The 70,195-nt window shown below is 32.8% G+C and overlaps 2 protein-coding genes across 2 annotated transcripts; both read right to left on the bottom strand.

The window, feature by feature from the left end:
* Positions 1–32,189: 32,189 nt before the first annotated feature.
* Positions 32,190–49,646, bottom strand: LOC131855180 (uncharacterized). The gene is made up of 4 exons (XM_059206425.1): positions 49,166–49,646; positions 48,585–48,757; positions 32,744–33,224; positions 32,190–32,257 (listed from the first exon to the last, which is right to left on the bottom strand). Exons 1-4 carry the CDS (start codon positions 49,644–49,646, stop codon positions 32,190–32,192), a joined length of 1,203 nt encoding a protein of 400 aa, XP_059062408.1.
* Positions 49,647–52,721: 3,075 nt separating this feature from the next.
* Positions 52,722–53,876, bottom strand: LOC131855179 (uncharacterized). Its single transcript, XM_059206423.1, has 2 exons — positions 53,408–53,876; positions 52,722–53,329 (listed from the first exon to the last, which is right to left on the bottom strand). Exons 1-2 carry the CDS (start codon positions 53,874–53,876, stop codon positions 52,722–52,724), a joined length of 1,077 nt encoding a protein of 358 aa, XP_059062406.1.
* Between the last annotated feature and the right edge of the window lie 16,319 nt (positions 53,877–70,195).

The raw sequence follows: 70,195 nt of genomic DNA, 5'->3' as shown, positions 1-70,195 counted from the left end.
TCAAGGTGTGTAAAGCGTGCCCCTCTTGCTGAGAAAGACCACACAATAGGCTGTCTAAAGAAACCGATAACAGTTACACAACGAATGACACAGAAACTTGCGAAATACTACTGTCAACTCACTTCCCAGGATTTCTTGACAATAACCACACATGGAATTCACAGGAAGACAGGACAACCAGCAGCTCGGACTGGGAGGTAGCTAGCAAAATAATAGATAGAGAAAAACTAATATGGGCAATCAACACATTCCCTGCCTTTCAAAGCAGCGGGACTAGATGGTGTCTTTCCGGCCCTCCTAAGATGGAGCGGAGACATAATAGCTGAACAACTCGTTCAGCTATTTCGAGCATGTCTAGCACACCGATACATACCTTTGAAATGGCGCGAAGTGAAAATAATCTTCATCCCAAAACCAGGCAGAGGTGATTACACACAGGCCAAATCCTTTCGACCAATTAGTCTCACATCGTTTTTTATAAAAACTTTGGAGAGACTATGCGACAAAGAGATCAGAGACCTTGTGTCCACAAACAAACCACTCCATCCTAACCAACATGCCTACAGCGAAGGCAAATCAACGGAATCAGCACTCCACAGCGTAGTAACCCGAATTGGTAACTCGTTACACTCAAAGCAGCCAACACTAGGTGCCTTTATAGACATCGAAGGGGCCTTTGATAAAACAAACTTTACCAGCATAAGCCGGGCTCTCGCCATACATGGAGTACCTCTAACTATCATAGAATGGATAAGCAACATGCTAAAGAACCGTGCAATTCAGTTTACCGTAAACACTACCACACGAGGTATCGTGAGCAGAGGATGTCCACAAGGAGGGGTCCTATCACCTCTTCTTTGGAACCTAGTTGTTAACGAACTCATTGAGGAGCTCAATGACAACGACCTCTACACGGTAGGGTATGCTGACGATATTGCTATACTTATAACAGGAAACTTTGAGGGAACTTTATGCGACCGCATGAGAGAAGCTCTCAGACTTGTAGAGAGATGGTGTAAAAACCACGAACTCTCTGTAAATCCTTCCAAAACAGAACTAATCATGTTTACTAACAAAAGAGCTCCTGGTACCTTCAGGACACCGAAACTCTTTAACACAGACCTTAGTCTAAAAGAAGAAGTCAAGTACCTGGGAGTTATACTGGACAGTAAACTCCTATGGAACAAACATCTTGACCACAAAATCAACAAAAGCACCATAGCATTTTATCAATGTCGAAAGATGCTAGGAAACAAGTGGGGTATTACACCAAAAATAACACTTTGGCTATACACAGCAGTGATAAGACCAATGCTAGTGTACGGGGCCTTGGTTTGGTGGACAAGGTCGAAACTCACGACCACAGTCAACAAACTAAGGTCCTTTCAAAGACTTGCATGCTCTTCAATCACGGGATGTATGAAAACTACCCCAACAACAGCAATTGAAATAGCCCTCAATATAACACCCCTCGATCTGTTCATACAACAGGAGGCAGCCATAGCTGCCATAAGACTATACCATCTTGGTCTATGGGGCAAAAACCATAATAGTTCTCACACTCACATCCTGAACCAAGCAATCGAACACGAACCTTTGATTGCAGCTCCGTGTGATAGAACTCAAACATATCACTCATTTAACAGGAAATACCAGATACAAATGAAACAGGAGGAACAAGATCAATCTGCTGTAAATGAACTACGCATATACACAGATGGCTCCAAAACACAAAACGGTTCAGGAGCAGGAGCACACTCTCTTGACCTCAACATGAACTTATACATACCACTCGGCCCACATAGTTCGATTTTCCAATGTGAATGCGTTGCCCTGACTGAGGCAGCACGAACAGTGCAAAAGTTAGGTGTCAATAATTTCAACATAAAATTTATATCGGACAGTGCAGCCGTGCTAAAAGCACTACAGAACAGGAAATCAAACAACAGATTAATAATCGAATGTCATAATATCATGGACAAAGTGGCAGAGCACAACGGTGTAACCATCCAATGGATAAAGGGCATAGCGGATCATACGGAAATGATGCCGCGGACGAATTGGCAAGAAGAGGATCAGGCATGACGGTAGCAGGCCCCCATCCGTTTCTGCCAATACCATTCTCACAATTTCGATCCTGGATTCGCCAAAGATCCACTGAGATACAAAACAAAAGATGGAAACAAACCACCGATTGCAAACAATCAAAAGTGGCAATTCCTAGAACAAATCAAAGAATGACAAAACGCCTAATAAATCTGGACAGGCATAACATAAAAACAATGATAGGGACAATGACGGGCCACTGTCCCTTAAACAGACATATGTACAAAATAGGTGCTACAGACAGTCCCCTATGCCGGGGCTGCTTTGTAGCCGAGGAAACGGCCGCTCACGTAATCCTGGAGTGCGAAGCAGTGACCACACAACGAAATCAAATCCTCGGAACGGTGAGGTCGCTCCGAGAAGCCTGCGAAGACACCAGGAGACTTCTGCGCTTCTGGGAGGAGCTTGGCTGGCTACGTTAGTAGCCTGGCTCTACACGCACAACGGCCCGAATGAGAGGCCAATTGCGGAAAATGGAGTCCAACCTACATCTACATCTACATCTACGACACGTCAATAGCTGTCTTTATACGACACGTCAACAGCTACATATATACGACACGTCAATATCTATCTTTACACGATACGTCAATAGTTGTTTTTATAGGACACGTCAATAGCTGTCTTTATGTGACACGTCAATAGCTCTCTTTATATGACACTTCAATAGTTGTTTTTATAGGACACGTCAATAGCTGTCTTTATACACACGTCAATAGCTCTCTTTATATGACACTTCAATAGTTGTTTTTATAGGATACGTCAATAATTGTCTTTATACGACACATCAATAGATGTCTTTATACGACACCTCAATAGCTGTCTTTATACGACACGTCAATATCTGTCTTTACATGATACGTCAATAGTTGTCTTTATGTCTTTATGTTGTCTGACACTATTATCTATATTGTTCTGATTATTTCACTATGTGATTAATCAAATTTTACTGATTACAATATTTGGATGTGCAGTCTTTCTATAAACTAAACATTATCCTCTAGTTGGTTCATCATGTGGATTATTCAGACTATTTAGATTTGGGACTTATAGTCCTCGCTTATAATATCTCACTAATATAATGATTACTTCGCTATGTAAGTAATCCTATTTAAATATAACCAATCATAACAGAGCCTAGCTCTGATTAACGATTACCTAATCCTTAATTCTTCGAGTATTCTTGGTATTAAGAAAATTTATAAATTTTCTTAATACCAAGAATACTTGTAACATTCGTGTTGTGGGTAGTATACTTATTACTATGTCGACGGTAGTATAATAGTTATACAATTAAAGCAGTTGCCATCTTGACCTCTCGTTTACTTTACACAACATGGTGACAGCGGTGTGTTAATTTAATAATAAATAGTATATTACAGTTAATATTCGCTGTGTATAGTGAATTTTGAAAGTTATTTATAAAGCAAGTATAGTAAACATAAAAAAATGGAGCATGCGAGGCCTCCGTCAGAATTGTGTCTGGATGGCAGCCCCGTCAGCAGGGCTGACGCGTGGCAACGATGGAAAACGCAGTTTAAGTTGTTTTTAAAAGCATCGGGGGTGCATAAGGAGGAGCCGGGTGTGCAAGCTAGTCTGCTCATCAATTTAATCGGTGCTGATGGTTTCGACATTTATGAAACGTTCACTTTTGAGAGCGACGAAGAACGAGATGACATCAACATAGTGCTAAAAAAGTTTGATATATATTTCGGAGTAAAAATTAATATAACGTTGGCGAGATATAACTTTTTTAGTCGTAACCAAGAACAGGGCGAGACTATTAGTCAATATGTAGTGGCGTTAAGACTACTGAGTAAAAACTGTGCTTTCGCATCGTTGGAGGAGGAATTGATTCGCGATCGCATAGTATGTGGAATTCGAAGCGGGGTCGTGCGGGATCGCCTATTGAGAGCGGAAGACCTGACCCTGGACAAAGCGATCAAGATCTGTGAAGCGGACGAGGTATCCGCCGACAGCAGTCGGTGCCTGGAGGCGCGCGGCGCCTGCGTGGCCGCGGTGGCGGTGCGCGGGGCCGGCGCGGGCGGCGCGGCCGGCGGCGCGGGCGGCGGGGCCGGCGGCCCGCGCGGCGGTGGCTACGGTTGCGGGCGCTCGCGGGGCCGAGTGGCGCCCGCGCATATGCAAGTGCAGTGTCGCGGATGTGGTCGGAAATGCACGCCCGGGGCGTGCCCGGCGCAAAGTGTACAGTGTTTTATGTGTCATAACTACGGTCATTTCGCGAGAATGTGTGAGTCAGTAAGTGTAAAAAAAATGTATGACATCGACATGTGTGATGAAGCCGCGAACGGTGAGGAGCAGGATGACTGTGAGTTGTTTTTTATTTCTATGCTAACCGATGTGTCCGTGGCTAAGAACGCGACGACTACGGCATCTCGTGACGAATGGTACGAACTTTTAAAATGTGACGGTGGTACCGAGAAATTCAAACTAGATTCGGGAGCCGATATAAATGTGTTATCATATGAACGATTTAAATCCTTAGGGTTTGTTGATTCGATCTTGGAAAATAGAAATAACATAAAATTACAATCTTATAGTGGAAATATTATACCTATAAGAGGAGTATGTAAATTAAGATGGTATCATAAAAGTTATAAATATGACTTGTTTTTTGCTATTGCTAACATACTTTGTGAAAGTGTGCTGGGCCTTCAGACGTGCATAAATCTGGGATTAATTAAGCGTTGTGATAGTGTTCGCATAAACGATTATAATGATTTATTTGAAGGTTTGGGCTGTTTACCGGGTGAATACCATATCGTAGTGAATAGTTGTGTCCAGCCGGTGGTGAGCGCGCCGAGTAAGGTACCTCTAGCGTTGCGGGATAAATTAAGGACTGAATTAGACAGAATGACAGGACTGGGGGTTATAAGAAAGGTCAGTCACCCCACACCTTGGGTAAATTCAGTAGTGATAGTGGCGAAAAAAATGGCGATTTGAGAATTTGTTTAGATCCGCGGCCTTTAAATTGTGCTATTCAGAGGGCTCACTTTCAGTTACCAACGGTTACGGAAATAGCTACGAAATTACAAGGTGCAATTTACTTCTCAGTTCTTGATGCCAATTCTGGTTTTTGGGCGATAAAACTAGATGAACCGAGCGCTGATTTATGTACTTTTAGTTCGCCTTTCGGACGTTATCAATATACTAGATTACCGTATGGTTTAAACTGCGCGCCAGAGGTGTTCCATGCAACGGTAAAACAGCTGTTAGAAGGCTTAGACGGTGTGGATTCTTTTGTCGATGACATTATCTGTTGGGGGCGGACAGAACAAGAGCATGATGATAGGTTACAAGCATTATTAGAGAGAGCACGTAAAATAAATTTAAAATTTAATAAAAATAAGTGTAAAATATGTGTACAGGAAGTCACATACTTACGACATATTTTTAATAAAGACGGAATGAAACCGGACTGCTCCAAGGTCACAGCGATCAAAGAGATGCCCGTCCCTACTGACAAAAAATCGTTAGAAAGATTTTTAGGGGCAGTAAACTATTTGTCCAAATTTATACCAAATTATTCGGATAGAACATTTCCATTGAGCGGTCTGCTGAAGAAAGATATTGAATGGATGTGGGGGAGTAGCCATCAGCGCGCGGTTGATGAATTGAAACATTTAATTAGCGTCGCGCCCGTGCTGGCGCTGTACGACGTGCGCGCACCCGTCGTGGTGTCGGTGGACGCGAGCGCGGTGGCGCTGGGCGCCGTGTTGTTACAGGCGGGCCGCCCCGTCGAGTATGCCTCGCGCACACTTACAGACACCCAGTCTCGGTATGCGCAGATCGAAAAAGAATTGCTAGCAATCGTGTTCGCTTGTGAGAAGTACCACCAGTATATTTATGGTAAGAAAAATGTAATTATCGAAACTGACCACAAACCATTAGAAAATATATTTAAAAAACCATTGCAATCGGTCCCAGCACGCTTGCAACGTATGTTGCTACGACTTCAGGGTTACGATTTGAATGTTACTTATAAGCCGGGTAAATATATGTACCTTGCTGACACACTGTCGCGCGCGCCTCTGTCGATTCCTTATGATGATGCAGTTAGTAGAGGTAATTCATACCAAATTAACCTATTAATGAGTCAAGTCAAAAGGTCACAAAATAAATTGCAACTCGTGAGGGACGAGACTGAAAAGTGTGAAGTTTTAAGTCAGCTAATGAAATACATAAATGCGGGATGGCCGTCTAATAAATATGACGTAATAGAAAATTTAAAATTCTACTGGTCTATTAAAGAAGATCTATTTATAGTTGATGGTGTAATTTTTAAAAGTAACTTAGTGATAATTCCGGATTCATTAAAAACAGAAATGTTAAAAATAATTCATGACGGCCATCTTGGAATTGATCGATGTAAGAGGCGAGCACGAGAGGTATTGTTTTGGCCGGGAATAACAAAAGATATTGAACTTTATGTGAAGAGATGTGCAGTGTGCCAGGAATATTCAAACGCGCCGGCCCGGGAACCAATGTTGCCTGTTGAGATTCCTGTATTACCTTGGAATAAAGTAGGTGCAGATCTTTTCGAATTGTCAAAAAAATATTACATAATAGTTGTAGATTATTATTCCAATTTTATTGAAGTCTCAAAATTAAATAATATTTCATCTTTGTCCGTTATACAGGCTATAAAAGAGATTTTTGCTAGACATGGCATACCAGAAGTGTTAGTTAGTGACAATGGTACACAGTTCACTAGTAGAGAATTTAAAAAATTTGCCTCAGAATGGGGATTTGACCAAATCACGACTTCGCCAAATTATGCACAAGCAAATGGCAAAAGCGAACGCGCTGTACAAACAGTAAAGCATATTTTAAAGAAATCGATTACTAGTGGATCAGATTTTTATCTAAATTTGTTAAGTTACCGTAATACGCCGCGTGACAGTTTGAGTTCTCCTGCACAAATGCTGATGGGACGTAGACTTAAATGTAGGTTGCCTGTGCATCCTGATGTATTAAAACCAAAAGTGATAAGTCCTGTACAACATGATGTTTTGATAGAAAAACAAATAAAAAGTAAACAATATTATGATACTCACAGTAAAATATTGCCTAAATTAAAGTCAGGAGATAATGTAATAATAATTGATAAAAACCGTAGAATGCGTGGTCAAATATTATCTGAATCATATACTCCGCGTTCCTATTTAATAAAAAATAGAATGGGAATATATCGCCGTAATCGTAGGCATTTGCTTAAATGTAATACTTATAATGACACAAACTATTTAAATAATACCTGTAAAAAGAATAAGCGACACAAAATAGGACTCTCAGATCAAAGTCTAGATACTGCTGACCATTTGATGGATATATATAAATCTCCTTGTAGTATAAAGAATAATAGCAGTGAGTCTACTCCTACTGAAAGTCCTGTTGTCGAATCCCACTCACCGATGATAACTACTAGAAATAAAAATATTTTCTCAAAAATTTTTGATTTTCAGTGAGATTAAATTAGTTTGTGTTTATTTTATAATAAGTTGGTTTGTTTTTTTTTTACTGTATTAAAATCTAGTTTTATAAATATTTGTTGCATTAATTAGTTTAAGTTATGTTACACTTTTTAAGTTATGTAATGTTAAAAAAAAAAACTGTTTTTTTTTTTATTTTTAATTTATTTTGTATTATGGGGGAAGATGTTGTGGGTAGTATACTTATTACTATGTCGACGGTAGTACAATAGTTATACAATTAAAGCAGTTGCCATCTTGACCTCTCGTTTACTTTACACAACAATTCGCATTCTATCTTGAACCTAAGAGTCATGAAACAAAATATAAAATATGCAAAATCATAATATTAGTATAATTAAATTGAAAAGAAATATTCATATATTTAAGTATTAACTATTAATGAATATGTACGACATATAATAGAATACAAACGTATTATAATAGGAGCAACTTAGTCATCTCCTTTTTATATTAATTCGATACTGCTTTATTTGTTTTTTTTAATGCTAAATCAAATGTATTGTCTATGAATTACATATCTTAAATTTAATTTGACCGTTCCCGCCATTTTGCAATACAGACTGCTTCTATAAAATGCACAGAGTACGTTATAAGCGTCATAGATTGATTATATCAAAGACTATATATACTACAATCTCTCCACCAATGATGTTGACTTATCTTAAACTATTATCCATAACCTCGTCTGCACAAAATTACATCCCTTATTTAACTCATTCTCTTCAGTCCTCGTGGTAAGAGTATATTTTCATATGAAATGTCATTAAGTCTGTTCAACGCGTACGTGTATCCATGAGTCTACGCAGTGTGTCATATTTTGGCTATCCTTAGCGGCCGTCATATCCAAGTTTTCACTGTTTTAATGCATATAGCAGCAGAGCAGCCACAAGCATTAGTAATCAACGTCTTTGTGACAGACTCTGCGGTGAGATATTTTATCTCTGTGCATTTTCTACCGCATATATCACGGGCAGTGTTCTGAGGAATTGTTCGGATTAATACCAGCTGCTGAGTTTCATCACCGTACCATTCACCAGAAAATAAAATACTATCCTGATCATCAGGCCGGCTACGCACTTGCAATTCCCCAAGTGTTGCGGGTACTCGTGGGCGGCGGTAATCACTTACCATCAGGTGAGCCGCAAGCTCGTTTGTGCCTGTGCTATATATAAAAAAAAAATATAATTTCTCTCTCCTCGTCTCCTTTACACTATATATCCACACAATATCCACATTTCACTACATACTTTCTTTAAGACCTCCTCCTCGGTCCTCTTCATACCTTATTAATACCAAGTCGACCTAAAATCAAATTACGTCAGACTTGATTACGCTTACACTACTTGTTACTTATAATATACTTGCATTATTACACATTGTTCATATTGTAATTTGAGTATGTAGAGTTATCGCGACACCCCTAGTTGCCGAGTTTTTAAACTGGTAAAATAAATGGTAGCGGTTTAAATATTTTAGATAGATAGATAAATTCTTTATTCACAATTACAGACACATAACATACACGAGACACAGAAAAAACATGAATTAATAAAAGAAATGGAGGTGACTTTATGTGCCGCAAAAGTGAAAAGGCAGACAATATTTCATTTGTTATTACATTATCTTAAACTGTACAAACAAAAACTCATCTTTCATCTGAAATAATTATCTCAGGACAATTCACACAGCGCCATCTAGTTCCAAGTTAAGCTAGCTAAAGCTTGTGTTATGGGTACTAGACAACTGATACAAATACATAGATTTTTTTCGTAAATACATACATATTATACATAGAAAACACCCAGACCAATACAAACAATCATACTCATGAATACAAATGTTTGTGCTGTGCGAGGAATCGAACCCGCGACCATCGGATAGTAAAGCGGTATGCTAAACCACTAGACCACCCTGGCTGTTCAAAACTGGAACATAAAAGGAATTATCATCCATTTTGATGTTTGAAAATCTACGTAAATAGTAAAAAACCGTCTTCGTGGGTAACTAAGTGTCACCTATTTCAGCCGCAAAGCAAGGTGCTTTGTATGTTGTTTTGATCGTCGATCGTCGATGAGATTGGTGATATTACATTATAACTGATATCTTAGTCCTCTGGAATGGTTACGAATGAATTTCACGGGTATCAGATGATAATGTAAGTCCGTAGTGCTGTTTAAAGGCGAAGGTTACCGCTTAAGCTTTACCATTAGGTGCGCCGTCTGCTTGTTTGCCATTTCAATTATGTAAAAAAATAACAGGGGTCCTGCTTGCATAAAGCGATTAGATCTACTGATCAGAAGTTGATTGTAGGTATACAATTATGTATATACTCTTATAAAGTATTGATGGCTCGGACTAACTGCGCCCTGGAAATTGGTGCATCGATGCAATTGCGCCGCGAATGCGCAGTAACAACCGACGCAGCGTTGCGACGCAGTGCAGTTCAGTTGATCGGTCGCACTCTTGACGGTATGGACCGGCAACGGGAACCTAATGCTCATTTTCTTCATTTTTTGGCTGGAGTGCTGTTTTACATAATTTGTGTCATTATTTTTAAACCAAATTTATATCCGTAAGTACCGAACTCTCACTAGCTATAATTTTTATTAGGATTACCAATCAATTATGTCATACATTAAGAGAGAGAGGAGGAGGGCACGACAAAAAAACCTTTGTTACCCTACCAGTACTCTACTATCCTTACCAGATTTCATGGAGGACTCCAGGGAGGGGAGAAATCTTAGATATAGTAAATTTTAATATTAAAACACGAAATGTCTTTAATTGGTGTGACGTAGTTATTTTTAAACTCTCGTGTTTAATATACATTATTTATATTATTAAACGGGTCGTGTTAACGAACGTGTTAATTCGTGTTAACGAACTTATTTTATGGAAAATAAATGGCCTTTATTTTCCATAAAATTAGTTCGTGTTAAGACCCGGTGAATTGTATAAATAATGGTGTGACGTAGCCCCTTGTGTGTGATTCTTTTTGTTTATTTTAGAGACTTGTTCATTTTTATATTTTTCTATGGCCATCTATAATTGATGGACCTGGATTATATTGCACTAATCATTAGTCGCAATGAGACAAAGACTTATCTTTTTCTCAGTTTTTAAAACTTATGATGTTATTGTAAACAGGGGGTTTACAATAACGTCATAAGTTTTAAAAACTATTTTAACTATTAAACTGTTTTGTTCTTTTCTCTCAAGCTAATTTCCTAATTTGAAAGAAGGTAATAAAATACAAATAGTTAAAATACATTTATAGATTTTAAGTCTCAGGTCGATATGTTGAGCTAGTATTCTAGTGCTTTAGCTTAAGCTCCTCCCCGAAATGGCTGGGTTTCAGGCGTGCGCGTAGATGCATTCCACCCTAATCTGAGGGAGGAGAGCTCGCCCACCCAACAGCATTTACAGGTCGGGTCAACCCGCCTGCATTGAGATTTAATGCAAAAAAAATGCTCCTATCCTCCAGCTTGTAGTTATTAGTGAGTAACAATCTCACACATCTCACCTTGATTCTTGATTGAATCAGATTTTTGCATTGCAGATATTTGTTATATCTGTCGACCGGCTGTATAGAACTTTTCCAAAGTGTCCCGTTTCGGTGTCAACGAACTCAGATATTTTGCGTCTTTACTAGGCAGTCTTTCGGCTGTATATATATCTACGTCTTATTTTAATATGCACAAAAGTCTTTAAACTTAATTGCGTCGTTCTAATAAATATACTAGGTATCGCGAACGCATTAATGCCTACATAGACATAAGAATAGGAAATATATATATATATATATAATAATATATATGTTGTAGGTGTAGTTATTTTAAGTAACTTATGCAAGTTTACGTTTTATATATTCTCTACAATCTAGTTGTTAATAAACAATCTCAGCCGAGAACTATTAAGAATCTTAACTGCTGATTTTACCTAATCGGGTTACTATAGAAGTCTTAAAAGTTCTGTAATTTTATATTTAAAAATGATATACCTTTGTTGTTTATTAAAATTGATTGAAATATGCAGGGATTTACCACAATATCAATATAATCGTTATATTATGTGAATACTCGTATTAGTAGGTACGATATTCCGTAGAACATCCCTACTTATAAGGCCAGGTACAACTGTATCAATAAAAATCAATACATGCAACAGCATTCGTTTTATTTCCAGGTATCACACGCGGGAGTATTGGATTCCACGGCGGGAGGAGAGGGAGGGGAACGCCGAGAGGGAGGAAAGCGCGCCAGCCGACCGGGTAAAAAGGCGCCAAGCTGGATAAGATTGGTTAGAAAAATTTTATATACATTTTTTTTATCTAACTGGCAAATAAGCTAATGGCTTACTTGGTGGAAATTGGAGAAGTAAGTGTTTTATTAATATGAGATGATGGAGTGGTGTTCGCGTCTGCGCTGACAGTATATACGCTGGTAAGGCACCAGTTGAAGATATGAATGCATGGAGTGACCGATTCACGATTTAAAATCTATGTTTTCCAGGAGACATCTAATGTTAGTATATTTGAAGTGGTAGATTGCTAACAATAGCAATATTAACATATCTAACCCAGGACTTAACACTTTAGTACTTACACATCGCAACGCGTTCAAGCGAATATTTACAGCTGATTTTAGTGAAATAAACAAAGGTTGTGCATTTTTACATAACATTTTCGTGTGTAAACTAATGATGGTAAATGTTCGCTTTGATTTTTTCCCACTGAGTCAGTCATATACACTCTTACAGTAAATCGCAAGAAGTGTACAAAAATGTGCTGTACACATCGAAAGAGGTACAGATGTCATCTCTCTCTCGTATATCTGTTATTTGTAGGTATAGTACAATTCATGTGATTGTTAACAACAATTGTTTGTGAAGGTTTTTGCTATTAAATAATTGCTAGCGACGCATTTGCTCTTAGTTAATTATAGTATTCTGTATATACATCTTGACCCTTTTATGTGAATAGGTGCCCAAATTGCGACAAATTGAATTTAGTCATAAATACTTTTAAAAAAAATACTTTTCAAAAATTATCCTCTATAGAATGGAATTCTATTGTCATCTACTAACATAAGTGTGGGCGTGTGAGTGAATTTTATTTAAAAAAATTGCCGAACCCTAAAATAAATGTGTTTTAATAATAAATAATTTATTATGTTATTAGATATTGTAAATTAATCGAATTAATGAATGAAAGAAGAAACAATATAATTAATTAAAAAAAAACATACACTATAACTATATATATATATATTTTTCTATGGAATGTTTATACAATTTGTACCTGTATAATAAAATAATGATTACAGTACTCATATTGTTTTGATAACTTAACACATTGCTTTTAATTAATAAAATTAAATTAATGAAACACGTTCAATTAAACTTAATGAAAGTAAATTTTTGATATCGAACACATTAGTTTACATAAGTGACGACTAATGGTAGGTATAGGGCCACCCTATTCCATTATGGGAGGAAAAAGTATAATCAGTGCACACTGAACCGTTAGCGCTGACGCGTTTTTTTTTAATGGATGAATATGAAACAAGACGCCAGAGATTTTTTAGTTAGCTGACAACGCTATGTGGTGTCACTGTATATTTTGAAATGTTACTGGTGCTGTTCATAGCTATGCTTCTATAGGCCTCGGGGTAATCTAAGAAGGAGGTAATTTTTGATCAGGCGGGCAATCTGCTTCAAAAGGTGAGTTCCAATTTATTAAGTTTCGCCGACTACCAAAAAGTTGTGTCAATTTAATTTTTTGACAGGCTCGGTGATGGATATAGCGATAACAAACCAAATCAATTCGAGTGGCGGTTGTAGGCTCACCATAATTTTATATGAAGCGAAATGCGGGCAATAATTGACAATGCCTTTGACTGTCCCATCTGAGATTACAGTTGAGAAGATACATTTTAGTATTGTATTTAATTATAATAAATTTCTTTACATTGAGTACAGAAATTTATTATAATTTCCAATTCTATTGATTCCATTGTATTTTTAATTGTACGTATTGAGATGTAGTATTTATTTTTCAGTATTACAAATTGAATCTCGAGCTAGACCAGGGTCGTATGCCTGAAGGTCTGGAAACTATGGTGCAAGAAATGGGGCTGGTGAAGCAGGAAGATGCCAAATCTTTCTAATTATTACTTAATTAGTATAATTTTGTATTACTTTTTTAAGCCCTTTCATTACTATGTTTTGCTTAATGCTTTTATTTAGTTTCTAACTTTTAGTTTAGTTATAATTTTAAAGTTGTATTAATATTTTGTAATGTTAAAATATGTTAATAATTTTTTATATCAAATATTATTATTTATATGAATTATTACATTTACTACTACGTACATCCAAATTGGTCTCACTGTTTCTATTATATACATTATTTTGTTAACATTAATTATGTAATTTTACTTAAAAAAATTCGACCTATTTAATGTTAATTGCATATTGAGTCCCAAATTGTTGATTAATTGCATCAATCCAGATTTTCACTAACTGTTAATAGGTGTTTATAAATAGGCAAGAAATTGCATTTAATGTGAAATATTTAACAAGATGTTGTTGCGTAGTGAACTATCAATGGCCTACAACTCTTCTGTCCTATTACATTCATAAATAGATTATCATGCTGAATTGTTCTTTATTTGCCGGTTACATGGATGGTAAGTAGATTTAATAATCTTTCTCTATTATTCGTATATTGTACCTGAGATTAGTCTTATACGAAGAAAAAAGAAATAAACCATATATTTTATTTAAAAGAAATAAACACATGAAACAAAACTTGTATATCATTTTGCAATGATTAACTCATATTAAAATTAAATTTATTCATAATATAATCTTTTGGAAACATTCCGTTTATTCTTTCGAATTTATCATTAAATAGTTATGAAAATTTTAAAATCTTATAGTTACAGTACATTTTAAAATTCAATTTGTGCAATAGTAAAGAAATATCCAATGTTATTCGATATTTCGTTATGAATGTTTATGTATTATTATTCTAATATTTATAGTTTTTGGGACCTTAATGTGGTATAAAATATCACCGTAAAGTCGTAACTTAAGTCATTAGGGGTCATTCATACATTACGTCACACATTTAAGGATGTGGCCACATAATGTCACATTTAGTGAAATGATGTGACATGGGCTGGGAGGCCATAAATTTCAATTTTAAAAATAAATATTTTGAACGACAATAATGCGAATTTCAAAACTTATTTCCTAATCTAAAAATTTCTGGATTTAATAATATAAAACAGGTGACATTACACAATGGTAAGGGGTGTCTCAGAAATGTGACGAGGATGGGCTGGTTGGGAGGGGGGAGGGGGCATGGGGGTCATAAATAATGAAAATCGTGTGACGTAACAGGAATGGCTCCTTATAATCTAATCATACTTTTATGACCATACTTATATAATCGTGCCTAGTTTAAGAATTGTAATTATTTACGAAGATTTCGTCTTTCGTAGATACTATCAATATATTACTGAACTGTTTATTTTTTTACATTTTTAAAACCTAGTGTATAACTTGTTTAGAGAAAACATAGGAAAATGTTAATATGAATTGTTCTAATTACAATTTATTTTTATTTAAATGTTTGGAATGGAAAACATTTATTATAATAACATATTATGAGTTAAAATAACTTCTATTTTATTGTTAATATTAATTACTTTGTTAGTTATCTTAGTTTACGAAATGATAACATTTTAAAAATAATTTTACGTTTACAACAATGGAAAATGTTAAAGCGAATTATTCTAATTATTAACCAAGTATAAGTTTCATTTTTTTTATTGAAAGTAAAGGAAAAATGTTAAAGGCGGTATATTCTAAACATAAAGGTAGTACAAGTTAACCTTAACTTAATTCCTTTTATACAAATTCTGTTTACAAAATTATATTGAGTTTTTTAATAATTACGTAAATTTAGTTTATCAAACAAATAGAAATGTGAAAGTTTATTCCAAATTCACTGTAATGTATTAATTATTTTATTATGAACTATCAAGTTCAGGTAATAATTGAAATATATAATATATTTTAACCATAAATTTAAGGCGAAATTCCTTATCTGACATAATTGCCCCTCAATCTGGCATAATTGTCGCATTTTCCCAACTTAGAGAAAAGCCGTAAATCTGACATCATTTTCATGTAATACCCTCAAATTAAAAATATACCACAAATTGACAACATTGTCCCCCAAATTTGAGGAGATAGAGACCGTCCCAGACCGCGCCTCGGGTCCTCCAACGTAGCTGTTGCATGCAATACCGCCTGGACATTTTACATGTCTAAGAACAATGTTGCGCAATTGTTAAGGACAATTCCACCTACGTAAAAAGCCCCAAACTATCATCATTGCTAATAATATGGCCTCAAATTTAGAAGGAGAGCCTCAATCTAACATCATTGTCTCACAAATTTAAGGCGAAACTCCTTATGTGACATCATTGCTCGCCAATCTTGCCGGGAAAAGTCGTAAATCGGATACCATTTCCACATAATACCCTCAAATTTGGAGGGAATGTCCCAAACTAACATCATCATCCCCCATTTGGGGGAACGAGACCGCCCGAGACCGCCCCTCAGGTCCGCCAATGTAGCTGTTGCATGCAATACTACCTGAACGTTTGACATGTCTAAGAACAACGTAGAAAGCTGCAATCTGATATATATATGAATATCGTTGCCATATAATGTCCTCAAATTTGGAGGGAGAGCCTCAATCTTACATCATTGTCCCACAAATTTGAGGCGAAATTTCTTATCTGACATCATTGCACAAATTTGGAGAAAAACCCTGCGGGACAGCAACTGTAACCACAGCGGTGCCCGAGACTCTATATAGAAGTTATCAGCTAACTATGAAAGTGGCTTTAATAATCTTTTTTTTATAAATTACAGTAATTTTTTTTTCAATTTATGTTGTGTTCAGATATGTTACAAAATTATTGGAACAATAATTATATGTTACAAAATGACTCATATTTTGTAACATAATTTTTATAATTGTAAGGATTTAGATATAATATTAGTTATAGTACTATGACACTGGCTTTTGATCTGAACGAAATGAAGATATGACTACAGTAGACATGTACTCGTACAGATAATGTATATCCAGTAGTTGTTTATTTCGTTTAGTATTATATTTTTATTGACCATCTCACTAACAATGCGTATTTGTATTACAAATACACAATATTGGATAAACCTATTGTAATATAGTAATTTAATATCAACAATTAGATTATGTTGGCCTTTTTTATTGCAAATTCTCTTACACATACAAATTTTATTTTACTTTACAATATCCAAATATTCTTATTTCGTCGAAAACATTTATAACTACTGGTGGTATGATAAGTATATTAATACTATAGTAATAAGTAGTTTTAAGTTAACGCTAAAACAAAATTATACAAAGGAAGATTAACCACGCTTTTTTTAAATTACTTTATTTTTTAAACCCTTATTAGTGATAGTACGAATTCATTTATATGGTAATGACGTAATTGTGGGTGTGTCTGTGATTCCATTACTGCAGACAAAAGACATTTTTTTTAATTATGAATGCGTTTGCGCTTGGGATTCCATATAATCTAGTATATTTATTTATTTACAAGTTAATACAAAACAAAATAGAATCATTAAGCCGCTAAACTGCTTAGCAGTTTGTTTCGCATAAACATGTCGCTTAGGAGTTTGAAATTGTATTACTGTGATTTTTCAGTTTTGTGAGTTTCTATTATTATACTGTACACATATGTATGTATATACTTCAGCTAAAAAGATGATAAATTCTGAAAATAATGATACAATAAAAATGATTTAATATATTTCTTTAAGCTACAAGCGTTAACAGATATATTTAACAAAACATCAAACAGGGAGCAAACATAATGAATAAATAATGAAGAATAATTTATTTCAATAAAAATTAACAACAGTTATATACGATTACATAAATTATTAACTCTATAAATTAGAATCTTTTTCATACACAGTTAAAAAATCAATTTTCCGTGCATGTTAAGTAATGTTAATGGAATTTACAGTATGAAGACAATCTGAAATATAAAAAAAAAAAATGTAATAATTATCGAACCACAACTCCATACTTCAATATTTTTGCTATACCGAACGCAGTGGTAACATTCCCAATATGTAGCAGCCTTGATTGTAACGTGCATTTGTTATTTTCGTCAAAATATTCGTCCAGGATTGACTATCCGCCCACCTACAAAACGAAATTATTACCAATTTAGTGCTCTAAATCTTTAATATGAACATTAAATATATACATTTAATATGTACAATAAATATTACATTTTTATATATATTACAATAATTTATATTGTGTGTTAATTGTAAGTTTATAAAAGGTCAGATAATTTCGTAATTGTAAATATATAGAGATATATTTTTATAACGAGATACCTATAAATGTATTTTATGCTATAGAAATATTTGAAATTTCACTGTTGTAAATTTATTACCATTTGGTAACATGTCTTTTTATGTAAGTTAAGTTATAGTTAGATGTACCATACCTGCTATTAGAATTAAGTCTTATTCAATATGTGATATTTATTACCGAAGGGTAACAAATTCGCCCACTGAAAATATAATTAGTAACTTTTCCATAGAGGCAATATGTCCTGCTTACGGAGTATATATTGATTCCATGTGTATGTCACAAGATGACACTCGTCAACGAAGTGATATGACTAGTATTTTGTTTTCGAACAATTAGACGATGAAAGTTTTGCTATCACTTGAAAGTGCGTTGATGTAATTGAACTTTACGTATTATTTAACATCGATTAAACACGGAGCCATGACAACTTAGTCCTTCTGAATGGCACGTATGAGTGGTATCATAGGCGTCATATGATAACGTGATAACACGATATACGGAGTGCAGTTCATGTACATTGGCGACGGTTACCACTTAACATCGCGTGGGCCGTCCGCTTAGTAGCCATTCCATTCACAAAAAGGAATTAATTTAATAACAACCCATCACATCTAATTACAAAATATTACTGCATGTTACTTACTGTACCTATTATGTATATATTATACTTAATTATAGTACCCATGTGTATAATTAAAAATGAACATAACATGTTGCCATAGTTTATAAAAAGAGGTTATATACTTCTGTTAGTAATCAGTTCGATGTTTTTGTAATTAAAAAAAAATGTGTGTTAGAATATAGAGAATAGATTGAAAAGAGTGTTTTGAACCCTGGTCTTCTTTGCCGGAGTGGGCTCAGCGCTTTTATCTTGCCTCTTCTTTTGCCTTTCATTAGACTACCGTATCTATCTAATATAAACTATAATTTATCATTACACTATATTTATTATCTTCGTCTTTCCATGACGTTTATTTAATTATTCTAGATTTTTTTCATCAAACGTACAATGTATGAAACTGTCTTGTTACTAATTGCTTATCTGGTAATGTGATATAATTTACATCATATATTTTCTTAAGCAGAATTAGGGATTATATGAGATGGACATAGATATAACAATGTGATGGACATAGATAATAGACATTGTGCATATATTTTATTATTAATAAGACTAGAATTTATAATCGTTTTCAAGTAACAGCATATTAGCTTTAGTTTAGTAAAAGAAATCCATTGATCAATATTAATTGTTTGATACTGTTTTTGGTTTAAATTGGAATAGTACTTGTTGTTCAAATTAAAAAAATCAATAGATTGCTCTAAAGCGTTCTTTCTATGTCAGTTCATTTTTCGTACGTTAATATTTTACTACTATTCTAGATATTCTGTTTTTTTTATATTTATTAAAATACCACAATATTTCTCAACTCTGCTCTCAATATAAATAATTACCCAGGATAACTAGTTTAACCAGGATACGACGCAATTTAGTTTGAACCTAAGCTTATATCATTGGTACTCAATAATTTATAGAAATATTTACAAAACATTTACTTACATTCAAAAATAAGGCGCTGTATATTTTGACGTACGCAATGTATTACATGGTAGTCCCATCTGCTAATTTCTCTGTTTATTGGTCTCATTTATATACACTTGTAATCGAGGTCAAACGAGACCAAATACAAATTTGCTGTCAGATAAGCTATTTATGAGAGTTTATCAGCAACCTGTGTAACAGGATTTTAACCTGTATATTAGTTAAACTCTACTCATTATTAATAACTTAATTTTAAAAAACATATAAATTTGTACGTGTAATACGGATATATACATGAACTAAATAGCAATTAGTGGCAGTATTATTGGATAAGGTAATAAATGTTTTTATTTTCTAATATCGTTATAAGGATCTCGTTCGTTTTTATTATTGTAACTTTTATTTGCGTTATACTCCTGCGTTTAATTATTAGTTTGTAATTTTATTTTTATTACCTGCTTGTGGCCAAATAGTCTTTATTTTTAATATAATACTTTAGATGTAGTAATTGGGCAATGTTGGGTTTTTATTTTCATGAAATTATTATTATTGTTTACTGTTTACTTATTTTCGTATATTTTACTTAATTTTTTGATATTTATCTATTTTTATACTATAAATATTATTAGATATTTAGGTTATTATACTGTAAAAATAAATACAGACGCAGGTGTAGCGCTAATAACACATATTTTCGAATCATGGGAGAAGTCACAGGATGCACTCGGAGTTTTTGTGACTTATCAAAGGAATTTGATTGCGTGGATCATAAAATACTTTTGTACGAGCTCGAACATTATGGTATAAAAGATAATGATCTAAAATTAATGAGAACTTATTTAGAGGATAGGGTCCAAACTGTAGACATTGACGGTATAAAATCTGAGGAACTAATATTGGGATGGGCGTTCCACAAGGGTCAATCTTAGGCCCCTTTCTCTTTTAATTTACATAAATGACCTTCCCTTTATGGTAGAGAAAATTGCAGATATAGTGCTGTTTGCGGATGATACTTCGTTAGTGTTTAAAATTGGACGTCAAACTAATCAATTAGACGATGTAAATTGTGCTATGTCTGCTATATTAAATTGGTTTACATGTAATAACCTATTATTAAATTCCAGCAAACCAAAGTGTATAAAATTTACACTTCCTAATGTAAGACCAATAAATACACAGTTATTGCTTAATGATGAAATAGTAAATTTTGTTAATGACAGTTTTTTTAGGTATAACAGTGGACTCGAAATTACAATGGGGGCCCCATATTTCAAAATTGGCCAATAGACTCAGTTCTGCTGCATATGGAATTAGAAGATTATTAGATTAGGCAATTAACAGACGTGGCGATGGCTAAACTTGTATACTTTAGTTATTTCCATAGCATTATGTCATATGGCATACTGCTGTGGGGGTAAAGCAGCCGATATAAATACTATATTTATTTTACAAAAGAGCCATACGTTCTATTTATGGTATGGGTTCAAGAGAGTCATTACGTCAATGTTTTAAAGATTCAAATATCCTCACCGTTACTTCACAATACATTTATGAGAATATCATGTATACACGGAAGAATTTAGAGAGTTGTAAAAAAATTTAAAGACTGTACAAATAGAAACTTACGCAATAAAAATAAACTAACTTTACCTAAATGCCGCCTGCACAAAGTCAGTAATTCATTCTATGGTAATTGCGTAAGAATTTATAATAAACTGCCAGAATCTGCACTAAATCTGACAGAGAGGCAATTCAAATCTTATATTAAACAATTTTTGTGTAAGAAAGCCTATTACAGGATAGACGAATTCATAGACGATAACATATCAAGTAAATAATTAGTTTATTAGCATACAACGTTATAATTTGTTTATCTCATTGCTTTCTTGATTTAATTATTTTAGAAATATGAAAGCGTAGCGGTTTTTGTATTGATTGCCGCATGCATTCTTATGTGAAATGTGAATACTATAACCATCAGATGGCAATTGTGAGTAGCTATGACGTGGTCTGGTGTTTTGAGTAGTCATGCTCACTAAAATGTCCAGACTTGTGGCGGCGTGGTGGGCCGGGTCATTGGGCTCCCTAAAATATGGTCGAGCACAGTGGTGGCTGGCTCATCCGTCATACTCGTGAACGGGTGCTGCTTGTGTGGACTGGTCTGCTCTAATCACTATGACTTATTTTCTCTTATTAATTGTTTAACCAGTTGTTGTGTATTGAATGTTTTTTCTATTTTATTATTTCATTGAATTAGTGCTAATCGGTAGTTTGTATTCACACACTTAAACTTAAATTGTAAGTAAGAATAAATTATTTAAAAGAGCAACACACAAGTTTCTTGCTTGTTCTTCTTGTGATGTATTAATATATTCCTCCAAATGACATATAATTACTGACATGTATCTAATCCATAAAGAATATGGTTTCTAGTACTCTAAAATGTAATATATATATATAATGTAATACTTCCTAAATGACTTTTAGCATCTGATCGATCAAACAATGAATAATGAAAAACAGATGGGTCAGGGATTACCTAATCGCGTCAGTATTTCATTAAGTTTATTCCGTTATAATTATTAGAACTGTAAAAATAACGACAAACAGTGTAACTGCATACTTATATTAGTAACTGCTAATTAAGACTAGTTACTACAGTGCCGTTACTAGTTTATTATTCGTTTGACATCACACTACTTGAACTTCAGAATTAAGCGGGTCAACTATTTGGCATCTTTAGGTCTAAAATACTTATATATTTATTGACAATCTATTTATTTCTACAAACAAACAGAATCTGTGTCAAATGCGTGTAACGTAACAGTAGTAATTATAATGTATTAACGATGTAGTAATTATAGTATTAACCGATTTTTTATCATATTTCACTCATTTTGTGGTATTTAGATCAATTTAAAATATATTTTTATTTTTATGAACCTTTCCATGGTACTGGTCAGCTTATAATTGATTATGTGAATTGGTAGGTAACAACTGGCGCGATTATATTGTATAATTTTATATATTTTTAGTACTAATTATTTTATTATCTGTATATAATATGCAATGGTATTATTTTAAAATCACTAGTATCCTGACGACTTAGGCGTAATGCCGGTTGGTCAGGGAGAGAAACATCTCAATGCCTACAATATTCACAATTACCTATCTCTTATTTGTTTTTATAAAAATATATACACTTTCGCTCCAAAACTGCCGCTGCTTCCGTTCAATCATCCGTCATCCACTTGTCAATGTCACATAGATTACTTTGGCTCTGGCCTCTGACGTTCCGTTTCAGGTTACATGATTATTGACTTTACCATTTTTAATTAATGGTGCGTCACACAATAGTTAACAGTCGGCCATCCTGCAATAGTGTCTGGCCCAGACAGGTAACTGATGAGCGCAGTCATGCTTATCAAAGGATATAGTGTCTACAGGATCATATAACAAATACTAAACTAAATAAACTAAAGATACACATTACTTTCATAAAATTGACTATCTTAATATACTGTCAAAGGTTTACAATCCAAAATCAATACTAACAGAGCTAAGTTTCGGCATGCATTCAGAAATGCACAAAATATAACATAACATATATTAATTTACATAATCCAAATCACCCAAAAACATGAACAAACTTTTAGAGTAACAAACAATTATTTTGCGGTGATTGACTTCTATGAGTCCGACTGTAACATATCACCATCACAATGTATGTTTCCGATCTTATGAACATTGCATTTTTTTTTTTATACCTCCAAAATAGAACTTGACATTTCTCATCATGAATATTTTAACGGATATATTTAACATATCACATTACAAAAGGTAAAACTTAATTACCTACATATACAGAGAAAAAATATAAAGAGAAAGAAATATTCTCGTAACATAAAATTAGAATATGCAGAAAATAACAGGTCAATATTATTCAAATAATCCTAATACCCTCACTCTATACTATTTTACTTCGACGATACTCTTGATTTACCAGAGAATTTTTTTAATATAACATAATTCATTGAATTTCAGTTATAATTTACTTAATAATACCATCAGCTCACTGGTCAAGTAATCTATTGCACCCTTTGAACCTTGTACATTTAGGGATTTTAAATGATTGTAGATACTGATCTCAATTTTCTTTACAACACCAGTTTAACATAAACCAAAACCCACTGTTCCATATCAATGTGAAATATAAATAATCTTTATTCAAATAAACTTAATATAAGCACTTTTGAATAGTCAAGTTTTTTTTAATCCACCGCTCATTAGGAACGCAGACTCATCACAACAAGAATAAACAAAAAACTTGTGTGTTGCTCTTTTAAATAAATATTGATTTACTTATATTTAATTAACAACAAGGTTTAGGCATGCGGCAATCAACATAAAAACCGCTACGCACTTAATCTCTGTTCAATCAGATAACATTGTCAGCGCTATGAATTTCAAGTTAGATATTTTCTACAAAAACACTATTCATCATCATAAATTCTTCAATTTTATAATAAGCTTTTTTTTTTACAAAGAAAATATTTTATGATACATTTGATTTTTTTGGCAAATTGAGTACAGACTCCAGAGTCTGTACTAGAGAGGAGTTTGTTGTAAAACCTTGCGCAACATCCATAAAACGAATTACTAACTTTCGTCAAACGAACGTGAGTTTAGTTCACTTTATATTTAATCGATGGTATTCGTAGCCCCTTCGGCCATCCAACGTTATCGAAGGGCCTCATTCGATATTATCATAACAGTTAACATCGTGTAATATAATAAAATTAAAATCATATAAAATTTAGTTTGAGATAATTTACATGCTTAAAATATGAAAGTTGCTACTGACAACTACACATTACATTTCAACATCATGAGTTCAGTCTTTGTTATATTTTTTCGCCTTAAGTTGTATCACTTAATTTTTCACACCAGGTACTAGTCAGCATCTCTGCAAACACGGCTGCCTAGCTAATTAGTGAAATACCTGTTAAAACAAAACATTAAAAAAATGCCACCGCTTGCCCACTAAAAGCTACGGTCTCAACAGATCTGGATTTTATTAGACTCAGCCACCGCTTGCCCGCACAAGGAGCTACGGCCTCAAACTGGTCAAATTCTCATTAGACTCAGCCACCGCTTGCCCACACAAGGAGCTACGGCCTCAAACTGGTCAGATTCTCATTAGACTCAGACACCGCTTGCCGCCACAAGGAACTACGGCCTCCAACTGAAACACATCAAATATTTAACAACTGGTCATTTTCTCAATGAGGCATTCACCGCTTGCACACGCAAGGAGTTACGGCCTCCAACTAGTCATATTCTTTATGGTACTATGCTATTTTTACTTCAGCCTCAAGTGCTCTACATTGCGACTCAACTATGGGGTTATATGCACTCCCATCAAATTTTACTATTACTTTTTATTCTATTACATTTCTTTAAGAACTGGATTTCTTGGTTCCATTTTACTATTTCTCCAACGCTTTAAAGGACTTTATAACATTTAATCATAAGTTAATTCAATTTAATTATGTACCAAATTCGAATTATATATCTGGTTGATATATATCTATCAATTTCTGAACGAACTGGCAATAGATTACTACCACATACCCTACTCCTATTATTATCTACCAAATCTTGAGTAGCATCAACAAAAAGCGAGTCGTTCGTTGTACGTCGCATTGAGCACACGCGGATCCCCAATTTCTCCGTGAACTAACGTATACGGAACCATCAGCCGCGATCTCAGCGCAATCATCTCATCAGTATATCATAAAATCTAAATCACCATCATTTACCTCAAAATCCATAAATCGTATTCATAGACATATGATTATTATATTAATCTCATAATTTCATCAAAGTATTGCAAATTATTTTCATTGTTATATCGACCGCCCGTTCCATTAGCCATTTTGCTCATAATTCAGCTTGTCATCGATTGTAACTCATCATTGTATCACTAGCATTCCTTAATCTTTCAGATCTATTCGTTCATGTACAACTCTTCACCGCGTATATTTACCGACTATATTTTGTGCATGGACACTATATGCACCACATCACCCTGCAATAGGAACATGTCATTTGACTAGTGGCCGTTGTCACTTCCATCGAGGTGTATCAAATTTCCCTTGTGATCTTGTACACCTCGACTGCTTTATTCATAATATTTCTAAAGTCTCTGTATACGGTGTCTGGGTTCTATAAATTAGCACCTCTTCTAATTTTGCATTAATTACAACACATTTTCTAAAATATTCTGCGTATGCGGCTGTAACTTTCTACTTACTAGCAGACCATGTTATCAAGCCATTAGTTGTATTTAAATTCCAGACACATAAAATCAGTTCTGAAAGGATTAATAAGTTATTTCAATTTAAACTATTTAGTTCACAATAGTCAATCCGATTTCTCCAAAGGTCGTTCAGCCACACATACAAGTGCATATAGGTGCTCAGACTAATCTATGGAATCAAATTTGATTGCGTTGATCATTACTTATAAAAAATTTAACTTCCGTCGTCGTCAAAGACAACGCTTTAAATTTAATTCAATCTTATTTATCTGATGAATATCAACCAAATATTTGAAAACAACATCACCGTTATTATTATAAACTTCCAATATCTCTACACCTGTAATTTTGTACAATTCAACATTAAAACACCCTCACTTATTTAATACATCCGTTCTCGTATCTCGTATATCTTCAACTCAACAATTATATCAAAAGTTACAATGGTCTAAATACAACACATCCAATCTCATATTCGAGTCAATTGAGTCAACATGTATACCAACAATTCTTACATGCTCGTTAATTTAGCATTATAAGCCTCGATTATTCTCTTTTTTTTCAATCAATTAAAATCTTAATAGATACAATATCTCAAGATTTAACAAAGGTTAACTAGAAATTAATAATATTGGCTAAACCATCTACAACAGTATTTTATAACTGTATACTGTAATATATTGTTAACAATATTTTACTTTCTTATATGTTAACTTTCATTTATATCCTCTAGTAACTTTTCTTATATATTCCTGGGATTAAATTGACAGATATAGCCTTACTTCCACAACTTATATTCTCTCTCATTTTATTTGCATTGGATATAAAGGTCTCTTAAAACAGTTATAGGTTCAATAAGATCCTTTCAACTTAAATCTAGTATACCCATGTACACTTTTCAAAACTTTAATGCTCATACATTTAAGAACAATCAATTCTCCTTTTGTTTTTTTCTTTTAACTATCTGTGCTTCTTAAATTTTGTATTCACTATAATACCATTATAATTAAAGAATAATAGGTTCAATGGCTCCTCAGCTCGCAAATATTTTCTCAACAAATAATTCTCTATAACATGAAAAACTTACAACTTAGACCATGCAGTATTTATTTTTCATTCTACATATATGCTATTCATAAAGTAGTTTATTATCCATCAGTAAACCATATGAAAATCTCATAAATTACGCCAGTATCCATATTCATAAACCAGCTCGTACATAGTGACTATCCACGTCTCTCTCTCTCTTTCCAACCCATGTTCCCAGTTTCTCTGGGCTCAGACTCCCTGTACTGATATCCACGACCGTCAAAACAATCAATTCTAAACCTGAATACCCCTGATTACGAAAGCGAACCCTTGATTGTTTCACTTCATAACTCAACACGTGCCACAATAAAAGCTACCACGTCACATGTCAGTATTAAGCAAGTGTTGCACATTTTCTTATTTTATTATTGCTTTAACATCCTCCGATAATATTTTACAAGCATTTTTTCTTATTATATGGCTCCCTCGGGCAAAAGCCTCCTCCATCTGCTGTCAACCCTCTCTATCTATGGAAGTTTGCATCCAGTCTTTTCCTGCTGTTTCTTTTTTTCTTATGTCATCTGCTTATCTTTTTTTCTGTTGTTCTACTTTTCTTTTGTCTGTCGTCTCTGCCATTTTCTTATATATTTCTGTCATAGCTGCACCGAAATCGCCATGCACTGTCCTCTACAGTACAGTAGATTCACAGAAGATAATTGGAAGCTTGGCACAGTATAGGAGTGCTATCTTCATAAAACCGACTAACTTCAGTCTCATCCTCTTTGGTAACAAAGTTATATTAAATAAAACAAACCACATGCTTATAAAGGCATAGCATAAAACACCAACAATCAGGAATTCTCATAAATATATAACGGTTGTATAGAATGGGAACGAATTTCCATGCATGGAATGTTATGCAGCCTATTAATAGCTACATTACCAAGGTCATCAGCAAAGTTTTCTAGAATATCCATATCTCTTTACTTTCCTAACAATCTTGTCTGTCTGTGTATCATAATTTTCCTCTATAATAATTTTAAAGCTTATGTACTTTGAATATCTTAACATTGTCTCCCACAGAGACTATTTAATAATAACTAATTAATATACAGAAACTTCATTAGTCAAATCATAAAATATTTTATTAGTATACAAATACATAAAAGGTATGTTACATAAACCATTTAACAATACTATCCAATTTTTTTATCAATCTTTCTTCTCTATTTCATCATATCACAGTTTACATGTACCTATTCACTTAATTCTCTCCCATCTGTCCGTACCTATATACAACAAAAGAGTGCTATGCACCCATTTATTTCCATTTTCCTGCCATAATATCTGAATTATAAAGTTTATTATCCAAATTTCACAATTCTAGACCACACTGTTTGACACAATCCATGTGCTAACTACAAGATGAGTTCATTATTAACTCATGAATACTTTAAATCAGTTATTATCATCTTCTGATATACATTTATTTATATTAAAATTCAATAATATATTCTATTTGTTTTTTTTTTCTTTATTATCTGTACCTCACAAATATATAATACATTTAAACAATTATGATTTCCTCCTTGGTTCACATTTCAATTCCAATACAGATTTAACAATGAATCTGTCCACTTTATAGTTTCTTAGTGCTGTCATTCTACAAATGACACTAAATAATAAAACTCAATGGATAACTTAAGCTCAGATCCCTGCAGCAAATCTTCAGTTCATTAGCATATGTAGTACACAAGATTGGACAATATAGCAATACATTGCAATATATTACAATAGTCTATTTTCGTTATTGTGATAACAATTGTCTTATGTTGACATATTCATATTATAAAATCATGACATTTTGTGCAATTTACTGTATGGAGCGTTATAACTCATCAAAAGGCAAATACTCTCACTGTTGCGACTCAATATATATATCCAAACATTCTGTATGTACACAAATATTAACTTTCCAAAAACTTTTATTCATATTCATAACACTAATAGTAAATTTAAAGACAAGGTTGTTGCTCAAGTATTGTTTATAAAGTTCAACATGTTTCTTGTAGAATCAAGACACAAATAAATTCATTTCTGGCTTTACCAAAAGCTTTTCTTTAGGTTAAAAGACAACTTCATAAATTACAAAACTAAACTAAAGTCAACAGGTCTTTTGTACAATCAAGACCCAACAACATCCATTTCTGGCATTACCAAAAGCCTTTCTTTAGGTTAAAAGACAACATCATAAATTACAAAACTGAACCATGTAAGAATAGTCTTACCTGTAATCTATCACTTTCTAACATGTCACATATTAATGTGGTGCTTATAAATTCCAACAATCACTTACTAGACTTTGTCTCAAATGACAAATGTACATAGCTACAGGTACCTGCACAGGACCTTTACCTTTATTGATCAACAATGGCTTATCATAATAGTATGCTAAGGGCCATTCTAATGAATTTCAAGAGAAGCATCAAAGAAGTGAACCAATTGCTCAAACATACATTCAATATGAGCATACATATAATATATAATACCAATATAATCTCTAGGTGCTATTTCAACACATTAATAATCAATATCATATGATTATGATAACCTTGAGAATCCTAATAGATCTCAATTGGATTTCATACTAATTAATACTTTAAGGAACTATTAATAATAATAGTTCCTTAAAGTATTACAGATTTTTCGGTGGGTAGACACAGATAAAGAAAGTCCTATATTGTTGTGCTCTAGTTTTTAATTGTTTATAAATATACAAATAATCTTATGTATTAAATTTTATCTGATCTGCATTTGGTTGACTATTTTTACACACTCTCTCACTAAATTTTCACCACTTACTGCAATGGATACCACTGCTGAGCAACTTTTGAAAAATATGGAGGATCTGTCGTCAATGTTTAGCAGCCGAATGGAGGAGTTCGAAAAGGGCATGCAGCAACCAGCTCCCGTATCTTCAGGTACCACAGTAAAAGGCCTATCTGCCGACTATGCTTCATTCAAGGCATTAGTCTGGAAGTGTTTCGGCTTAATCAAGTCACAGGTGGAGATTCTACAACTTGCACAGGACCGTTTTGATACCCACACACGCAGAAAGGTGTTACTTTTCCATGGGGTTCAAGAGACTTCTGGAGAGGAAACTTCTAAAAAACTTTTGGAGATATTACGCGTCAAAATGAAGTTGAACAGTATTGAGCCGGAAGCCATAGAATCCTGTCACCGATTGGGGGCTAAAAAGGAATCTGCTCGACCTATTCTTGTGAGGTTCACCACAATGCAATGTCGATCGACCATATGGAATGCCAAAACCATATTAAAGGGCTCAAAAATATCCATATCTGAGTTCCTTACAAAATCTAGGCAATGTGTTTTTGTTGCGGCACGTAATCACTTCGGCTTGAAGAAATGTTGGTCTGCTGACGGTAATATTGTCATTCTTCTTCCTACTAAAGACCGCAAGAAGATAACTTCCATGGCAGAATTGAAAGTTGTTATCTCACAGCATCCTATAAATATCTGAATATCCGGCATATTTATTGGTGCGATATATTTTATGTGATACTCTTTGATTTGGTTGGTTTGTTGTCAAGTTTTATAATTAGTCTTATTTGGGGTACACGGGGATCTTGCTTTCTTTAGATTACAGACTTAATATATAAATAAGGTGTATTATAATAGTATAATTTAGGGTATATAATTTATTGAATTTTAAGTGTTGCTGAACGTCACGACATAAACAATAAACGTAATCTGTGCGTTGTTGTCAAATTGTCAGTTTGTGTCAATAGTTTACAGTTATTCAGTTTTTCTAACATTGGAGTTTTCTACCAATTGTTAGCCATTGCTATATATATAAAATTCAAAACACAGCAAGAAATAAATATAATAATTGTACTATCAGAGTTAAGTACTTTTTTCACTGAGACCTTCACAGCTAATCATGAGATAGCATCTAAAATGTCTTTAATATCTAATATTATGAAATATAACATGTTATGTTGCTGGTATCAGTTTATGTCAACAATATACTGTGTCTATCTATATTAATATGCTTTATTAATTCATTAATAAACACATATCAAAGTATCAACCAACATAATATATATATATGACAGTATCTCAATTTGGGAATATAACCACCATCAAGACATATACCTGGACTATGCCTGTGGTTGTCATTTATCTGAAATGGGATCATCAAACATATATGTGTACCTATGTAAAGGAATAATAACAATTCTTCAATTCAATTCATGTAGAACAAACACACAAAACTGAACAGTAAGTTTGACTAATTTACTGTGAATTAGCAACAAACTCAGCAATACCATTACACTGTTTATATGTATAACATGATATGTGTTCTCATGTTCAACCTGTATGTCAACATAGTTAATGTAACTGTTTCTAATCTGTTGATATCCTATCATACTCGTATCATAGGCATTAATAACATAACAATAGTTACTCTATATTTTAAACTAATTAGATATCCATTTTGTTTTATACTTAATGTATTCATAATAAGTACTTCTTTCTTAGGTATATTGTATACCTCAATATCGTGCTACTCGTACATACTAAATCTATTTAATATGTAGAAAGCAATTCATCCAAATTCAAAAGTTCAATAAAACAAGTGAGATACTGCGTTTAATGGTATGCGTGTTATTAACGTAAATTCACTTACCACAACTTCTAGTCAGAATTACCTTACGGTCGAATTTCTGGCGGGATTGGTACCGCTTCTGAACTTTTAAAATCACTAGTATCCTGACGACTTAGGCGTAATGCCGGTTGGTCAGGGAGAGAAACACCTCAATGCCTACAATATTCACAATTACCTATCTCTTATTTGTTTTTATAATAATATAATAAACTTTCGCTCCAAAACTGCCGCTGCTTCCGTTCAATCATCCGTCATCCACTTGTCAATGTCACATAGATTACTTTGGCTTTGGCCTCTGACGTTCCGTTTCAGTTTACATGATTATTGACTTTACCATTTTTAATTAATGGTGCCGCACTCGATAGTTAACAATTATATAAAAGTGCCAAATAGATTGTTAATATTGATATTAATAATAGTAATATTATCATGTATATTAGACACACACGACAGTCCTACAACAATGAAGATTAGTTAGTATTAATTATTTAATTATATGCCTCTATTAAATAGGGCATTTAGGTTATATCTCCATATAAGTAAGCAAAATTTTCTCTTTCGAATAATACAAGAAGAGTCACGATATCTTTAAAAACAATAAAGATAGTAAACGGGCATAATTCGAAATATGTAGATTAGTATAACAGAAATTGACAAGTTACGAGTAATATGTCAAGTCACACTCACATAAACCCTTATAGGTTACTTTTGGAAATATAATTTAGAGTACAACAATTTTTACTAAAACGACGGTAGTAGTATTCATGAGTATAATTTTAACTTTCTATATATTAACATTTATTCAACAGCCTATCAATTTCATAATTCAATACAAACAATTACAAAAAACAATCATTGTAATCCAACGCGGCACATCGAGGCAGCGTACCCAAGATACTGGCAGCGTTGCCTCTTTGAATGGCCATACTTAGCCTTTGGGCAAAATAGCTACCAGCTCTCGGGTCACAAGTAACCTCAATGAGCCGCGCTGAAATATATGTTAAAAACAATTTGGCTTCCGGGCTCCATGGGCCCAACGTCTCCACGGCAAATGGTAAAAACCAATACGAACCCTCCAGATTCGTATATTTTCGTCTTTTTAAAATTGCCGCCTGTGTTGCTGCCGTGCCAGGACGAGAGGACGATCCAGACACATGACTTGGTGCCAATGTATCCACACACGTGGCATCCCATACTAAACATTTTCCGAGTTTCCACGGGACCAGGGTCATACCGTCAGGCCGTTTCCCGTCTTCGCGGACAATGCCACTAGGCTCTAGTACTGCCGGTATTTGTGCCGTCGCCAATGCTCTATGTATAATAGTGTTGATCATGGCATGACGAGGTATTCGACCAGCACTTCTCATACAAGAGAGACCATGGTGTCCTAATTCATCAACAGTAGCACCACAGTTACAGCGATGAGGCTGATTTAGTTTAGCACCCAGCCGCAAACCTACCGCCAGTGTGAGGGTACAATTATCCAGAAGCATACCGGTATGACTCAAAATATTTTGCTGACTTTTAATGCACAGTGGTTCATCCCATTGTCTCTGCGAGAGACACGTATTCGGCGTATCAGTCGGTAGTAGTTAGTATAGATAGTCTCAATTCTGATTCTTTTATCAATATTACTATATTATATTATATTTATTTCACTGCTTTTTTTCCTACTGTATTTATCAATTTTTTTTATTCAAAAAATAATATAAATATATATATATATAAACACCTCTTTGGGCACTTTGTTGATCACGCCACAACCTAAACACTTGCCGATTCCACCTTTTGCACTGAATAACTTGACTCCTATCGCGTATATCTCAGGCGGTATGGCAACGTCGCATTCTATTTTGCGATGTGGCCATATATATTCGTCGATAGTACGATATACTCGACACATTTTTTACTAATAATTCGTGCATGACTGGCTCCGAACGGCTAAATTTTTGGTATACACAAAGACTTTTTGGCTCTGAATATATTTCAAAAATCAATTAATTATGTTGATCACTTTATATACTCGTCCTTACTGCGATACTTATTTTCATCCGAATATATATAGATACCGTAACGGTCTATCAATTATGAATTTATTAATTTACTAATGTAGATATTTTATATTCGCAATACTCCATACATAGTAACTCCACCGTTGCAGGGGGAGCACCGTACACCGCACCCCGCGCACACAAACAAATTAGATATTTTTTGAATACACAAAGACTTTTTTGGCTCCGTATATATATTTCAAAAATCAATTAATTGTGTTGATCACTTTATATACTGGTCCTTACTGCGATACTTATTTTAATCCGAATATATATAGATACCGTAACGGTCTATCAATTATGAATTTATTAATTTACTAATCTAGATATTTTATATTCGCAATGCTCCATACATGCAAGCTCCAGCAACGGTGGAGGCACGGGGGAGCACCGTACACCGCACCCCGCGCACACATACAAATTAGAATAAATTAAATTCATAAGATTATTTATATATTTCGACTGCCTCGGTGGTCACACCGCTTTACATCCGATGGTCGCGGGTTCGATTTCTCGCACGGTGCAAACATATGTACTCATCGGTCATCGATTAATTTCATCGGTCTGGGTGTTTTATATGTATATTATATATGTATTTACAAGATAAAAATATCTATTTATATCAGTTCAGTATCAGTCTGTGTTAATTGTCCAGCGCTATTTATTATATTTTTATAAACGGTTATCTTTTTCCATCGCACCGCTCGCTATCGACAGTGAATTCATAGAAATGTCACTCTAAAAACAAAAATAGTTTTGTATTTCAAATACTAAATGCAAAATAGGTATTTTCAAAATACTTTTTCAAAATAAAGTACCTTTTGAATTTTTGTCCAAACCTCAGATATTTTATTTATTTTACATAGGTATATCAATCATTACATAGTGTAGTATAAAACAAAGTCGATGTCGCATCTAACAGTACATAAATAAAGAAAGAAGACTTTTTGGCTCTGATACCGTAACGGTCTATCAATTATGAATTTATTATACCTAATCTAGATATTTTATATTCGCAATGCTACATACATTGTAATATCCGCCTCCATTCATTGTAACGGTGGAGGGACTAAATAGTTGAATAAAACTGAATAAGCAGTTGCTCCACTCTATAGGTATGCGTCGTCGTCGTATGCTGTTCATTTTTTCATTCGTTTTGGCGCCAAGAGAGGGTCACATAGTCGTGGTCAAGTTAAGAACTTATAATTTAATTTTGATGACAATAGATACAAGTAAAAAGTAGGTATTATATTAATGTACATAAGTACTGTACTTAAAAATATTTATTCTTTATTGTACATTTGAAAAACTTAACACTTAAGGACTTGTACATATACACGTACATACTGCCATTTTCTCTTAAAGACATCCAGAGAAGCACTATTTATCAAATACGCGGGGTGCACCGACCTTTGACCTTATAACAGCTGATTCGCGCGTAACGAATTACATTGCTACTTACATTACTATTTTATAGTGGATATTTCACTATAAAATATTATTATTTCTTTAGATTATGACATAATAGCATAGTTTACATGATTTTAAGGGAAACATACGATAAAAAAAATTCCCGTAAAATGTAAAAGATAAAAAATGGTTATTGTTGGTTATCCTTGAGAGATAGACATATACCATCACGGACTTTTTTGTTGACCTTATTTTGATACATCTCAAAGCACTAGACAATACGCATTTTCATTAAACAGTATTGTATTTTTTTTATTTATTTAACTTTAATGCACAAAAAAATTTGTACATGTGGCGGACTTAATATCTTGCCGCGTTATTTACCAGGCAACCATGAGTGGTGCAGCGAAAGATTATTGGCGGTGCACTAATATAAATAAGAAATGTCAAAAAAAGATATATAAATACAAAGCAAAATATACATTTCTATAAAAAAATAACAATATACATACATAAATATATAACCCATAAATGTATAAATAAATACATAATGACCCGATAATCAAATTATAAGTACAGTCTCGAATTGAAAGTAAGAAAAACAGAAAATATAGAGAGAACTATAGGGATATAACAGAAAGATGTGAAAAATGGAGAAGGACAGTAAAAAAGTTACAAATTTAAATAATGTTGCCGCAATTTCTGTTTAAATGAATTTATTACATTATTATATATATTAGGCATACGACTAGCCTTATGACTGTTACTTTTTTTTTTAATCTATACATCTATACATGTAAATAAAATTGGAGTGTCTGTTTGTAATATTGAAATAACCGTTTTTACTACTTGCATATGAATATAAATCCGGTACATACACCAAAATAACATATTTTACAAGTTTTGTCTGTCTGTCTGTCTGTCTGTTCCGGCTAATCTCTGAAATAGCTGGACCGATTTTGACGGGACTTTTTTTGGCAAGTAGCTGATGTAATAAGGAGTAACTTACGCTACTGTTATTTTAGAAAAATAAAATAAAATTTCACGCGGACGAAGTCGCTGGGGCCAGCTAGTCTATAGATATACCGAGATTTAATATTTAAGTTGCTATTATGTTGTTGACAAAATTTTACTGTAATGTTACTATTACGTTATCCTACACAATTTGTATTATTTTGGATGAATAAATAAATAAATAAATAATAATCTATACATCTATACATACAAATAAAATTGGAGTGTCTGTTTGTAATATTGAAATAACCGTTTTTTACTACATGCATATGAATATATATAAGGTACATATACCAAAATAACAATTTTTATAATTTTAGTCTGTCTGTCTGTCGGTCTGTTTGTTCCGGCTAATCTCTGAAATGGCTGGACCGATTTTGACGGTACTTCTTTTTGGCAGGTAGCTGATTTATAAGGAGTAACTTAGGATACTTTTATTTTAGAAAAATAAAGTTTAATTCCACGCGGACGAAGTCGCGGGAACAGCTTGTTTTTAATAAAAACATCTTTTTTGTGGTACTTGAGAATGTTGAAGCCTGTTGTTTGTAATATTGAAATAACCGTTTTTTACTACTTGCATATGAATATAAATACGGTACATAATACACCAAAATAACATATTTTACAATTTTTGTCCGTCTGTCTGTTTGTTCCGGCTAATCTCTGAAATGGCTGGACCGATTTTGACGGGACTTTTTTTGGCAGGTAGCTGATGTAATAAGGCTACTACCTAGTAACTTAGGCTACTTTTATTTTAGAAAAATAAAGTTAAAAACCACGTGGACGAAGTCGCGGGAACAGCTACTGTATAATATATTAGAGATACCTACGTGTTTTTTATTGATGACTAGCTGTACACGGGATTTCGTCCGTGTGGAATTTAACTTTATTTTTCTAAAATATAAGAAGTTAAATTCCACGCGGTACAGCTAGTTGTCGGTAGTCTAGCGATTTAGCTAGCACACTGCTTTGATTCCTGCTTGGTGGTCGAGGGTTCGATTCCTCGCACGCTGCAAACATTTGTATTCATGAGTATGATTGTTTGTAACGGTCTGGGTGTTGTCTATGTATAGATAATATATATTAATTTACGAAAAAAATCTTTGTATTTGTATCAGTTGTCTGGTACCCATAACACAATGTTCAGCTAGCTTAACTTGGGTCTAGATGAAGCTGTGTGAATTGTGCTGAGATTACTATTATTACTATAATAAATCTTTTCAAATCAGCCGATGTTTATTTTTGCCATAATACGTGCTGTTACCATGTGATAATATTACGTACTTACTGTTTGATAATGTGATAATATTACGTACTTATTACTGTTTTAAATGTGATGCGTTCATTATTTATATTTCCTTTGAATTAAAGAAAAGTGTATATATATATATATATACGCGCACTTTTTTGCACATTTATGTTGATCCAGCCACGACCCGTAGATACATTTGCTGGTTCCACTGTCTCTCTCTTTCTACCACTATAACGGTATCGTGGCGGAACGGCAACATGTTGCCGTTACGCGGTCCCGCGTGTTCCCGAGATAAAGTATTCGTCGATAGTACCTGTACTCGATATATATGTTTTCAACAATTTCCTGCATTAGTGACTCCGTATCAGCAAAATTTTTTAAATGCACAAAAACTTTTTGGCTCTGAATATATTTAAAAAATCATTTACTTGTGTGTTGATGAATTTATATACTAGTACATGAAGTACCTAAAATACTTGTTTTGATTCGAATAGGTAGCGATATTATGAATTTATTATACGTAATCTAAAGATTTTGACGAAATAAGAGTAATTAGTTATCTGTTAACCTTGACTTCATACTGGCACCAGTATTATCAGATGATGAACATACTCTTCGAAAACTTACAGCAGAAATATCGTGTTTGGGCTCATTAGATTGGTCTCGATGAATAGAGTTTAATAAAACTTAAAATAAATGGTAAATTAGAAATAACGTATAAAAACACTCTACGCAAAATTCAACCACTTTAAAACTTAATAATAATAATTAGGAAAAGATCAAAGCTATAAGTGCACTGAAAGTAATTGATGGCTTCCACACAATATTTTCAGTACTAAACAACTCTGTTTGTTCAGTAAAAGTGTAAATACACTGGTAACCTTTAATCATATTTTATATGCAAACATTACATATACAAACCCTAAAGTTTTATTTCAGAATAGCCAGTAGTTTTCAAGAAATAAGTCTTTGAAATTGTACGTGTAACTTATATATATACTAGTTTTTTCACCATAACAAACAACACCAATATGGCCTAGTTAGTAGTGTACCTGTGTACCAATTTACCACACAGATACTCTGAGTTCCAATCCTACACTTTTTTTTATTATTTATTTTTTTGTTTTTTTTTTTAATTTAATATTTTAATAATTAATTTAATTTATACGATTATTAATTTATAATAAAAACGTAGTTAAGTATTAAATTAATTTTACTAGTTAGGAGTGTACCTGTGTACCAACTTACCACACAGACACCCCGGGTTCGATTCCCACCATTGACTATTGTTATTTACTTCTTTTTGTTTTTTTTTTAATTTAATATTTTAATAATTAAATTAATTTATACGAGAAAAAAACGTAGTTAAGTATTAAATTAATTTTACTAGTTAGGAGTGTACCTGTGTACCAACTTACTACACAGACATCCCGGGTTCGATTCCCACCATTGACTATTGTTAATTACTTCTTTTTGTTTATTTTTAATTTAATATTTTAATAATTAAATTAATTTATACGAGAAAAACGTAGTTAAGTATTAAATTAATTTTACTAGTTAGGAGTGTACCTGTGTACCAACTTACCACACAGACACCCCGGGTTCGATTCCCACCATTGACTTTTTTTTGTTTTTTTTTTTTTAAGTAATATTTAAAAATAACTATTTTAATAATTAAATGAATTTAATCGATAAAAATAAGTTGTTAAATATTAAATAAATTTTAAGTGACATTAACTATTATAGCATGCACAAACAATATTTTGTAATAATAAAGAAAATACATTTGAAATGTTGTTGTGTTAATTATTTATAAGATCTTACTATAATTGTTAGCTGCTTTACAATTTAGAAAGTATAATAGTTAATGTAAATTAAAATTTATTTAATACTTGACAACTTTTTGTTCGATTAAATTCATTTAATTATTAAAATAGTTAATTTAAAATATAAAATAAAGTCAAAACAAAAAAAATAATAAAAAAAATTCTATGGCGGGAATCGAACCTTGAGCGTCCGTTTGGTAAGTTGATTTGAAATTCAAAGGCTTATTTCTTCGAAATTACTGGCCATTTTGAAATAATACTTAGGGTTCGCATACCCTTATCGGATACTACGCGGAGTTTCGTCAAAATAAAATATCTAGGTTAGGTATAATAAATTCATAATTAATAGACCGTTACGGTATCTGTATATATTCGGATCAAAATAAGTACTATGAAATAAGAACGAGTATATAAATTGATTAACACAAGTAATTGATTTTTGAAATATATTCAGAGCCAAAAAGTCTTCTTTCTTTATTTATGTACTTGTTAGATGCGACAGCGACTTTGTTTTATACTATACTATACTATACTATGTAATGATTGATATACCTAAAATAAATAAAATATCTGAGGTTTGGACAAAAACTCAAAAAGTAATTTGTTTTGTAAAGGTATTTTGAAAATACTTATTTTGCTTTTAGTGTTATAGTACTTTAACTGTCATATTTTAAGTAACAATGTTTAATTATAATTAATACCACTGCACCAACACTCCGATCGTGCAAAAACTTTAGCTGTTTCATTATTTTTTAGTTCAATTAGTAGTCTACCTAAATCCTAATGGGGAGGAGAGTTATGACCCCCCATGACTCCCAAGACCTCCATGACGCTACCCCCTGGATCCGCCGTTACGTCTTCTCTTCATTCGCTCAGTAACGTTGTTACAAAAGAAAAGATTCCCGTCCAAAAAATAACAAGTATTGAGGTTTGATCTGGAGTCACGTTACTCCAGACTGATTTCTATAAATATTTAGATTAGATAGACTATTATTCTTGAAATACTAGCTAGACATTATTAAGTTACTGTAGCCATAATGTAGTAGCCCAAACGTGCCAATGAGGAAGCCCTTGGCAAATGCTGCACCCTGATTGGCCCGTTTGAATTGGATCAAGAACTGCTCGTATGCCAAAAAGGTGGATTTGTATAAAATCGTGTATAAATCGCTTAATTATTATTATTACTCGTCGTGACAGTTGTGGCTCAAAACGGAGCAACATTTACATATGGTCATCTGGCATTAGATCAACAAAAGGCCTCCGGATCAACAAGTGAAAAAGGATCAACAAAAAACTACCTATACGGCACGTCTGAGCCACAAAGTGCCCAAGGGGATATTTATATATATATATATATATATAATATAATATAAATAAATATAAATATTTAGTATATTTCAATCTTAAAGTTAAAGTATTGTTTAGAAAACAATACTTTGTGAAATATTATTACCATTGCTGCAATAATTGTTTTTTTAACACTATTTTGTCTATACTATAATAAACATTAGCGCTAGTCATACTGGACTGAGCAGTTTCTCTAAAATACATACAAGTGGTAAATATTAGCGCTAATACAATTTTTCTAATGTTGATACTTAAAATTCATATATTTTAATGCTAGTAACAATGCATTACGATTGAGCATCATAATGCCCTACTAGATAGTACTAGATTTTATGTAGATTGTATGTGTATATATACGCGACAGCAAATATGCCTAGTTAAATAAGATGATTAATTTTAGTACTATTAGTATTTGTAAATACAAACGACAAATGTTCCAAATATTAACTTAAGATTCATAGATAGTTCTAGTAATATAAATTGTATGTACTATCCAATATATATTATAATTTTAGTTAGATATTTAATTGATACATTTTATTGCAGATTATATAATTATATTATATATAATATAATATAATATAGTGAATAACGTATAATTAAGGAAATGAAATCTCCATAAGATGGCTGTCTCTTACATGCAATATAGTCATATTATGGAGTTTTTTTAAGTATATAGGTGTAGATTATGTAAGAGAAACGTTTTTAAATGTTTTTTTTTTATTATAAACTAACTTCTGCCCACGTCTTCGTTCCCGTTACATGGAAAACATTGATTGCTCAGATAAATAGTAGTTTCACTCTCTCCTAAAAACTACGTCTATGTTTAATTTTATAGTCGAGTCGTCTATGCGGAATAAAATCAATAAACTGGTAATGTAAGATACATATACCTACAAATAATGATTTTACATAAAATGATTTTCTTTCTTCTTTATTTTATTTTATTCTTTCGTCGTTGAACGCAGTATCAAATTAACCCACGAATTATTATTCATAAAAATTGGATGAATAGTTTCGTATGTATACAAATATTTATTTATACATTATACATACATCATAAATATAGTAGGTATCAAATGTATCTGTATGATATAATTATGTTTCACCTCATCTGTTGTATATCAAAATTTGTGTTTCGATTAATTATTTTACGGTTACCTTTCCCAAGCCTTTCTCTTATTTTAATGTAGGTAATATTTAGTGCTAGTAAAGAGTTACTCGTAAAGGCTGTACCAAGTCAAAAGTCATTAAGAATATTCATAAAACAGTAAAATATGATCAAAAAACCAAAGTGAAAGAAAGAAAATAAATTTTGAACATTTTATACTAAACTGAGTGATCGCCTAATACAGATTTACATTTTCAGTTTGCTACTTTGCTTCTTTGAGAACGTTTGTTCAGCTATCTAAAGTATCAATAGCTTACTGTTTTTTTATGAATTCAGGCCATTAGACTTATTCTTCACACATAAATTCTTATGGTATACCCCACCTGTGCGGGATGATAGGATGAGTATGGATTCAGATCAATTAGCCGATCATGGCGAATTCACGACGAATTTAACATGATTCAGAAGAACTAGGTGAACGACATATTGTTACCAATGTCCTTATTACTTACTGCATCCCACCAATTACACCTATTATTCATCAGCCTATTCTTATGTATGGTGGGGTACCTGTGGAGGATGATAGGATGAGGATGGATTCAGATAAATTAGCCGATAATGGCGAATTTACGAGGAATTTATTACTATCCAGAAAAATTAGAAGAACGACGTATTATTACTCCATCCCACCAATGACTTTAGATTGATATATACTTTACGACTAACCCTATATACGAATGTACCGATGGTATATAGTATTTCATTAGGTATAGTACATTAAAGATTTGGGATCCGGCCTATTTAAAACGTTTATTCAAGGTCCCATTTGGAACTTTTAGTCGGACTGATTTGTTGGCACGTCAAAATGTTACTTTAAACATAAAGGACACTATCTCTACACAATATATCGGCCCAACCTATCGAGTTAACTGGTATCGTGGATCGACTGTTTTAGACATCATGCGTCTTAGTATGGTTCGGGTGACAGTTGACATTTTACAACTTTTCTGAACTGCACAAAAACTGTATTTTGATTTGTTACACTTAAATTCGTTTCTACATTCCATGGTTATATGTAATAGTATTCTAAATGTTAAGAAGTTTACAATTTACTTTAACGAATATTACTTTTTCTACTATTAGGAAAATATTCTTAAATAATTACACAAATTTAATTATAACTTAATTTCACATTAATAATAATAACTCTTTATTGCGCACAGACAAACAAAGAACAATAAAAAAGTTATATACTAAAGGCGGTCTTACCGCTAACAGTAATTTCTTACAAACAACCTTGTATTGACAGATACTATTTACATAGAGAAGGTAGAGGGCGCAAAGTAGACAATATATTTTTAATACACATATAGATAAATAAACTTACACACTAATACATATTATATACATACATATATTACATATGGGATGAGAACAAAAGGCAAATTTAGTTATAATTCAGTTACAGAGAGAGATAATGAGACACATTCACATTTATAACAATGGAAGGAATGGAAAATTGTACAATAAGAGTTTATTGTATAATTTACCTGCAACCAATTCTTCTGATGAATATAGTTTATCGTTATTTTTATTATTAGTACACTTATCAACCGCACCATGTTATAATGTCTGGAGTTGAAATAGGTTCGAATCCTAGGTCTGGCTGATCGTAGCCATAAAAACTGATAACAATGTATGTAAAAGTGTAGATCTGATTACTCATATGATAATATGTCATAGTTTGAGAATCAGTATTGAATATTAATATAAAGTAGTCGATATTTATAAGATAAAAAATTAAATTGTCATTATCTTTTAGTTTTTAATTTATCTTAATTGATATTGGCATATTTATGTTAAAGGATATTGTTTACTAATATACCTATAAAAACCTGAAAACAGAAAGCATATGATACATAATTTGTTTACAAAATATAGGATTTTGTTTCCTAAAATGTCATAAATGCTTAAAAGGTGAATGAACACCGCTTTAACATTTTCCATTGTTGTACCAACATATCTATTTAAAGTAAATTTATAATATCAGGTTGTTTTTACGAAGAGAAATGTTTTAATTTAGATATTTCTTATATAACGTAACTGTTTAAACACCTTTTTGTATCATTAAGTTTAATATTACTCTATTCTCTTGTAAACGTTGTGTTTGTTTCTCTAATAAAGACGAAATAAAATCTGTGTCTGTAACAAAGTTGTTTTTTTTTATTACTTGGAAATAGAACGTTCTTACGGTTACTGGATTCCAATTCTGGTCATCCGACGACCTTTATGGGCCTCGAGCAATAACTCCTTACCCGAACATACTGCCCCCGCTATGGTGGACTGAAATATAAGTACCTACTCAGGGAATGATAGGTGTTTGGAATGACATATAGGGCAGGATTTGTAGTGTGTATTTGTATTTTGTTGCGGTTTGTTTGTGGACATTGAAGAAACGTTACAGTGTACATTTTGCGACTGATTAATGTGTGTGTTTTTTAATATTATTGTGCATCGATTTGTTCGATACTATAAACGTTTCTAACATGTCCGCCCTATGACTAAGGAAATCAAACAAATTTTTAGGTTTTAACTGACATTGAAAATCAAAAGTTTAAACGGTGAGAAAATATGGAAAAATTGTGAGGAAAATTTACATTTTAAAAACCGAAAAATAATGATTTGGATTTAACATGTCAGTTAAATAATGATACTTGATTGATGTGTTGGGTTCGTTCAGAAATATACTTTGAAAGTACCTATTAGAAAAGTATCAATAAATCCTTACTTCCTTACTAATATTATAAATGCGAAAGTAACTCTGTCTGTCTGTCTGTCTCGCTTTCACGCCAAAACTACTGAACCGATTTAAATGAAATTTGGTACGCAGATAGTCTAGACGCCGAGGAAGGACATAGGCTACTTTTTAATGCGAAAAAAGGGTTGTAAGGGGTTGAAAATGGAAATCTTTATGCGGTTGAATACATCGCACACTTATATTCTATATTAATAATTTCGTCAAGGGGTACAGTAGACTCGAACGAAACCTTATGTGAATAACAAAACATAATAAAATATTTCGAATAGACAACATATATCCGAAAAATTCGGATTATGGAGTATTTTGTTAAATTATAATGATACTTACAAACAAACTGCAGTCACCATCTTTCTATTTCACTAGCTAACCAATCAACACATCGCGTGTGTTTGCGCCAATAAGGTATCCATCACAAAGAAAAAACCACAGATAACATAATATAAACGAAAGATCTTGCCGGAAACATGACGTTGACGTTTAGCGAAAATATTTTTTTTGACACTTTTATGATAAAATATAGTATATCGTGTGTATGTCTTTTTTCTTTAAACCTGAAATTGGCCGATTGCGAGACAAATTTGGCATTTTTTTTATTAATTTGTTTTACGGCTCTGGATACAAGTCCTTTTTTAGCCCAATTTAAGTTTTACAATATAAATTATAAAAATTAAAGTCAATGTCCAATGTCAAATAATAATAAATGTCAATGTTGTATCTCTGTTCTGACGAACTTATTAAAAAAAAAACATTATTACAATCACAATTTATTATTTGCATTTTTTTTAAATAATGTTGTGGTGTGGCACTATCCGAAATTAAATTATTTACCCATTTTTGTAGGTTATACAGAAATAATGTGTTTGTGTTTATTTAAAAAGCATTAACACAAAATTAATAAAGTATAATAAATAAAAATAAAAATAAAAAAACCTTCTATTTCCTAAAATGACAAGAATATTACATGCACTTATTAATTATTTATAAACATATCATGTTATTGATCTTTTTACATATTCTATTTGTTATTTATTATATTATATTATTATTTTTATTATATTATTTTATCTACATTCAATATATTATTATTAGCATGCAATAACAATAAACATTTAATTTCTTTTATATTATATTTTTTTATTTAGGTATCCATTTAAGGATATAGGCCTCTTCCAACCTTTTCCACTTTTCTCTGTCTTTAGCCAGTCTCGTCCAAGTGGGCCCCGCTACGTCAATGATGTCATCGCTCCAGCGCTTTTTAGGTCTTCCGCGTGGTCTTGTTGTGTTTCGTGGGTACCAATATAACATTTTTTCGCTCCATCTCCCATCCGTTGTCCTTGCCAAGTGGCCTGCCCACCTCCATTTCAATCTACAGGTCAGCTCCGCAGCATCAATGATATTTGTAATTTTTCGTATATCTTTATTTCTTTTTCTATCTATAAGTTTCAGTCCTATCATGCTTCTCTCTGCAGCTCGTTGAAACACTTGAATCTTATTTATGATATCCTTTGTTAGTGCCCAACTTTGACATCCATACAACAATGTCGGGAGAATTACTGTGTCCATTGCTTTCTTTTTTAGCCTAATAGGTAACGTTGATTTAAAAATTTCTTTCAAAGACCAGTATTTACACCAAGCTTTTTTTATTCTGCATTGTACTTTTGTGTTGAGCGGTGTTGCAAAAGACATGTTAATTCCTAAGTATGTATATTCATCGACATAATCAATACTTTGTGTCTCAATAATTATAGGAATTTTTTCGCTATTTGTCATTGCAAACGTCTTTGAAAAGTTCATTTTCAAACCACATTTCTGGCTTTCTTTATCTAGCGTCGTGAGCATGGGTTCGACATCTTTATGCTTTTCAGAAATTAATACAATATCATCGGCAAAACGCAAATGATTCAAGTACTCTCCGTTAATTTTAACTCCCAAATTATCCCAATTCAGTTCTTTAAATATATATTCTAGTAATGCAATGAAAAGTTTACGAGAAATATGATCTCCCTGACGTACTCCTCTTTTTATGTCGAATGGTTTTCCTTCACGTTCTAGTTTTACTACAGCTGTACAGTTTTTATATATTGTTTTCAGTATTTCTATATACTTTTTATGGGACACAGTCACCTAGATACATCAAAATAATAATTGCATTTAATAATGTCTAGTAAGACAAATTCAATATTGTCTACTAAGCACTGCTGTGTCTAAACTGTGTCACCCCACCTTACATTTTCCTATTGTTATTTAGTATATAAGATCATTATTTCTGTGTACACATTGTCAGTTTATTATCATCTGTAATATACATCGTCTCGACCAACAACATCGTATCATTTACCCGCAACAGTGGTGACCCCGACGTGATCTGGCCGACGTGGTCGAGACGATACCTGGGAAAACGACGAGATCAAACAAGAGATCTCTGTCTGACGGCATCCTGCGCACCACCAACGATTGCACATTTCCACCGGCTTCCCAGAAGCGGGTCTCACCGGCTCGGAAATTCAAGAGGCATAAAAGTCGTTGGCAATACTGCACAACAAGGATCCTGCCGTGCTACTGACCCCCAGTAAACACAACTGCCTGCTGGATATAATCTCTGGACGAAAAATTGAAACTGGAAAAATAAAGCAAAAATGCTGTCTACAAAAGTACAGCCAACAGTCACCGCCGACGTCATTGCACACCTGTCGTCACTGATTGCGACACTGCGATCAGAAATTGCTGATATACGCTAAAAGCACTCGCCACACACAAACAGACGCAGCAACTGCCGATCTAGGTCAAATTCGCACCTACGGTCATTGCATAGTCAGAAAAATGACTATTATTTATATTATATCATCGCAAATATAAAGAAAAGGCATACAAATGGCATACAAAAACAAAACCGTCGGAAAACTAGATTCGACGCAGAACAAGACGGAACGCTGTGCTGTTCATCCGTCTAACCGCCTAGCTATAACCGACTTTAACAGTGGCTATAGAATTTTGGTGGACACCGGAGCAAAAATCTCGGTGAATAAAAAACAAGCACAGACCAAAAAGAGCGCTAGCGAAATCAAATTATTCGCCGCAAACAATTAATATGAGTAAATGCGAGTTCTTCACAAATGAGTTAGATTTTCTTGGTTATCATATAACGAGCCAAGGGATGAAACCAACGCAAGAAAAATGGCAAGCAATCGACGAGTACCCTAAACCCACGACAGTCGAAGATTTACGTCGTTATTTGGGTATAATGAATTTTTATTGTTACTAAAGTGGATAACGTCTTAAATTTTACAGTTAACTTTTATAATTTTTTTTTGTGTGTAATATATATATATTTTTTCTCTCAAGGGGGGAATATCTATGGGACACAGTCACCTAGATACATCAAAATAATAAGTGCATTTAATAATGTCTAGTAAGACAAATTCAATATTGTCTACTAAGCACTGCTGTGTCTAAACTGTGTCACCCCACCTTACATTTTCCTATTGTTATTTAGTATATAAGATCATTATTTCTGTGTACACATTGTCAGTTTATTATCATCTGTAATATACATCGTCTCGACCAACAACATCGTATCATTTACCTGCAACACTTTTCATCTATTTCTTGTTCTTGCAATGCTTACCAAAGCGGTTCATGTAAAATTGAATCGAAAGCTTTTGCATAATCCACGAATACAACATATAAATCTTTTCCATATTCCGCGTATTTTTCTATTAGTTGAGTCAATATAAAAATATGATCTGTTGTGGAATAACCAGCTCTAAATCCAGCTTGTTCCCTTGGTTGGTTTCTTTCCAATGACTTTGTTATTCTGTTTAGCAACAAAGTTGTGAAAATTTTGTAAATTACTTGTTGTAAGTTAATCGGTCTATAATTTTTCTATATTAGCTGAATCTCCTTTTTTATAAAGTAAAGTTATGATGGATGTGTACCAATCCTTTGGAATTTCATTTGATAGTAAAATTTCATTAAATAGTTCAGTTAAGTATGGCGTGAGAGGGTCAATTAATGCTTTAATTAATTCATTTGTTATTCCATCGTTTCCAGGGCTTTTCAATGGCTTTAACCGTTTAATTACCCATCTTATTTCTGTTTCCAAAAACGGTAGAATAGTTTTTTGGTTTTGACTGCTCATTGTAATCAACTTTGTTTGTTGTTGTTTAGCATCTTGATATAGTGTACTATAAAAATCTGAAGCTATTTTCACCAATTCTTCTCTATTTGTTTTAATATTATTTTGTTGTTTAAGTCCTGTAACCCATATTTTTTGTTTGTTTAATCTTCTATATGCTCTTTTTATTGAAGCGCTTTTATTTAATTCTTCTTTAATTACTTGATATCTATTTTTCTTTATGCGTAGTTTTAATTGTTTTTTTATTAGTTTATACAATGCTGTTAATTTTTGTTTTTCTGTTCTGTTTTTGTTTCTTTTGTTCTTTAATGTATTTCTTTCCGTTATTAGTTTATTAATATATGAATTTAGTATTATTATTTTGTTCTTATTTCTCTGAGTAGATAGTATATGACTTGAACATTTTATTTTATTTATTAGATTATGATAAGATTCTTGTATGTTTTCAAATCTATAAGATTTCATATCTAATGTAAATATATTTTTTAGATATTCTTGTTCCTTACTATTATATTCACGTGTTTTACTTCTAATATGCTTTCGGGACATTTTATTTTTAGTTACTATAAGTTTAGCTCTTACAAATCTATGGTCAGTAGGAAACGTCGTATCTATAACTTGTATATCTTGTATTAGTTTCTTATTTTTAACCATTATGAAATCTATTTCATTTCGTGTCTTACAATCAGGAGATATCCAAGTCCATCGCATTTTTATATTCTTTTTGAAGTAACTGTTCATAATGGACATGCCGTTCTCGATGCAAAAATCTACAAGTGTCTGCCCCCTTCCGTTTCTTTTACCAAAGTTCCAAATGCCCATGACATTTTGCTCATCCTTCTTTCTAGCTCCTATTTTTGCGTTAAAATCCCCCATTACTATTACATCTTTGCCAGTATACTCTAAAGCTTCTCGTAAGTTTTGGTAAAAATATTCCATCTCCTCATCCTTGGACCGCTCAGTAGGAGCATAGCATTGTATAATATTAATTTTCTTATTAGTGAGCATGTTTGCGCCTGTATACCTATTTTCCTTTCCTTACGTCCTCTCCACATCTATCTCTTTCCTTGGCAAGGAATCTGAAAAGGACAGAGATGTTTCGCTCGAGCCCGATCGGCGAGACTCGGGCTGTCGCGCACGTAGTCATTCGGAGATCGTTGAACGGTGGCTATCATAGTTTTTTCATCCGCATTAAAAATAGTATTTTGGACAATATATAAACTGATTTAGTATATTTTTGCATATAGACAATATTTGTATGTTTATATTTGTATGATATCTAAACGTATTATCCTGTCAGAAATATGTAAAATATCCAAAATATTAGCTTTTAGATCGTTTTTAATAATAAAACCTACGCTATTTTTGCCACTTTTTTCTCCACTATACGTAAATATATATTTTTCGTTTTCAATTATGTTCTTTCCATCTTTTTTAACTTCTGCTAGACCAATTATGTCCCATTTAAATTTATCCAAAATGTGATCAAATTCTAATTGTCTTACTTCAGTGACTAAAGATCTTACATTATATGTACATATATTAAAACATATATCTTTTCTATTTATATTTCTATTTTTAATTATATTCTGTTCTGTATTTTTATGTTTAAGATCATAATCAGTTACATTATCATTACTACTATTATTTTCAAAATTGTTACTTTTCTTAAGGTTGGAAGGTTTTGGTCTACTATTCCCACGGGGACCAGCCGTATTGGGAAAGCGTATAGTATTTTTGTTTTTATAAGTGTATTTTTGTGTTTCGGTTGGAGGAGGCGCTGCTTGTTGCTGTTTCTATATCCCTGTCAGAGTCCTGTGAATCTGTAGCTTGTTGTCTTTTTCTGCTTTGACACGATATATATTGAGTGATATTTCTATTTACATTTGTTGCTTTATGTTTTTTAGCCATTCTATGTATCATTACTTCTGTACTTTTATTATAGCTAGTAGCATAAGCTGATGGATCTAATGTTCGCTTTTTGCTTTGATTTTGAGTCGATACCCTGTCATGAGTGTTGTCTTTATTAGGTAGGATAATCAATTTATTATATTTAATAATAGCTTTATTTCCTTTTTCTAATTCACATCTCAAATCTTCCTGTAATCTTTTTCTCTCATTTAAAATTTTTTCGGAAAATCTTCCTTTACGTATATAGTTGTACTGACCAGTTTAGATTTATTTTTTAATATTTGAATCTTTTTTCCCAATGTGGTTAAGGTAATGTTAATTGGTCTAATTTTATTTTCTCCTTTTTTACCAATGCGTCTTACATATTGAACTTCATCTCTCGTACAAATTATGTTCATATCATCATTTATAACATTTAGTATAGTATCCTCTAGTTCCGTATATGATCTTTCTTTTTCTTCAATACCAAAGAAAACAAGATTTCGAAGCCTTATATCTCTCTCTAATTGATCTATTCGTGTTTCTTGGTTTTCATTTTTTTCTTTTCAGATCGTCTAACTCAGTCTTGTACTCGATTAATTTTTCGTTCAAATTATCGATTTTTAATGATAATTTGGTATCGGTTTTGTTCAACTGTTCTCCAACATTTTTAATTGCTTTTAGTATGTCGTCCATTGTTAATCTGGTTTTTATAGTGTGTTATTGTTGTTAGGGTTATAGTTATATAAATAGTAAGTTTCCACTGAAGATGAAAGAGGACACCCCCCGGAAGACAAGCAATACTATGCAATGTTGAGTCAATTCACGGCGCTGAGAGATGATATACAATTCAATAATCACAATATAAATGGCTACACATAGATAATTCGTTATATATAACAATACATATTCACCTATATATTTCCTTCTATCCTTTAATTGCTAGAATATGATGTTAGTATATATATATGTCTTCGCTAACACATCGGAATTTCAAATGAAACCCAAATTTACTTTTAATATTGAATTTTAATACTTATTTTTAACAATTTTGAGGAGACCAAATGATTTTTGTAGACGAAGAAAAAGTGAGAGAATACAAAATAACGCAGGTACATCGAAAACAAATCCAATACGCCTGTGAACATTTAAATAGCAACTTTTTGCAGTTAAAATAGATTGCGTTCAAGAGTGTTGAAGGAGTGCCGGAACATCTTCCCGCCACCTTGAAAGGCTTCTTTCAATATTTAAAATCCTCTTCATTTGGTAGAGGACAAAATCGAACTAGAGGGCGTCGTAGACATCCTCCTGCAGTTTTGACATCAGCTACACGCGAAATGCCGTCTGGTCCAGGGAATAAACGTAATACTCGTCCCAGTTTCCAACACAAAGGAGGTAAGTAATCTTCTTGAATAACGACTAAGTCTCCAATTTTCAATTTTGCAGTATTAGTTTTCCATTTTGTTCTTTGCTGCAGCTCCGATATATATTCTTTCTGCCATCTGTTCCAAAAATGCTGACGTAATTTCTCAATTCTTTGGTATCTTTGCAAATTGTTTTCTTTGTAGTCTTGTAGATTGGGGGAAGGCAGTGCACGCAACGGTCTTCCAATGAGAAAGTGCCCTGGAGTGAGACAAAGGAAATCATCGGGAGAGGACGATAGAGGATATAGGGGACGGCTGTTCAAAATCGCCTCTACTTGAGAAAATAAAGTTAAAATCTCTTCGAAAGTTAGGTGACTATTTCCGATCACGCGTCTTATGTAATATTTAGAATTCTTTACGCCGGCTTCCCAGAGCCCGCCAAAGTGAGGAGAATAAGGTGGTGTGAATTTAAATTGAATTTGCTCTTGATTGGCAAAATGACGTAAAGAATCTTCATTGTCCTTAAAAAAAATATTTATTTCTTTAGCGGCAGCAACAACTACAGGATTCGACTTCACTTCAGGTAAGTTTACAACTATTTTATTATTTTTTAATTTGGGCCATTTTGTTTTATTTTCAGATAAAAATTGCGGACCAGACCACCACAGCTTCATAGACACCAGCCTGCCTGCATCAACGCCTCTGGATATCAAATCAGCCGGATTTGAATCAGTCGGAACATAACGCCACGATGATGCTACAGTTTTTTCCTGAATTTCGTTTATGCGATTAGCAACAAAAGTTTTTAACTTGGTAACATCACTATTAATCAAGAAATTACTATACTGGAGTCACACAAGTGGATTACATTATTTGGTTTGTATCGTAGGGATTCTATAACCGTTCCACTAAGCCTAGCCGCTAAAAGAGCAGCACAAAGCTCTAAGCGTGGCATAGTTATTGGTTTTATTGGTGATACTTTAGATTTGGAACATAATAATTTAACAGATACCCTATTATTAGCGTCTATGGATCGCATGTAAATACATGCACCGTATGCTGCCTGAGAAGCATCACTAAATGAGTGTAGTTCTATTTCGATTGGATTATTGCATAGAACTAATCTTGGTACTTGAAATTCTTTGAGATACTGTATATTGTCACAATATTTTTGCCAGCTCTCTCTGATAGTTTGTGGTACAGGTTGATCCCATTGAATCTTTTCTTTCCATAAATTTTGCATAATAATTTTTGGTTGTATGATACAAGGGCTTAAAAGTCCAAGAGGATCAAATATTTGGAATGAAATTGATAAAATATTTCTTTTAGTCACCATGTTACATTTAGGTATATTTTTTAGTGGAAAATTTAGACTATCACTAGAAGGATTCCAGCCAAGCCCGAGGGTGCTAGTTGATTCACTAATTGTCAAATTATCTTGTGAATTAGATGAATTATTTTCAAATATAATTTTAGAATTGCTTTTAAATTTTCTTAAATTAAAACAACCATTACTTAATGCCTTTGTTACTGAATGTTTTATGTAGCGTAATTGCTCTTCATCGTCACAACCTGTGATGAGATCGTCGATATAAAAGTCCTTTTTTATAATGGTTTTGATAAGTTCATCATTCTGCTCCTCACCGATTTGCCAAATACATCGAGTGCTTAAATAACTGGCACATGCAGTCCCGTAAGTGACAGTATTAAGACTCAATGTTTGTATGGGTTCAGACTCATCTCCTCTCCATAATATTAGTTGCAGCGCCCGATCATTTTCGTTTACTTCAACTTGGCGATACATCTTCTCTATGTCGCCACATAAAAGATATTTATATTGTCTGCTTCTAATTAATATGGAGAGGAGATAATCCTGCATATTTGGACCCACCATCAAAATATCGTTGAGAGCATATCCGGATGATGTGGAAGCAGAACCGTCAAAAACAACACGGAGCTTTGTGGACTCGCTACTTTCCTTCATGACTGCATGGTGACATAAATAGTATGAATTAAGTGATTTTACAAAATTTAAATTTGATAAATGACCTAACTCTGTATACTCATTGATAAATTTTGCGTAATCGATTTTTAGAGATGGATTTCGTCTAAATCTTCTTTCTAAATTTAGTAGTCTCCTTTTAGCAAGATTATAGGAATCTCCAAGACAATCGGGAGTGTCATGTAAAGGTAACCTGACGCAAAATCTACCTGTATTTAGACGAGTCGTGTTTGATACGAAATGTTTTTCGCATAGTTTTTCGTTTTTACTGAGAATTTGCCTTTTAGGAAGCTCTTCGATTTCCCAGAATTTAGGAATGATATCATCTATATCATTGTGTGATGATTTAGTTAAAGCATGATTGCAATATATTTTGTTATATTTTTTATTTTTAGAAGGAATGGGACCAGATATTATCCAGCCAAATTTTGAATTTATCAATTTAGGACCCCTTTCACGGATACACCGAGTTTCATTACCTATTATTTCCCAAAAGACATCAGCTCCTAGCAGAACATCGATACAGGCAGGTTTGTGAAATACAGGATCGGCCAGAGGCAAGTTTTCAGGTAAGTTAATATTTTGTATATTTATAGGAGCTTTAGGAATCTCACTTGTTATTTTGTCTAAGACTAAGCACGATAAATTTAGTTGATAAGAACTGTTTAATGATTTTAGTTGCGTTGTACATGTTTCTATAATATTATTTGTACAGTTGTTACCTATGCCAATAACTCTTATACTATCTATATGATTTGAATTTAGAGATAATTTTTCCTTTAGAGATTTACTAATAAATGAAGACTGACTTCCGCAATCCAAAAGCACACGAATTTTCTCTGATTGGTTTGTAGATGGATTACAAACTTCCACTAATGCTGTAGAGAGTATAACTTGATTTGGTGTTTGATTATGAAAGTTAACTACTGTATCATTATCTCTCACAGCGGCGTTACTTTTAATCTCTTTTAGAGGATTATGAAGTAAACTATTATGCCTTTGCTTACATATTCTGCAAGGTCCCATACGACAATCACTTAATGGATGGCCTTGTCTTAAACAATTTGGACATAACTTATATGTGGACACTTCCGTTAATCTATCTTGTATGCTCTTAGATTTGAATACGGAACAATCATATATTTTATGATTTTCATTACATATGATACATAGGTATTTATTACTATTTTGATTAATACTAGTAAAAGACTTTGTATATGAAGTACGATTATGATGTGAGCTTGGAGAATTTATTTTATTTGTATTATTAATAGGTATAGAATGACGAGAATTTGTGGGTATATTTTTATGAAAGTTATTATCATTTTTATTATGAGTCAAAGACTCCAAGACATTGGCACGATCATTTAGAAATTTATAAAATTCCTTTAAAGTGGGAACATCGTCGAGAGTATTTCTATGTTCCTCCCATTTAATTAATGTTATATTGTCCAATTTAGTAGACAACATATAGATCAATAATATATCCCAGTGATCTGTCGGTTGGTCTAAGCAGGCCAACGCACGCAAGTTTTTAGTTACATGATCCACTAAGAATCTCAGCGATCTGTCAGATTCGCGACCGAGTGGTTGTATACTAAATAATGATTTAAGATGATGATTAATTAATGATCTTTTGTTATTATACCTATCGCAAATAATTTTCCATGCCTCAGAATAATTAGCAGATGACACTTCGAGATTAGAAATAATTCTAGCTGCATCTCCCTCTAAATATGATGTAAGATAATGAAACTTATGAATGGGTGAGATACGGCTATTGTTATGAATTAAGCTTTCATAGGAATCACGAAATTCTAGCCACCGCAAATAAGAACCGTCGTACTTAGAAATTTGGATTTGAGGGAGCTTAAAGCTTGTTTCTTGATAATCGTGAAAGCACTGAGACTGATCTTTAGCATTATCAGTATGAGCCTCAACTAAAGTTTTAGCAGTTGCGATGCCAATTATAATATCACGTTCAATATTGTCACGTTCTTCAATTTCGAAATCAATATTATCTGTGTCAAAACAAACAGCTGATACATCATCTGATTTAATCAATAAATTACCTCTTAATACTTAAATACTTTCTTGCTAATCTAAATAATTAGATTGTCATCAACTCATCACATGCTATAGATCGTTTGTTATATACAAATTCCTTGAATTTTGTTTTATTTATAGGAAAATAACTATCTAGATTTAACTATTTTTTTACTCCTTGTGTTCCTAAAGTAATATTAGAAGTAAATATTGGAAATATTTAACAATAATTGCGACATACAAAATACACTCCGAACTACCTACATAATAGTACTAACAATTCGTTTATTTTGTCTTTACTGTAGTCCCTGACAATTTCTAGTATATTTTCTTAATTAATAATTAATACATAAATATAAAATAGTACACAACTACAAAATTGCTTTATAAATTATTAAATTGTCAGGTAATCTTTATATTTTAACTCCCTAATCAGCCTTACTAAATTGTATATTTTCAATACTCATCTGTTTTATCCTTACTATGTTTCCAGTAAAAATGGTCACTCGCAGTAAGGACTTGGATGTGAAATTGAAGAAGGCTTTACAGGAGTTAAAAGACAAGAAGGAACTATGTGACAAATTAATTCAGGAACGGGATGAGGGAGAGGTAGAAATATCAAATATAGTACATAAAAATACTATATTGAAGAAAAACTTGGCTGAATTAGACTGTAAATTTCAAAATTTACAAAAAGAACGGGATCAACTGCAGTTTCTTGTCGACTCCTTTGACCAGTGCCGGAATGCTCATGACTGTGCACTCAACCGCATCCATGAATTAGAATATGAATTGTCCGAAGCATATAATAAAATTAACACATTGACCACAAAAATGGGAGACCAAGAAGCTGAAAAGACTATGACATTATATGCCGAGTTGATCGAACAAAGTGTATGTGATGAGCCTGACCCTGTCCACTCTATCTCCGACACACAGAAGCCTTTTGTACAACAGAAGCGAGTAAAGTACCCTCTAACTAATTACAATAGTAAGAACTACAGAAAAATAAGTAGACAAATTAAAAGATTAAGAAAATCTTTCAAAATTAATCAAATTGCCTTATCAAAATTAGTAAAAGAAAAAGAATTTAATTTTGAAAAACAATTAGAATATTATGAAAATCAGTTCTGGACCCATAAATTACAGTTTGATACAAATACTACAAGGTTATTATTGCATATAAAAGAACTGGAAACATCATTGGATGCTATTACTGACAAGTACTCACATGCTCAGTTTCAAATATCAAAACATAATGTTGTGATGAAGGAATTGCTTGAATTTAACTCAAAAAGTGAAAGAGGAACATCAGAACAACTGTCACAGCAACATGCAGACTGCAACACTTTGTCGGGCAATTACACATCACATACATCAACATCCATTGTCACTCCGGAACAAACAAATATACTACCCAATGTTGTTAGTAGTCACCACACATGTGAGAATAACACTGTAATATATTCAGATAGTATAGGAATAAATCGAGGATCACTCATGAATAACTGTTTGAGCGAACATATCCAAAACAATTGTATGCCGAATGCCCCATTTAATTATATAGTTGAGAAAATGTTAAAAAATCAAAATAGTTATACTGAATACACAACTATTGTGTTATTCATTGGAAATAGTTTAGGTATCACTCAAAATGAGTTGATGAACTTATTTGAATCTGTCTTAAATATGAAAATTAAAAAATTTGTAATATGTACATTTCCATACTCAAAATCATTATCAAATAATAGAAATAATTATATCTTTAAACTTAACAGTCATATATATAACTTGAGCTGTTATAATGACAACATTCATTGTTTTGATACAAATAAATTTGTAAAAAAATTTACATTGACTAAAAATACTCTGTATTTGTCATATTTTGATAAAAGACATATAGCTACTTTGTTAGCTTATAATATACATAATCCTGTTATAAGTAGTATAACGGGTACTTATCCTGACTGCACCGTTTTTAGTAGTTTTACTAATGTTTCTGTGCATGAATCTTTAAACTTAAGTTACAGACAAAGAGAAAGCCATCACAACTAAATTTAGTACATCAAAATATTCAAGGCTTTCTTGGCAAAGAATTAGAGATAGAATTATTTATAAGTAAATTTAATATTGACATTGTATGCCTCACAGAACATTGGTTAAAACAGTCCAATATGGTATTTCAGTTACCAAATTATGAAATATTGAGTACATTTACTCGGCAAATTTCAATTAGAGGTGGTTCAATTATTTTATTAAAAAATAACATTAAAGGGAAAGAACGTAAAGATATTGTAGCACTTTCAAATGAATGCATTATAGAATTATCATGTGCAGAACTAGAGAAACACATAATTATATGTGTGTATAGGCCTCCTAACTCAGACTATGAAAAATTTGAGTCTACCATGGAAGATGTACTGAAGTTAGCATTCAAAAGTAACAAATTTATTTTGGTATGTGGGGATTTCAATATAGATCTTCTTGTTGATAGTCCTATAAGTAATAAAATTAGAAACCTTTTTAAAAGTTTTGATCTTGATCATATTTTCTTTGAACCTACAAGGATTACGTCCACTACAGCAACATGTATTGATAATATATATTGTAATTTTAGTATTTTAAATAAATCTATAATAAATACATTGCCGTCAGACCATTGCGGACAAATAGCAACATTCGCATGTAATGAAAAAAACGAGATTATATATAAGTTCTACAGACCAACAACAGCATTTAAATTACAGAAATTTAAAATCAAATTAAATGAAAGTTTACAGTTTTTAAAATTTGACAATATTGATCCAAATATATCATATAGTCGTTTTTTCAATATAATAAAAACGCATTTTGATAAAAATTTTACAGTAAAGAAATTTAAAGTCCATAATTCTAAGTATGCTGAATGGTCAACGTTAGGTATTTATATAAGTAGGAAAAATATGTATCAACTATATGATATTAGGTCCTATTTGCGTGATCCTATATTCGACGAATATGTTAAAAACTATTCAAAGATATTCAAGAAAGTATGTAAGGCTGCAAAGGCACTTCATTTAAAAAATATAATAAAAAGTCTTCTAAAAATAAAATAAAAGCTACCTGGAATATAATAAATACGGAAACAGGTAACACTAAGTCGCGACAGTTAGAATATGAGGTAAAAGCAGAAAATGGCGTCGTTATTGATAAAAATGAACTTGTTGCTCAAACTTTTGATAATTTCTTTTCCACAATACCTCTCAAAGCTACGGAAAGGTTAAACTCGTCACCTAGTCTAGCAGAAACATTATTAAAAAATACTGTAAGTCCATGCGTTTATGACTTTCATTTTCACCATATCAGCTGCTCCTGTATAATAAAAACATTCAACGCTCTCAATCTAAAGGGCACTGAGGATATCTGGGGTATGTCAGTTAGAGTAATAAAAACAGTAATAAACGAAGTTGCTTCACATTTAACTGAAATATTTAATATGAGCATTGATCAAGGTATCTTTCCAGATCTAATGAAAGTGAGTAAAATAATACCGCTATTTAAATCTGGTGACAAAGACAATATATCAAATTTTAGACCTATTTCAATTTTGCCAGTATTTAGTAAGATTTTTGAAAAGATATTACTTACACAAATGTTAGCTCATTTTAATACACATGATTTACTTCATAAACAGCAATTTGGATTTACGAGAGGACGGTCTACCACTGATGCAAGCATTAACTTAGTACAAAGTATTTTTGGTGCCTGGGAAGATTCACAGGATGCCATTGGTGTCTTCTGTGATCTCTCAAAAGCGTTTGATTGCGTCGACCATAGGACTTTATTGATTAAACTAGAACATTACGGAATTAGAGAAAAGTCCTTAGAACTCATTGGATCATATCTGTGCGATAGAATTCAAGTAGTAGACATTAAAGGAAGCAAATCTAAGGGGTCATATATAAAAATGGGTGTACCCCAGGGTTCTGTCCTCGGCCCATTTCTTTTTCTTGTTTACATAAACGACTTACCATACCAGTTTCAAAATATACTTGACATTGTATTGTTTGCTGATGACACATCACTTATTTTCAAAGTGAAAAGAAATAATAAGGATTTTAGTAATATAAATAATACTCTTGAAGATATTCTTAACTGGTTTACATCAAATAATCTAGCGCTTAATTCAATGAAAACAAAATGTGTTAAATTCTCATTACCAAATGTAAAACAAGTAATGACAAATGTTAGTCTGAATGATCATGTTTTGGACTTTGTTGATGAGACTTCTTTTCTTGGTATTGTAATAGATGATGGCTGGCTCATCCGTCATACTCGTGTACGGGTGCTGCTTGTGGGGACTGGTCTGTTCAGGTTGCGAATTGATTTTCTGAATAGATAATAAATTGCAGTGGGGACCACATATATTCACACTGGCCAAAAGACTTAGCTCGGCTGCTTTTGCTATCAGAAAAATTAGACAGTTAACTGATACTGCAACAGCGAAGCTAGTGTATTTTAGTTACTTCCATAGTATAATGTCGTATGGTATTATATTGTGGGGCAGGGCGGCTGATGTAGAATCAATTTTTATATTACAAAAAAGAGCAGTTCGTTCAATATATAATTTACCGTGTCGCGAATCTCTTAGAGAACGCTTTAAAGAAACAGGTATCCTTACTGTTCCCTCTCAATATATATATGAAAATATAATGTACGTACGTAAAAACTTAAATTTATTTACAAAGAATAGTCACTTACACGGTTTTAATACAAGGAATAAAAATAAATTAAATATGCCTAGTTTTCGTCTCAAAAAAGTAAGTACATCTTTCATGGGACATTGTATACGTTTTTATAATAAATTGCCCGATAATGTTTTGAATTTAAATGAAGGGAAATTTAAGATACATGTAAAAAATACACTTTGCGCTAAAGCTTATTATAAAATAAACGACTACAATGCGTGGACTTAATTACAATTTTAACTTTTGTTATGAGGTATATAACTTTTCCATTGACATAGATAATGTAATAAACACTAAAGAAACTTATCCTAAATTTAGTAATGACATATTGTAATTTAAATAATGTAAATTAAATATTGTAATGGGTGAAAACTGTGATTAGTACAGTTTATGCTGTAAATAATATAAATGACGTAGTGGAGTAACTTGAAACAGTCATGCTCGCTATAAAGTTCAAACTTGTGGCGGCGTGGTGGGCCGGGTCGATGTGCTCCCTCTAATATGGTTGAGTGCAATGATGGCTGGCTCATCCGTCATACTCGTGTACGGGTGCTGCTTGTGGGGACTGGTCTGTTCAGGTTGCGAACACTGATTAGATTTTCTGATTTTTTTTTATTTTTTTTATATAGCATATGCTGGTGGTCACTCTATTCTCCCAAATTTGAATTTAAATGAGTATTATTGTAAATATGTACAACATTAAAAAAAAAATACGAGCTGAGTTTCTTGTCAGTTCTTCTCATCTCGAAATCATTCCGAACTGACGGTAGATTTGACATATCATAAGAGTCTGTAATAGACCTACATGAATAAAGATATTTTGAATTTGAAATGAAATTTAGCAAATTAATTCCACTGTTTAAATCTGGAGATAGATTTGAGCTAGGCAACTATAGACCAATTTCTATTTTGCCAGTTCTAAGTAAAGTATTTGAAAAGATTATGTTTAACCAAATGATAAAATACTTCAGGGATAACGGACTGCTTCACAGTCAGCAATATGGTTTCACTGCCGGAAAGTCTACTACTGATGCAGGTGTAGCGCTTATTACACATATATTCGAATCATGGGAAAACTCACAGGATGCTCTCGGCGTTTTTTGTGACTTATCGAAGGCGTTTGATTGCGTAGATCATAAAACACTTTTGTATAAGCTCGAACATTATGGTATTAGAGATAATGACCTAAGTCTAATGAAAACTTATCTAGAGGATAGGGTGCAAACTGTAGATATTGATGGTGTAAAGTCTAAGGGAACTAATATAAAAATGGGCGTTCCTCAAGGTTCAATATTAGGCCCATTTCTCTTTTTAATTTATATAAATCACCTTCCCTACATGGTAGAGAAAGTTGCAGATATAGTGTTATTTGCGGATGATACTTCGTTAGTGTTTAAAATTGGTCGCCAATGTAATCAATTAGACGATGTAAATTATGCTATCTCTGCTATACTAAATTGGTTCACATGTAATAATCTATTATTGAACTCCAACAAAACTAAGTGTATTAAATTCACGCTGCCTAATGTAAAACAAGTAAATACGCAGCTATTGCTTAATGATGAAATAGTACATTTTGTTAATGATACAGTTTTTTTAGGAATAACAGTGGACTCGAAGTTACAATGGGGGCCCCATATTTCAAAATTAGCCAGTAGACTTAGTTCTGCTGCTTATGCAATTAGAAGGATAAGGCAATTAACTGACGTGGCGACGGCAAAACTTTCATACATTTCAAAAATTTCATACAATACATTTCTTTCATACATTTCAAAAATTATCTTTTAATGTAGGTGCATACATTTCACACATTTCAAAAATTTCATACAATACGTTTCTTTCATACATTTCAAAAAGTATTTTTTAATGTAGGTACATAACACCCCATGTCAGACCCCTTATATTTGGAAGAAACTTAAAAATAATGCTAAAAATATTAGATGAATATATTTTTAATACGAATATTGTTTTATTTTTGTTCATCAACTTTATCCCTCACTAACAATACTAGTAGTAGTACATAACCTGGTTTATACCGCTAAAGATATTGAAAGATATACGAGTAATTCAGAATATTATCAAGTTCAAAATAAGCACACATTACTTGCTTAGATAACAGAGTAATATTACTAGTAATAAAAACATTTGTAATACCCATATGTATACTACGTATGTATAGTAAGTACTTACGCTGCGGCGCCGTGAGACTCGTCTAAGTACCTCATCTACTCATCTACGCGCGGTAACCGCGCCGACCGACCAATAGGAGCGCGCCTCTCGTGTTTTCAGAAAGTTCGCGACTAACGGACGATATAGTAGTAAGGCAATGAGTGTCCCAGTGACCGCAGTATAATATTTTCTCGTTAAATTTTATTGTAATATACACAATTTCGCACTAATGAACGTGTTACCCCGTTACACATTTCTAATAATGAAAAACCTAGACCGACCCTGTTCACTTAATCTTACAAGATCTGACTTTAAAAATTACGATATCCTCATATAGCCTTTCATTTCCCCCTTGTCTACCAAATTTCAATTAAATCAGTTCAGTAGTTTTGGCGTGAAAGCGAGACAAACAGACAGACTGAGTTACTTTAGCATTTATAATATTTGTAAGAATATCGCTATTAAAATAGGGGTTGGTGAAAGACGGGTGAAAATTTAGGCGTGTATGTATTTTCAATGTAACATTATAAATAAATAAAAAATTGTCCATAATACAAAAAAATATTTTTTCGGGGTAGGCCACCCCTATGACTTAGGGGTATAAAAAATAGATAACAACCCTACCTCAGACCTGGCAAGTATACATATCAAATTTCATCAAAATGTGGGAGAAATATGGCAACTAACACTGTGATACAAAATTTATATATAAGATATAGCGGAATTCTCATTAGGTAAAAGAGGGGTACATCGTAGAATACATGAGGTATATACCAGTAAATTAATTGTAGCTAAAATCAGTCTCATACATATAACGATTGAAATAAAAAATCGTATAGCCCGATTTTGATACGTACGAGTATAAACGTTTCAAAATCAGGCTATACGTATAGCGCAGACGCGTTACAACATATCAAAAAACATTGGCACATAAGCCATATCTGCAGAGTGTCGGCTAACGATATTATACCTACACATTTACATTGAATCTTGAATCGTCCCTAATGAGGTACACGATACAGTTACCTACATATCTATTATATACATATCTTTGCAAAACAGATGTCATGTAGACTGAATTGACTGCCATCTATTTTGATGCTTTGTTACTAAGCACCCACTAGTAATCCGAACTGCTTCAGATCTAGCGACATCTAGCGGCTACGGTGGCGAAATAAAATAGCCCGAAGAATAGCCCGAGTTAGGAAGGAACCATTTTCTTGTATGGGATGGGGTATCTGTATGTAATATTATGTTATCTGTGCTATGAGCAAGGGAAACGCCGATGGAGATTTGCTCGGTTTCCTTTTGGCCAAATTGAGCGGAGTATTGCCCACCCCAGAATACGCAGGGCAGCCTGAGTGTGATATCTCAGGGGTGGATTCTCCAGTAACATGGTTACTGGTACCACCCTGGGGTAAAAATCTCTTGTAATCCGCTGCCATGGTATGTAAGAAAGGGGTGGGTAGAGGAAGGAAGTAGGAAAGGGATAGGGGGAGGGGGAGGGGCGTCCGGAACCTACAGCTCACCATGCGAAACGGGATATCGCTTAACGCCGGTTGTCTGCCGGAGCGTAGTATTTCCCGGTTCGAGCGGCCCAATCGAGATGAACAACCACGTGTGGTCGTACAGCTTGCTCTACCACTTAAAAAATTATTGATAATTTGTTGTACCATATAAACATATATGGAATATCGTATTTGAAATGTACTAACTCTATCTTCGGGTGCTTCATGGGAGCCCATTCGTACTTAATATTTACCGTAACTTGGTTATTTTAGTGTTTATACATAGTATGAAGGGGCATCAGAAAATAGATAAGATGTCCATCTGCCCGATATTCAATGTTGTATGAATACCAAACACCTTAAATAATAGTAGTAGTATGAATAATAATTCATACTACTCCTGAAGTATTGTCTCCTTTAGCATTAGGTCAGTAGTAGGTAAATATACTATAGTCAAAGTCGGATTACTACCAAATTAGTAGTTTATTGTGGCTGGCTTTAGCTTAGTTCTGAAACGAGACCGCACGAGTAAGACGTATGTATATGTGAGTTCAAAAAAAGGGGCATACACAAATCGTAGTCATTATACTTGAAAAATAATTAAAAGGTATTAATATATATGTATCTAAGTAAGTAAGAGTCATAGTTTGTTGATTTCCTAAGTTTATATCTAGTAGATAATTTACAATTTGAATTGATTCCTGTTGTAATAATCTACCTCTACATAATGTGTCACATGAACTTATATGTTTATAAACTTATAAAACTAAACCATGCCATTATACTTGAATAGCATATTCTGATTAAAATTAATAATATTACTTGTAATACGATGAAATTATATACAATTGTATTCAAATATTAATAAAAAGTTAAGGTAAGTAAAAGTAAAGGAAATTAAATAATTTAAGTCGTAGTAAATATTTTAAGTGGGCAAGGAGATCCCTGTTCCTTGTATTATCTGGACAAGCCTGGTCCCAACGGTTTATTAAAGGACAACCTGGTCCTAACAATTTTATGATAGGATAACCCTAGTCCTAATAATTTTATTGCAAGATAACCCTGGTCCTAACTATTTTATTAAAGGATAACCCTAATCCTAATAATTTTATTGCAGGTTAGGTTAACATTCAGATAATTTCTGTAATATCATTTTTTTTGATGTTAGTAAATTATGCAGTCAGTTCGTGTTAATGAGTTGTGTATAATGTAGCTTAAATAACTACATAATTAAATCCTTACTCCTTACTAATATTATAAATGCAGAAAGTAACTCAATTTTAGCAATGGATGGAGTGATTCTTGAGGGGTGTTTTTATGTATAAATACATGTAGGGCTGCTTGTGTATAAATTGTCTCAGATATAACGATTTAATTATGAAAAATAAATTATAAAGTATATGTCAGTTTTCAAAATAATTAAGTAGTTAGATTAACTCGTTAGTATTGTTTTGTTGTGTATAAATTAGCTTAGATACTTACCTAATTAGAATAACAAAATAGTTTAATTATTGTCAACAACAATATATATATATATATATTCACATCTGTCTATAATGTTAAAAGAACAAGTGAAGAAACGACACACGATATATCCGATTACATGTTCATTTAGACCGATAACTAACTCGGGCCTTTATTATTTACTCAAACAAATATGAAAAGAAAAGTAGAAGTGAAAAGGATCATAATAATGAATAAAAAAAAAATCATGTATATACACAAATTAAATTAAATTTTAGGGCATACCTACATACAAGAAATGAGAGAAAAATACTAGCCTGAGTCGTTATATCTGCTTCATTGTGTACTTCTGCTTGAATTTTTGGCGATCGCCCACGAGAGGAGGGCCCTGCCTTCCGTGATGTGGATCTTCGTCTCCGAGATTTCCGGTGCTTATCTTTCCGTGAGTCCCTTCTTCTAGGTCGATGACTTGCCGAATCAGACGAATTTCCATCTGAAATTGTACTGCTATAGCGGCGTCGACGCTTATGTCGCCGACGAGAACGACGCGAATGATCACGGAAACATTGCACATTTCTAGAATTTTGAACACCGGCTTCCATATTATCTAATATTATTAATATTATCCCACTTCTAACATAAGAAATCAGGTGGCAATAATAAAAACTGTGAATCGATATGTAAGCCGTTTATTCAAAGTTCCTCTGTATTCAAACTCCAGCGCGTAACTAAAAACTTTCTGAACCGATTACCCCTTTTTTAGAAAAAGGGTAGTCGTTTTCATTCCTATCCTTTATCTATCATTACACTACAATTATACAAAATAGTGGAACATATAATACTTAAAATGGTTTTAGAAAATACCATAATTAATTAGCATTTCCTTGTAGATATTGTATCCTTATTACATTTTTATAATATAAATAAGTTATGAAATAAACACGAATGTCTCTAATCTAACTAATTGCAAAATAGCGCTGTATAGTCAGTACAATACTTGATAGTTTCCTATTTAATCATTTCATCCTTATCGTTACTTCCTTACTAATATTATAAATGCGAAAATAACTCTGTCTGTCTGTCTCGCTTTCACACAAAACTACTAAACCTATTTAAATGAAATTTAGTACGCAGATAGTGTAGACGCCGAGGAAGAACATAGGCTACTTTTTAATGCGAAAAAAGGGTTGTAAAGGGTTCAAAATGGAAATACATGGTTATCTTTATGCGGTTGAATACATCGCACACTTATTCGTCATCTTTTCATTTCACTAGCTACCAACCAATCAACACATCGCGTGCAATTGCGCCAATAAGGTATCCATCCCAGAGAACAAAACCACAGATAACATAATGTAAAACGAAAGATCTTGCCGGAAACTGTTCTGACGAACTTATTAAAAAAAAAACTTAATGACCATCACAATTTCTTCACATTTTATTATTTACATTTTTTAATGTTGTGGTGTGGCACTATCCGAAATTAAATTATTTACCCATTTTTGTAGGTTGTACAGAAATAATGTGTAGGTGTTTATTTAAAAAGCATTAACACAAAATTAATAAAGTATAGGTATTAATAAATATATGGTTGTTGTATCAAAATAGAATTTTCTTATTTTTCACTAAAATAAAAACTAACTGCCTTTTTATAAAACAAATGACCTTTTCATTGTGCCATATATTATGAAACTATTTAAATTATTTAGCTGATTGTAAGAAACAAAATGTTGGTTTGTAGATTAATACTGTGAAATTACAATTTGTACGGAAACGACAAAAATATATTTTTGTGCTGCGGCAAAAATCCTTACTAATATTGTAAATGCGAAAGTAACTCTGTCTGTCTGTCCCGCTTTCACGCCAAAACTACTGAACCGATTTGAATGAAATTTTGTATACAGATAGTCTAGACCCTGAGCACGGACATAGGCTACTTTTTAATACGAAAAAGGGTTGTAGGGGTTGAAAGGGGAGATGAAGGGTTGTATGGAAGTATTGTCATTTTTAAAGCTAGAAGCTTGAAACTTATTTTTTAGGCTGTTGATTAAATATAAATAAAAATTACATTCAATGTTTGTAAAAAATTACCCTTAAGGGGTAAAATAAAATAGGGGATGCAAGTTTTATGTAAATTCGTCATTTTTTAAGCTAGGGGCTTGAAACTTAGTTTTGATGCTGTTGATTGAAATATAATTAATATGACATTCATTGTTTGTAAAAAAATTACCCTTAAAGGGCAAAATAAAATAGGGAATGTACAAGTTTCTATGTAAAATCGTCATTTTTGAAGCTAGAAGCTTGAAACTTATTTTTGAGGATGTGGATTAAATATAAATAAATATGACATTCATAGTTTGTAAAAAAATAACCCTTAAGGGGTAAAATAAAATAGGGGATCCAAGTTTTTATGTAAACTCGTCATTTTTGAAGCTAGAAGCTTGAAACTTATTTTTGAGACTGTGGATTAAAAATAAATAAATATGACATTCATTGTTTGTAAAAAAATTACCCTTAAGGAGGTAAAATAAAATAGGGGCTGCAAGTTTTTATGTAAATTCGTCATTTTTTAGTAGAAGCTTGAAACTTATTGCTGAGACCGTTGATTAAATATAAATACATATGACATTCATTGTTTGTAAAAAAATACCCTTAAGGGGTAAAATAAAGCAGGGGATGCAAGTTTTTTGTAAATTCGTCATTTTTTAAGCCAGGGCTTGAAACTTAGTTTTGAGGCTGTTGATTGAATATAATTAATATGACATTCATTGTTTGTAAAGAATTTACCCTTAAAAGGGGCAAAATAAAATAGAGGATGCAATTTTCTATTTAAAATCGTCATTTTGAAGCTAGAAGCTAGAAACTTATTTTTGAGGCTGTTCATTAAATATAAATAAAAATGACATTCATTGTTTGTAAAAAATTACCCTTAAGGGGTAAAATAAAATAGGGGATCAAGTTTTTATGTGAATTCGTCATTTTTTAAGCTAGAGGCTTGAAACTTAGTTGTGAGGCTGTTGATTAAATATAAATACATATGACATTCATTGTTTGTAAAAAAATTAGCCTTAAGGGGGTAAAATAAAATAGGGGATGCAAGTTTTTATGTAAAATCGTCATTTTTGAAGCTAGAAGCTTGAAACTTATTGCTGAGACCGTTGATTAAATATAAATACATATGACATTCATTGTTTGTAAAAAAAATACCCTTAAGGGGTAAATAAAATAGAGGATGCAAGTTTTTATGTAAATTCGTCATTTTTTAAGCCAGGGGCTTGAAACTTAGTTTTGAGGCTGTTGATTGAATATAATTAATATGACATTCATTATTTGTAAAAAAATTACCATTAAGGGCAAAATAAAATAGGGGATGCAAGTTTCTATGTAAAATCGTTATTTTTGAAGTTAGAAGCTTGAAACTTATTTTGAGAAGCTGTTGATTAAATATAAATAAATATGGCATTCAAAGTTTGTGAAAATGTAATCCTTAAGGGGATAAAATAAAATAGGGGATGCAAGTTTTTATGTAAATTCGTCATTTTTGAAGCTAGAAGCTTGAAACTTATTGTTGAGACTGTTGATTAAATATAAATACATATGACATTCATTGTTTGTAAAAAAAATTATCCTTAAGGGGTAAAATAAAATAGAGGATGATAGGTATTATGTAAATTCGTAATTTTTGTAACTAGAACGAAGAAACTATTTTCATTGGTTCTTTTGGGGTAGTTTTTTAAATACCCCACTAATATTATAACTGTGAAAGTAACTGTTAGGGAAAATACTCTCTGCTACCAAAATATTAGGGAAAGTACTATGTATATATATAGGGAAAAATATTTGGAAACGTCTGTCTCGTACCTGTATGGTTCTGCGGATTTCTTGGGCTTCAGGGTCTCGAAGGTATCTTCGCTAGCTTTCCAGTTTCACAGTAGGTTTCTACAGTATTTATTTATAATGAATAAAGCTAACACTCCGACTAGTTTATTTAAGGAACTATACCGGTCGAGGAGAAACGAGAGATCCATAGCTGGCGTAGGTATTTCAATTAACAAACAGCGAAGGCCAGGTAAAGAATCAATAGGATTGTTTGTTAAGTCTGCACTAATAGGCCAATGATTAGGGTTCTGTCAACCATGAAGGAGACCATAGATCATGGTTAAGAAGAGACGATGCGCTAAGACCTCGGGAAGCGCAATCGCTAGGGTTAATAGAACCAGGAACATGATGCCACTCGGAAGGGAAATCGGATGAGGTGATTTGAGACACGCGGTTTGCTTCGAATGTTTGAAGCGGGTGAGGAGGAGTCTTTATCCATGCCAGCACAATTTTGCTATCCGTCCAACTATGAATAGCATCCAACACAATTACCTTCTGTAGACAGACA

The sequence above is a fragment of the Achroia grisella genome, unplaced genomic scaffold (genome assembly GCF_030625045.1).
Source record: "Achroia grisella isolate CSIRO2021 unplaced genomic scaffold, CSIRO_AGI_Agris_v1 utg132, whole genome shotgun sequence".
NCBI lineage: Eukaryota > Metazoa > Arthropoda > Insecta > Lepidoptera > Pyralidae > Achroia > Achroia grisella.
Note: the sequence above shows the minus strand (reverse complement) of the source record. Positions and strands in the feature narration are given on the sequence as shown.

Coding starts and splice junctions, on each gene's coding strand:
- LOC131855180 (XM_059206425.1), bottom strand. CDS start 49,646: ATGCTCACTAATAAGAAAATTAATATTATACAATGCTATGCTCCTACT. Junction 33,225..48,584: donor TGGAAACAGAAATAAGATGG/GTAATTAAACGG, acceptor TGTCTCTCGCAG/AGACAATGGGATGAACCACT. Junction 32,258..32,743: donor AAAATATACGAATCTGGAGG/GTTCGTATTGGT, acceptor TTGTTTTTAAAG/ATATCGTGACTCTTCTTGTA.
- LOC131855179 (XM_059206423.1), bottom strand. CDS start 53,876: ATGAAGGAAAGTAGCGAGTCCACAAAGCTCCGTGTTGTTTTTGACGGT. Junction 53,330..53,407: donor TTCAGTAACAAAGGCATTAA/GTAATGGTTGTT, acceptor CTAATTCACAAG/ATAATTTGACAATTAGTGAA.